Raw genomic sequence first — 72,089 nt, forward strand, 5'->3', positions numbered from 1 at the left:
TGATGCTCACCCTGATGGTAACTCTGACACTGAACCCAGCGGTAACTCTGACGCCGACCCTGGCGGTAACTCTGACACTCACTTTGATGGTAACTCTGACACTGAACCTGGTGGTAACTCTGATGCCGACCCTGATGATAACTCTGACGCTCACCCTGGTGGTAACTCTGACGCTCACCCCGATGGTAACTCTGACGCTCACCCTGACTGTAACTCTGACGCGCACCCTGATGGTAACTCTGACGCTCACCCTGATGGTAACTCTGAGACTAAACCTGGCGGTAACTCTGACGCTCACTTTGATGGTAACTCTGACACTCACCCTGACTGTAACTCTGACTCTCACCCTGATGGTAACTCTAACGCTCACCCGGATGGTAACTCTGACACTGAACCTGGTGGTAACTCTGACACTGAACCTGGTGGTAACTCTGACGCTCACCCTGATGGTAACTCTGACGCTCACCCTGATGGTAACTCTGATGCTGACCCTGATGGTAACTTTTACGCTCACCCTGATGGTAACTCTGACGCTCACCCTGATGGTAACTCTGACGCTCACCCTGATGGTAACTCTGACGCTCACCCTGATGGTAACTCTGACGCTCACCCTGATGGTAACTCTGACGCTCACCCTGACGGTCACTCTGACGCTCACCCTGACGGTCACTCTGACGCTCACCCTGATGGTAACTCTGACGCTCACCCTGACGGTCACTCTGACGCTCACCCTGATGGTCACTCTGAAGCTCACCCTGACGGTAACTCAAATTTGGATATCTTTTTAAAAAAGCAATAAATTCTAGTTATATCGCTCATCGTTCGCCATATCGTTCATTGTGTATGCACAACATCGTTTGTCCAGGACAGTGGGAAGTCATCACTCAAACAGGTGACATCACACAATATAGGTGACATCACACAATATAGGTACATTACACAATATAGGTGACATCACACAATATAGGTGACATCACACAATATGGGTGACATCACACAATTATAGATGACATCACACAATATAGGTGACATCACACAATATAGGTACATTACACAATATAGGTGACATCACACAATATAGGTGACATTACACAATATAGGTGACATCACACAATTAAGTAGGTGACATCACACAATATAGGTGACATCACACAACATAGGTGACATCACACAATTAAGTAGGTGACATCACAAGACTTCTTCGCTTCTACATGCCAGTGGCTAAATTGTACCTGGTGGGATGGTAGACTCTCTGGGTGTTGAAGTGTTAAATGTTGGGAAGGGAGGGTGGGGGCTGTAGGAGAGTGGGGGCTGCCCTGTCAGGTGGGTGGTTACTGGATGGATGGATGGGGCTGTCCGCTCTATATCCACTGATCCCAAATCTGGAATCTCAGAAGACCCTGCTCCACCAGCACCTGCAGCAATGAGAACATTCACAAGGTACGTACCTGTCTGAGCACACCTGGAGCGCTGGCTGCACAGTGTCTGCCTGGGAATCCTCCGTAGGAGACTCTTCTGCTAGAACCTGGGCACATTGTGGGGTCTAACCCTGTGAGTGCCAGCGTTGTTGTGAGATCCTCAAAATATCTGCCAGCGTCGCTCATAGCGACTAGTATATAGTAGCTGAGCTCCCTCTGCCCATGGTATGCCCGGTATACAGCTGTCCCTCTGCCCATGGTATGCCCGGTATACAGCTGTCTCTATGCCCATGGTATGCCCGGTATACAGCTGTCTCTATGCCCATGGTATGCCTGGTATACAGGTGTCGCTATGCCCATGGTATGCCCGGTATACAGCTGTCTCTATGCCCATGGTATGCCCGGTATACAGCTGTCCCTCTGCCCATGGTATGCCCGGTATACAGCTGTCCCTCTGCCCATGGTATGCCCGGTATACAGCTGTCTCTATGCCCATGGTATGCCCGGTATACAGCTGTCTCTATGCCCATGGTATGCCCGGTATACAGCTGTCTCTATGCCCATGGTATGCCTGGTATACAGCTGTCCCTCTGCCCATGGTGTGCCCGGTATACAGCTGTCCCTCTGCCCGTGGTATGCCCGGTATACAGCTGTCTCTATGCCCATGGTATGCCTGGTATACAGCTGTCGCTATGCCCATGGTATGCCCGGTATACAGCTGTCTCTATGCCCATGGTATGCCCGGTATACAGCTGTCTCTATGCCCATGGTATGCCCAGTATACAGCTGTCCCTCTGCCCATGGTATGCCCGGTATACAGCTGTCCCTCTGCCCATGGTATGCCTCGTATACAGCTGTCTCTATGCCCATGGTATGCCTGGTATACAGCTGTCTCTATGCCCATGGTATGCCCGGAATACAGCTGTCCCTCTGCCCATGGTGTGCCCGGTATGCAGCTGTCTCTATGCCCATGGTATGCCCGGTATGCAGCTGTCCCTCTGCCCATGGTGTGTCCGGTATACAGCTATCTCTATGCCCATGGTATGCCCGGTATGCAGCTGTCCCTCTGCCCATGGTATGCCCGGTATGCAGCTGTCCCTCTGCCCATGGTATGCCCGGTATACAACTGTCTCTATGCCCATGGTATGCCTGGTATGCAGCTGTCCCTCTGCCCATGGTATGCCTGGTATACAGCCATCTCCATGCCCATGGTGTGCCCGGTATACAGCTGTCTCTATGCCCATGGTATGCCCGGTATGCAGCTGTCCCTCTGCCCATGGTATGCCCGGTATACAGCTGTCTCTATGCCCATGGTGTGCTTGGTATGCAGCTGTCCCTCTGCCCATGGTATGCCCGGTATACAGCTGTCTCTATGCCCATGGTATGCCTGGTATACAGCCATCTCCATGCCCATGGTGTGCCCGGTATACAGCTGTCCCTCTGCCCATGGTGTGCCCGGTATACAGCTGTCCCTCTGCCCATGGTGTGCCCTAAATACAGCTGTCCCTCTGCCCATGGTGTGCCCGGTATACAGCTGTCTCTCTGCCCATGGTGTGCCCGGTATACAGCTGTCCCTCTGCCCATGGTGTGCCCATATACAGCTGTCCCTCTGCCCATGGTATGCCCGGTATACAGCTGTCCCTCTGCCCATGGTGTGCCCAGTATACACCTGTCCCTCTGCCCATGGTATGCCCAGTATACCAGTATACAGCTGTCTCTATGCCCATGGTATGCCCGGTATACAGCTGTCTCTATGCCCATGGTATGCCCGGTATACAGCTGTCTCTATGCCCATGGTATGCCCGGTATACAGCTGTCTCTATGCCCATGGTATGCCTGGTATACAGCTGTCCCTCTGCCCATGGTGTGCCCGGTATACAGCTGTCCCTCTGCCCGTGGTATGCCCGGTATACAGCTGTCTCTATGCCCATGGTATGCCTGGTATACAGCTGTCGCTATGCCCATGGTATGCCCGGTATACAGCTGTCTCTATGCCCATGGTATGCCCGGTATACAGCTGTCTCTATGCCCATGGTATGCCCAGTATACAGCTGTCCCTCTGCCCATGGTATGCCCGGTATACAGCTGTCCCTCTGCCCATGGTATGCCTCGTATACAGCTGTCTCTATGCCCATGGTATGCCTGGTATACAGCTGTCTCTATGCCCATGGTATGCCCGGAATACAGCTGTCCCTCTGCCCATGGTGTGCCCGGTATGCAGCTGTCTCTATGCCCATGGTGTGCCCGGTATACAGCTGTCTCCATGCCCATGGTGTGCCCGGTATACAGCTGTCTCCATGCTCATGGTGTGCCCGGTATACAGCTGTCCCTCTGCCCATGGTGTGCCCGGTATACAGCTGTCTCCATGCCCATGGTGTGCCCGGTATACAGCTGTCTCCATGCTCATGGTGTGCCCGGTATACAGCTGTCTCCATGCTCATGGTGTGCCCGGTATACAGCTGTCCCTCTGCCCATGGTATGCCCAGTATACAGCTGTCTCTATGCCCATGGTATGCCCAGTATACAGCTGTCTCTATGCCCATGGTGTGCCCGGTATACAGCTGTCTCCATGCTCATGGTGTGCCCGGTATACAGCTGTCCCTCTGCCCATGGTATGCCCAGTATACAGCTGTCTCTATGCCCATGGTATGCCCGGTATACAGCTGTCTCTATGCCCATGGTGTGCCCGGTATACAGCTGTCCCTCTGCCCATGGTATGCCCAGTATACAGCTGTCTCTATGCCCATGGTATGCCCAGTATACAGCTGTCTCTATGCCCATGGTATGCCCAGTATACAGCTGTCTCTATGCCCATGGTATGCCCAGTATACAGCTGTCTCTATGCCCATGGTATGCCCGGTATACAGCTGTCTCTATGCCCATGGTGTGCCCGGTATACAGCTGTCCCTCTGCCCATGGTGTGCCCGGTATACAGCTGTCCCTCTGCCCATGGTATGCCCAGTATACAGCTGTCTCTATGCCCATGGTGTGCCCGGTATACACCTGTCTGTAGGGGGCTCCCTCTGTGTTATGCATCTCTGCCATACCTTGCTTCCCTGGGTGTCGGACGGGGTCACGACAGTCAGGATCCCGACAGGCATTTACCCGACGTCGGGATCCCGACTTTCAAAACACAGACAGACGGGTTCCCGACGGCCGTCAGCTATTTTCCCTGGTGGGGGTCCACGATCCCCATAGAGGGAGAACAGAATAGGTGGCGAGCGCAGCCACCGTGCCCGCAGCGTGGCAAGCGCAGCAATCCCACAAGGGGCTTAGTTGCGCTCACCATGCTGTCTGGGTCCGGCCAGTCGGGATCCCGGCAGTCGGACCCCTGTACCACACCTGCTTCCCTAACCCACTTTATGTAGTGACCGGACCCCTTTTTGGGCCCCTGGGAGCCCCACAGTATTTGTAATTGATATGTGTCCCAAGGAGGTAATTCAGACCTAATCGCTGAGGTCCGGATTCGCTTCCCCGGCCGATGTCTGGGGTTTGCGCATGTGCGATTATGTGCGTACCCCCACAGCGTACACTTATTGGGGCATTCACCAATAGAGGGCGGGGAGAGGGCGGGAAGGGGGCGGGGCAGGGGACTGGCCAGCGATTATGTGCGTACCCCCACAGCGTACACTTACTGGGGCGTTCACCAATAGTTAGCGGGAAGGGGGCAGGTCATTTTGCAAATAAAAGCATGGCAAAAATGGAGTATATTGGTCCTTATTCTGGGTGGCTCGCAAGGCTACAAATTTCCTTTGAACCACCACAGGCAGCGGATGGAGGATTCTCAGTGTTGGGTGCGGGGGAGAAATGGACAATGACCATCGAATGACTTCCTCAGCGCTCACAGATCTGGGACACCTCCATGAGAAGCCGATGGGCAGCTGCCCGCCCCCGCACCATCGGGGAACTACATTGGGAACGCCCATAGGCAAATTCCCCGCCACCCCACGTCCCTCCACGCCCCCCGCCCGGACTCGCACACAGCGGCTGCACATGCGCAGTGGCGAACAATAGGGATAACAGCAGGGATTGGGGATTATTCAGGTTAATTCGCTCCAATGTGAATTTGCATTCTTGTGAGTGAACCAGATCCCACCTTGCGAATGGTGGTACGCCGACCCACCACTCACAAGGTACAGACGTTCGCACTGGCTGGATGAGTGGCTAGTGTCATTTATATAAGGCTAGTGTCATGTATATATGGCTAGTATTATAGATGTGTGGCTAGTGTCATGTATATATGGCTAGTGTTATAGATGTGTGGCTAGTGTCATTTATATATGGCTGGTGTAATTTATATAAGGCTAGTGTCATGTTTATATGGCTAGTGTTATAGATGTGTGGCTAGTGTCATGTATATATCCGGTGGGGGCCAAGGATGGTCGCACGATCACGGAGCTCCCTTTTCCCACCCAAGGAGTTCCACCATCCTCGGCCCCCGGAGAAGAGTGGTGGAGGCGGACTAGGCGTCGGGAGACGGACGGGAGGGCGGATGGAGGAGACGATCGGAGGCAGCCGGAGGATGCGAGGAAGCTGGAGGGGCAGAGCACGCTAGCTCCATCCTCCAGACTGATGGGGCAGCCGGAGGCTGCTGGGGTTGGTCCCAGGCTCCCGCTCCATTCCTCGGAGCTCCCACCCCTGGCGCCCCCCCCCCCCTCCCCTTACCGCACGAGACGGGCGAGCTACGAGCAGGCAGCGGACCGGGATCCCCCCGGGCAGCGGCAGTCCGGGCCTAGCAGAGGCCCCACATGACCTCATCCACCAAGCAGCCCCGGCCAGTGGACCACGGGCACAGCGGCAGAAGAGAACCACCCGTCCACCCCACGACCTACTGTGAGGTGAGGAGGATCTGGCTTGGACACCAGCAGCGCCAACTCATGGCCCCAGGCTCCCTGGCTCACCCCCTCGCAGGCCGGTAGGAGATGAGACCCCTGCCCCTGGATGTCTAACCAGCAGCTAACAGCAGGTTCGAAAAGACTATCGGGGCCGCAGCACAGGGAGGGCCCAACTCCAGCCCCAGGCCTCACTGACTCTCCCCAGGCCTCACTGACTCTCCTCTCCCCCCCCCCCCACCGCAAATGGCGCCGCAAATGGCTGCCTCGGATCTGTGCACTCAGCCACATGTAACCTCTTATCCCCTGTCCCCCGTGTGATAATTGTACTGTCTCTGCTATAACTGCGATGTCTCTGCTCATACTGTTACCTTCCAGGCTGCTGCAGCGACCAGTGGCGCCGCTGATGGCTGCCTAGGTGCTGTGCAGCCTGGCGGGTACATGTTCTCTATGTGCCAGCATACTGTCCCTGCTTATATTGTAACCTACCTGGCTGCTGAAGTGACCAGTGGCGCCACGGATGGCTGCCTAGGCGCTGTGCAGCTCGGCGGGTATGTGTTCCTTGTGTGATACTGTTCTGTACCTGCTTATACTGCTACCTACCTGAGCTGGTGCAGCGACCAGTGGCGCCGCTGATGGCTGCCTAGGCGCTGTGCTGCTTGGCGGGTATGTGTTCCCCGCATGTAACGTCTCAATATAATGTATGTAATCCCCCCCCCCCCCTTCATCCCTGCTGATGCTGCACTGTATATCCACAAAAAATTCCTAGTGTGCGCAAGCACACATGGCCAATAAAGTTGATTCTGATTCTGATATGGCTAGTATTATAGAAGCGTGGCTAGTGTCATGTATATATGGCTAGTGTTATAGATGTGTGGCTAGTGTCATGTATATATGGCTAGTGTTATAGATGTGTGGCTAGTGTCATTTATATAAGGCTAGTGTCATGTATATATGGCTAGTGTCATTTATATAAGGCTAGTGTCATGTATATATGGCTAGTGTCATGTATATATGGCTAATGTCATGTATATATGGCTAGTATCAAAGATGTGTGGCTAGTGTCATGTATATGAGGCTAGTGTCATGTATTTATGGCTAGTGTCATTTATATAAGGCTAGTGTCATGTATATATGCATAGTATTATAGATGTGTGGCTAGTGTCATGTATATATGGCTAGTGTTATAGATGTGTGGCTAGTGTCATGTATATAAGGCTAGTGTCATGGATATATGGCTAGTATTATAGATGTGTGGCTAGTGTCATGTATATATGGCTAGTGTCATGTATATATGGCTAGTGTTATAGATGTGTGGATAGTGTCATGTATTTATGACTAGTGTCATGTATATATAGCTAGTGTAATAGATGTGTGGCTAGTGTCATGTAAATATGGCTAGTGTTATAGATGTGTGGCTAGTGTCATGTATATGGCTAGTGTAATAGATATGTGGCTAGTGTCATGTATATATGGCTAGTGTCATGTATATATGGCTGGTGTAATAGATGTGTGGCTAGTGGCATGTATATATGGCTAGTATTATAGATGTGTGGCTAGTGTCATGTGTATATGGCTAGTGTAATGTATATATGGCTAGTATTATAGATGCGTGGCTAGTGTCATGTATATTTATCTAGTGTAATGTATAAATGGCTAGTGTAATATATATAAGGCTAGTGGCATGTATATATGGCTAGTGTTATAGATGTGTGGCTAGTGTCATTTATATAAGGCTAGTGTCATGTATATATGGCTAGTGTCATTTATATAAGGCTAGTGTCATGTATATATGGCTAGTGTCATGTATATATGGCTAGTGTCATGTATATATGGCTAGTATTAAAGATGTGTGGCTAGGGTCATGTATATGAGGCTAGTGTCATGTATATATGGCTAGTGTCATTTATATAAGGCTAGTGTCATGTATATATGGATAGTATTATAGATGTGTGGCTAGTGTCATGTATATATGGCTAGTGTTATAGATGTGTGGCTAGTGTCATGTATATAAGGCTAGTGTCATGTATATATGGCTAGTATTATAGATGCGTGGTTAGTGTCATGTATATATGGCTAGTGTCATGTATATATGGCTAGTGTCATGTATATATGGCTAGTGTTATAGATGTGTGGCTAGTGTCATGTATTTATGACTAGTGTCATGTATATATAGCTAGTGTAATAGATGTGTGGCTAGTGTCATGTAAATATGGCTAGTGTTATAGATGTGTGGCTAGTGTCATGTATATGGCTAGTGTAATAGATATGTGGCTAGTGTCATTTATATATGGCTAGTGTCATGTATATATGGCTGGTGTAATAGATGTGTGGCTAGTGGCATGTATATATGGCCAGTGTTATAGATGTGTGGCTAGTGTCATTTATATAAGGCTAGTGTCATGTATATATGGCTAGTGTCATTTATATAATGCTAGTGTCATGTATATATAGCTAGTGTCATGTATATATGGCTAGTGTCATGTATATATGGCTAGTATTAAAGATGTGTGGCTAGGGTCATGTATATGAGGCTAGTGTCATGTATATATGGCTAGTGTCATTTATATAAGGCTAGTGTCATGTATATATGGATAGTATTATTGATGTGTGGCTAGTGTCATGTATATATGGCTAGTGTTATAGATGTGTGGCTAGTGTCATTTATATAAGGCTAGTGTCATGTATATATGGCTAGTGTCATGTATATATGGCTAGTGTCATGTATATATGGCTAGTATTAAAGATGTGTGGCTAGGGTCATGTATATGAGGCTAGTGTCATGTATATAAGGCTAGTGTCATTTATATAAGGCTAGTGTCATGTATATATGGATAGTATTATAGATGTGTGGCTAGTGTCATGTATATATGGCTAGTGTTATAGATGTGTGGCTAGTGTCATGTATATATGGCTAGTATTATAGATGCGTGGCTAGTGTCATGTATATATGGCTAGTGTCATGTATATATGGCTAGTGTTATAGATGTGTGGCTAGTGTCATGTATATATGGCTAGTGTTATAGATGTGTGGCTAGTGTCATGTATATATGGCTAGTATTATAGATGGGTGGCTAGTGTCATGTATATATGGCTAGTGTCATGTATATATAGCTAGTGTAATAGATGTGTGGCTAGTGTCATGTAAATATGGCTAGTGTTATAGATGTGTGGCTAGTGTCATGTATATGGCTAGTGTAATAGATATGTGGCTAGTGTCATGTATATATGGCTAGTGTCATGTATATATGGCTGGTGTAATAGATGTGTGGCTAGTGGCATGTATATATGGCTAGTATTATAGATGTGTGGCTAGTGTCATGTGTATATGGCTAGTGTCATGTATATATGGCTAGTATTATAGATGCGTGGCTAGTGTCATGTATATTTATCTAGTGTAATGTATAAATGGCTAGTGTAATATATATAAGGCTAGTGGCATGTATATATGGCTAGTGTTATAGATGCGTGGCTAGTGTCATGTATCTATGGCTAGTGTAATGTATATATGGCTAGTGTTATAGAAGTGTGGCTAGTGGCATGTATATATGGCTAGTGTCATGTATATATGGCTAGTGTAATGTATAAATAGCTAGTGTAATAGATGTGTGGCTAGTGTCATGGAAATATGGTTAGTGTAGTAGATGTGTGGCTAGTGTAACGTCCATATGGCTAGTGTAATAGATGTGTGCCATGAATATGTAGCTAGCTGTAGATGTGTGGCTAGTGTAATGCATATATGGCTAGTGTTATAGATGTGTGGCTAGTGTAATAGATGTGTGGCTAGTGTCATGTATATATGGCTAGTGTAATAGATGTGTGGCTAGTGTAATAGATGTGTGGCTAGTGTCATGTATATATGGCTAGTGTTATAGATGTGTGGCTAGTGTAATGTATATATAGCTAGTGTGATAGATGTGTGGCTAGTGTCATGTATATATGGCTAGTGTGATAGATGTGTGGCTAGTGTGATAGATGTGTGGCTAGTGTAATGTATATATGGCTAGTGTGATAGATGTGTGGCTAGTGTAATAGATGTGTGGCTAGTGTCATGTATATATGGCTAGTGTGATAGATGTGTGGCTAGTGTCATGTATATATGTCTAGTGTGATAGATGTGTGGCTAGTGTCATGTATATATGGCTAGTGTGATAGATGTGTGGCTAGTGTCATGTATATATGGCTAGTGTGATAGATGTGTGGCTAGTGTCATGTAAGTATGGCTAGTGTAATAGATGTGTGGCTAGTGTAATAGATGTGTGGCTAGTGTCATGTATATATGGCTAGTGTAATATATGTGTGGCTAGTGTCATGTATATATGGCTAGTGTGATAGATGTGTGGCTAGTGTCATGTATATATGGCTAGTGTTATAGATGTGTGGCTAGTGTAATGTATATATGGCTAGTGTAATAGATGTGTGGCTAGTGTCATTTATATATGGCTAGTGTGATAGATGTGTGGCTAGTGTCATGTATATATGGCTAGTGTGATAGATGTGTGGCTAGTGTCATGTATATATGGCTAGTGTGATAGATGTGTGGCTAGTGTCATGTAAGTATGGCTAGTGTAATAGATGTGTGGCTAGTGTAATAGATGTGTGGCTAGTGTCATGTATATATGGCTAGTGTAATATATGTGTGGCTAGTGTCATGTATATATGGCTAGTGTGATAGATGTGTGGCTAGTGTCATGTATATATGGCTAGTGTTATAGATGTGTGGCTAGTGTAATGTATATATGGCTAGTGTAATAGATGTGTGGCAAGTGTCATGTATATATGGCTGGTGTAATAGATGTGTGGCTAGTGTCATGTATATATGGCTAGTGTTATAGATGTGTGGCTAGTGTAATGTATATATAGCTAGTGTGATAGATGTGTGGCTAATGTCATGTATATATGGCTAGTGTGATAGATGTGTGGCTAGTGTCATGTATATATGGCTAGTGTGATAGATGTGTGGCTAATGTCATGTATATATGGCTAGTGTGATAGATGTGTGGCTAGTGTCATGTATATATGGCTAGTGTGATAGATGTGTGGCTAGTGTCATGTAAGTATGTATGTATGTATGTGTGGCTAGTATAACGTGTATCCATCCAGATGACAATGTTCATGGCAGCACTGAGTATTTCAGGGAAAGTGTCCTGATGTTGATGGTGTTGGGGGGGGGGGGGGTGGAGTGCCATATGGGTGAGAGCTGTGTATGTCATGTTATCCATCTCTGTTTATAGGATTCTGCTCCTCTTCCTCGCTGTGGCTCTGCTCACCTCTATTGTAGCGGCTCAGGGTAAGTGTTCAACGATTGGGCCTCTCTCCCGGGAATCTTAGTATTCTCAATGGTCTCTCTGATGTGGATCTCACTGTAACAGGGGATCTCTCTGATGGGGATCTCACTGTACCAGGGGATCTCACTGTACCAGGGGATCTGTCTGATGGGGATCTCACTGTTCCAGGGGATCTGTCTGATGGGGATCTCACTGTTCCAGGGGATCTGTCTGATGGGGATCTCACTGTACCAGGAGACCTGTCTGATGTGGATCTCACTGTACCAGGGGATCTGTCTGATGGGGATCTCACTGTTCCAGGGGACCTGTCTGTTGGGGATCTCACTGTACCAGGGCATCTGTCTGATGGGGATCTCACTGTACCAGGGGATCTGTCTGATGGGGATCTCACTCTACCAGGGGATCTGTCTGAGGGGGATCTCACTGTACCAGGGGATCTGTCTGATGGGGATCTCACTGTACCAGGGGATTTGTCTGATCAGAAATCTAACTGAACCAGGGGATCTGTCTGATGGGGATTTCACTGTACCAGGGGATCTGTCTGATGGGGATCTCACTGTACCAGGGGATCTGTCTGATGGGGATCTCACTCTACCAGGGGATCTGTCTGATGGGGATATTCCTGTACAAGGGCATCTGTCTGATGGGGATCTAACTGTACCAGGGCATCGGTCTGATGAGGGATCTCACTGTACTATGGCATCTGTCTAACGAAGGATGTCACTGTACCAGGGGATCTGTCTGATGGGGATCTCACTCTACCAGGGGATCTGTCTGAGGGGGATCTCACTGTACCAGGGGATCTGTCTGATGGGGATCTCACTGTACCAGGGGATTTGTCTGATCAGAAATCTAACTGAACCAGGGGATCTGTCTGATGGGGATTTCACTGTACCAGGGCATCTGTCTGATGGGGATCTCACTCTACCAGGGGATCTGTCTGATGGGGATATTCCTGTACAAGGGCATCCGTCTGATGAGGGATCTCACTGTACTATGGCATCTGTCTAACGAAGGATGTCACTGTACCAGGGGATCTGTCTGATGGGGAATCTCATTCTACCAGGACATCTGTCTGATGGGGATCTCACTGTACCAGTGGATATGTCTGATGGGGATCTCATTGTACGAGGGGATCTGTCTGATGGGGGATCTCACTGTACCAGGGGATCTATCTGATGGGGATCTCACTGTACCAGGGGATCTGTCTGATGGGGATCTCACTGTACCAGGGCTTCTGTCTGATGAGGATTTCACTGTACCAGGGGATCTGTCTGATGGGGGATCTCACTGTACCAGGGGATCTGTTTGATGGGGATCTCACTGTACCAGGGCGTCTGTCTGATGGGGATCTCACTCTACTAGGGGATATGTCTGATGGAAATCTCACTGTACCAGGGCATCTGTCTGATGGGGGATCTCTTTGTACCAGGAGATCTGTCTGATGGGGGATCTCACTCTACCAGGGATCTGTCTAATGGGGATCTCATTGTACCAGGGGATCTGTCTGATGGGGATCTAACTGTACCAGGGCATCGGTCTGATGAGGGATCTCACTGTACTATGGCATCTGTCTAACGAAGGATGTCACTGTACCAGGGGATCTGTCTGATGGGGATCTCACTCTACCAGGGGATCTGTCTGAGGGGGATCTCACTGTACCAGGGCGTCTGTCTGATGGGGATCTCACTCTACTAGGGGATATGTCTGATGGAAATCTCACTGTACCAGGGCATCTGTCTGATGGGGGATCTCTTTGTACCAGGAGATCTGTCTGATGGGGGATCTCACTCTACCAGGGATCTGTCTAATGGGGATCTCATTGTACCAGGGGATATGTCTGAAGGGGGGGGGGGCTCACTGTACCAGGGGATCTGTCTGATGGGGATCTCATTGTACCAGAGGATCTGTCTGATAGGGATCTCACTCTACCAGGGGATCTGTCTGAAGGGGGGGGGGCTCATTGTACCAGGGGATATGTCTTATGGGGATATCATTGTACCAGGGCTTCTGTCTGATGGGGGATCTCATTGTACCAGAGGATCTGTCTGATGGGGGATCTCATTGTACCAGAGGATCTGTCTGATGGGGGATCTCACTGTACCAAGGGATCTGTCTGATGGGGATCTCATTGTACCAGGGCTTCTGTCTGATGGGGGATCTCATTGTACCAGAGGATCTGTCTGATGGGGGATCTCACTGTACCAAGGGATCTGTCTGATGGGGATCTCATTGTACCAGGGCTTCTGTCTGATGGGGGATCTCATTGTACCAGGACATCTGTGTGATGGGGATCTCACTCTACCAGGTCTATTCTCAGGTCACCTGTCAGGTCCACAGGTGTACTCATTAATCACTGACATATCCCCAGGCCATCCCCTATGTGCACAGGTGTACTCATTACTCACAGACATTTCCCAGGATATAGGAGTCAGGGAACCTCAGGCCTTTTCTAGGCTTGGGCAAAATGACTATGAGAGCCTCTGACATGAATTGTGGAAGGAGCGTCCCCTCATGGGGTACATAAGAGCTGGATCCCGGAGCCATGGGGACTAGGAACAGAGCATAGAGCCTCATCCACCTCAGAGTCCAGAAACTCCCTATCCTCCAGAGGCGGGGTAGGTAGAGACTACTCTAGAGGTATACAGATATATCACCAGTCTGTACCTGGGCCAACACCACTGCATCAAAAACCTCCATCACAATAGAAGAGCGATCACCCGGCAAAGTATCTCCTCGATCTATCACCAAGATCGTGTCCTGGTGTTCTACAAATAACAGTTTGTATTGAGTATTAGCCAAGCGGTGGTCATTTCTGAGCAGCTAGCCGCTAAGTCAGCTCGTTCCAATTGCTTATAAGATGACTCCAACTCCGCTTCCTGGTGTTTGTAGACGGATTTCAGTTCTGTATAGAAGGTATATATGTGGTAATTGTTAGATTGCAGCGCTCAGCGCCTGTCTCCGCATACACTGCTTAGTGTAAGACTTACAGTCTTCCTTTTCCCCCTTGCAGCCAACGTAGTTAAGCGTCACCCTGAGTGACAGGTCGCTTAAGCGAATAGCAGGGCAGAGACCCCTGACCCTGCTGGCAGCGTTACTCTTTCCTGTGAGGAAGTCCCCGCGTTAGAGTGTGCCTCAGATCGTGTGTGACTCCGTCCATGCTGTTTGTAGCTCCACGTGCACCGGAGCGCATAGGAGCAAGCCCCCGCTGTAATCCCGTTACCAGCGTGACCTTTTGCACAGGGAGATCAGTCATCATTGGCAGCAGCGAGACTGGGAGAGATACCGCAGCGTAAACCAGCAGACTGTCATTTACCCTGCACGCGCCAAAACGCTACAGCTAAGTAACAACCAGAGACTGTCGTTACCAAATGTACAAGTTGTATTACTGCTTGAAGTTAACACATGAAGTACTGTTGTAACCTACAAGCCTGCCACTTGAATAAACCCTTCAAACTGGTTATATCTTCTAAGTGTGAGGTCTAACAACCACACTGCACGTACTTATATACACTCTGCCAATAGGTTATGGGCCCAGCACGTCACGTGCGCGAAGATTAACCCCCTGAAGACAAAGTGCTAGCGCAGTACATAAAAGAACACAAAGGAATTATTTCTAAATTGCCATTTGTGGAAGAGTTAACGAGAATGCACAGTACAGGGCATAGCATGAACTTTCCAAAGCTCAAAGGCTCAGAGAATTACACTACATGGAAGTTCGCTATGGAAATGCAGCTTAAGAGGGAGAAGCTATGGAAAGTCACAATAGCCCCAGGAGAAAGTCCAAACCCAGAAGAGGTAGACAAGGCCATTGGCACAATAGGCCTGGCTGTGGAGCAGCATGTTTATTCTACTATCTGTGGGAAGGAGTCCGCTAAGGACATGTGGACAACTCTACAAGGTGCTTATGAAAATAAAGGCTTAATGAGAAGGATAAGTCTGAGACGCACACTGTATGGAACAAAATTGAATGCATGCAAGGACATGAACGATTATATTGATAAAATACTATCGATAGCTCAGCAATTGGCGTGTGTAGGAGCAAAAGTGGATGAGGAAGAAGTAGCAATGGTAATGCTGCAGAATTTGACAGAGGAATTTGACTTTCTGGTTGTCGCACTAGAGTCAAATGAGACCAAGCTTACAACTGAAGTTGTGAGAGCCAAACTACTACAGTTCCAAGAGAGAATCCACAAGGATGCCATAGCTGAAGGTTCTGCCTTAGTAGCAAAGGGTGCGAAACCCAAGAAATGCACATTCAAATGTTATGTGTGCCACAAAGTAGGGCACAAGGCTTCAGAATGCAGGCTGAAGAACACTAGTGGCATGCACAAGCGGCATGATAAAAAGAACGAGTCAGCACTGAATGTAACAGACAAGCCAAGGAGGGATCTCTGGTACATGGACTCGGGAGCCTCTAGACACTTCAGCTGCAACAAGGAGTGGTTCAATTCTTTAACACAGTGTAACCCCACAACAGTTACCGGGATTGGTGAAAAGATCCTTACTGCTTCAAGTGTTGGGACAATCACAGTGAAACTAAGAATTGAGGGACAGACAGTAGTCACAGATATCCAAGACGTCCTGTATGTACCAGAATTGGGAAGTAACCTCATCGCTATCAGCGTACTCGAGGCAAAAGGCTACAGAGTCCAGTTTGCAAAGGGCAAGTGCATGGTGCATAATGAAAGAGGGACTGTAATTGCTTCAGCAACCCGATGCAACCAACTATACGTCCTAGACACAGATGAATGTGTAGCTTTGGCAGCCTCTGCTGAAAATGAGTCCATGGAGCTCTGGCACAGACGTTTGGGACACTTAGGATATGATAATGTCCAGAAATTAGCTGATGGGATGGCAACAGGAATCACAGTGAAAGACACCGGAAGACCTGTGTGCGAGAGTTGCATAAAAGGCAAGCAGACCCGCAACCCATTTCCCAAGTCAGCAGGCAGAGCAGAAACACAACTAGCTCTGGTACACACAGATGTGTGCGGACCAATGGAAGAGGAGTCAACCAGTGGTTACAAATACTTCATGACTCTCATCGATGACGCCACAAGAATGACACACGTATACTTCATAAAGAAGAAAAGTGAGGTGGTCAAGAAAATTGTGGAGTACAAGAACCTAGTGGAAACTCAGACGGGCCTAAAACTAAAGGTCCTGAGATCCGACAATGGGGGAGAGTACGAAAATGAAGTACTAACCGACTTCCTAAAAAGGCATGGCATAAAGCATCAGCTGACGATGGCCTACACGCCTGAACAGAATGGCGTAAGTGAAAGGGCGAACAGAACAATCGTTGAAAGAGCACGAGCGATGGTGAACGATGCTGGCCTGGAGAAGAGTTTTTGGGCAGAAGCTGTATCTACTGCAGTATACCTGAAAAACAGAACACCTACAGTGGCCGTGAAGGGAAAAACCCCCTTAGAGGCCTGGTCTGGGAAGAAGCCAGACATCAGTCACCTCCGTGTCTTTGGGAGCAGAGCTTATGCACATATACCAAAAGAGAGAAGGAAGAAACTTGACCCAAAATCAAGACAGTGCATATTGCTAGGCTATTGTGAGGAGAGCAAAGGGTACAGGCTCTGGGATGCAGAGAACAGACGTCTCCTGAAATCAAGAGATGTGATATTTCAAGAAACAGCATCACCCACAAAAGCAAAAGAGCAAGAAAAGCAAGCACTAGTAGAGGTATGTGAAATAGAAAGCATACCTGCAACAGAAAATACTGAAGAAGGAAGCGAACCAACTAAAAGAGCTTCTGTGAGAAGAAACAAGGGCATACCAGCCAGAAGATATGAGGAAGAATATGCGAATATTGCTTTCAGTGAACCTCAGAGTATTCAAGAAGCGAAAGCGTGCAGTGATTGGGCGAAATGGAAATCTGCAATTGACACAGAGTTATCAGCACTGAGAGAGAACGATACTTGGACCATAGTAAATAGGCCAAGCAACCGCAAGACAGTCAAGAACAAGTGGGTCTTCTGCAAGAAGTTAAATTCAGACGGAGAAGTTGCCCGTTACAAAGCCCGTCTTGTTGCTAAGGGATACACACAGAGATCCGGAATTGACTATGGGGAGATATACTCACCTGTTGCGAGGTATAACACTCTCAGATTAGTAATTGCAGTCGCCACTTTACAAGACTTACTGCTATACCAATTAGACTTCGATTCAGCGTTTCTAAATGGAGAACTACTTGAAGAGATCTATATGGAATCACCAGATCATTATGATGAGAATGAACTTCAGACAGAGAAAGTGTGTCTTCTGAAGAAATCCATATATGGCCTAAAGCAGAGTGGTCGTTGCTGGTACATAAAATTGGACACAGTACTGCTTGAAATGAATTTTATTAGATCAGAGACTGACCACTGCCTTTATCACAAAACTCTGGGAGAAAAGTTGTTCATCATAGCAGTCTATGTGGATGATATACTTATAGCAGGTCACGAAGATCACATCACAAGTGTAAGAGATCAACTGAAACAGAGATTCAAGTTGAAAGACTTAGGTCCAGCCAATCATCTGTTGGGCATGAGGATTGTTCAAAACTTGCAAAAGGGAACAGTCACAGTCGACCAACAAACGTACATCGAGGCAACAATCTTGAAGTATGGGATGGCAGACTCCAAGTCAGTGAATACACCAATTGACAAAAGCATCAAGATTACAAAAGGTATGTCACCAACCACACAAGAAGAAATAGAGGAAATGCAAGATGTCCCTTACAAGAACGTGGTTGGAAGTCTTATGTATGCAAGTATTGGGACTCGTCCAGACATCACTCATGCAGTCAGTCGGGTGAGCCAATTTGCAATAAATCCTGGAAGACAACACTGGATCGCAGTGAAGAGGATTCTGAGATACCTAAAAGGTACAAGTTCCTTGAAATTAAAATTCGCCAAGACAAGCAATTCAAATTTGAAAGTCTTCTGCGATGCCGACTGGGGAGCAGATGAAGATGATCGTCGTTCCCACACCGGTTACCTGTTCACACTGGCCGGAGCAGCAGTTAGTTGGGCGAGTAGAAAACAACCGACCGTTGCTCTCTCAACAACCGAGGCCGAATACATGGCTCTTACAGAGACATCAAAAGAAGCACTCTGGATCAAAGAGACTTTGTGTGAGTTAGGTCTACTTTATGAAGAAGAGACTATCAGTATCGCATGTGATAACAGGGGAGCAATAGATCTTTCCTGTACTACCAAGCACCATGGAAGGTCAAAGCACATCGCGATAAGACATCACTTCATCAGAGAACTAGTGGAGAACAAGTCCATCGATGTTGAATACATTGCAAGTGAACAGAATGTCGCTGACATGCTTACTAAAGGACTGTCGGGAAACTTGCTTACTAAGTTCGTGAAGGACTGTGGACTTGTCTAAGTTCAAAAATGTTGATTTGAAGTTTTTGATGTTCTGAATGTCTTTTTCTCTCTAACCATATTTTCGGTTACAGGTATTACAAAAGGACAAAGCATTGTATTGAGTTCTTTTATGTAGCCGAAGACAGCCTTAAGCGAGGGGGAGTGTTAGATTGCAGCGCTCAGCGCCTGTCTCCGCATACACTGCTTAGTGTAAGACTTACAGTCTTCCTTTTCCCCCTTGCAGCCAACCAGGGGCTGGCTGGCAACTTTCAGCCTGGGGGGCAACACAAGAAAGTGGCCCATCACCATCGCCATCGTTTCACCACCCTATCCTCTCCCGTCTAGTATGCAGCAAGGATTAAACAATCCTTCCCCCCACACACACACACATAAAACAGAAATGGGGAAAGTGCGCGCCGAATGCGCGTTACAAAAATTTACACTGTGATGCCCATTACACCTAAAGCCATCACTGTAATGCCCATTACACATAATGCCACACACCGTAATGCCCATTAAACATAAAGCCATCACTGTAATGCTAATTACACATAATGCCACACACCGTAATGCCCATTACACAAAGCCATCACAGACGTAATGCCAATTAAAGATAATGCCACACCTTAATGCCAATTACATATAATGCCACACACCGAAATGCCCATTACACATAATGCCAACACAGTAATGCCCATTACACATAATGCCACACACCGTAATGCCCATGAAACATAATGCCACACCGTAATGCCCATTACACATAATGCCACACCATAATGCCCATTACACATAATGCCAATTACATATAATGCCACACACCGAAATGCCCATTACACATAATGCCAACACCGTAATGTCCATTACACATAATGCCATCACCATAATACCCATTACACATAATACCAGCAACGTAATGCCCATAAAACATAATGCCAAATGCCATAATGCCCATTAAGCATAATGCCAATACCGTAATGCCCATTAAACTAAATAATTATACCATTTAAATGCTGCTTACCTATATCGCTTGTTGCCAGGGGTTACATGCTTCTTGCCAGGTGTTTCATTCTTGCCATGGGGATTTTTTGCAGGAGAGAGCCAGGGTACATGCTCGTCGCCAAGGGGATACATTTAAATCATACTTGCCTACTTTTGAAAACTAGTTTCAGGGAGATTTTAGCTGCTAGTGGAATGCTCCATGCCGCTGAGAGCGTGAGTCATGATCCGCCCAGGGACTGTGTCTAACTCCACCTATAGACGTACCTATTGCCACTAGGGGGTGTGCCCTACAGTAGCAGAAGAAAACTCTGGAAAACTCTGGGCCTGATTCAGATGTCGATGCTGCTGTATACAACACTGCATTATATGTTTTAAAGGAAATATTTCTGCCTATCCTGAGACACAGAGAAAAGTAAAGAGAGACCGAGAATGCATGTGTAATGCTGTGTACACACGGAGCAATATATCGCTGAGCAATATATTGCTCAGTGTCCTGTTTTCAAGCAATATATTGCCCAATGTCTCCTTTTCATCAGCGACCAGAGATGTTCGCTGATGAGAAGGAGAAACTGGGGGAAACAGCTGACTGCCGGGGAAAGCGCTGGTGGCAGGAGCATGCTCCTGCGACAAGCGACCATTGCAGGGCTCGCCACGGGAGCGCGATCCCGGCAATTTATCGACCATATTGCCAGCGATATGTGCGAAATATCGCCCCGTGTACACAGCTTAAGAGACAGAGGGGCGGAGTGTGTGAGACAGAGGTGGGAGAGAGAATGGGAATGTGTGTGAGAGGGAGAGTGTGAGGAATGAAAAGAGAGAGTTTGTGAGAGACAGACAGGGAGAGAGTGTGAGGGAGAAAGGGCGACCATTTGCATGCGCCATCAGTGGTCCTTGACCGGAGGCAAGATAAATGTTGGTCTACCACAGTCCCCTCACCAATGTATACAGCATCTATATACACACACATAGACACCTCTGTCACTCAATAAAAACACACACCTCTGTCCCACTGATGTGTCACAGCTCCCGATGTGTGTCCCATCAAGAGGGGGCTTGTGGGTCGTCTGGCTACTGTGAGAGGTGGCTTGTGGGTCGTCTGGCTACTGTGAGAGGTGGTATGTGGGTCGGCTGTTAAAAAATGTAAAACTAAAATCACCTAAACGACAGAGGGGCACATTCATTGGTGATCCCTCTAAATCCGCCACTGCCACTCAACACAAACACATGCACCTTTTTCACTCAGACACATGCACACCTCTTTCAGTTAACATGTACATGTACATGCACACACACACATCATTCTATCACTTAAAACCCCTCAAAACCCCTCACTTAAATACACCACATACCTGTTTCACTAAAAATACACATGCACATACACCTTTCACTGCACACACAGGGTAGTATTCAATGCGGCCTGCGAGGGGGTTAAACAGTGAGGATCACAGAAATCCAGCGATCATCCCTGTTTAACCCCCTCGCCAGCCGCTTGCCCTATTCAACGTTCTGGGGGAATCCTCACCATCACAGGACGGCGAGGATTCCCCAGACAGCGAGACCCGCGGCTAATGCAGTGAACCCGCTGTATATAGCCGCGAGTCTCGCTGCTTCTGCAGCCGCATACGCCGATTCCCCCTCGCTCAAAAAACTGAGTGAGGGGGAATTGGCGTATGAGGGGGGTGAGTTTAATACTGACAGGGTGAGTGGTGACAGCGAGTAGGAAGCCCTGCTCGCTGTCGCCGCTCTCCCACAGCATTGAATACATCCCACACACCTCTGTCACTTTAAAAAACATACATACACCTCATTCACTTATAAACATCAATCACAGGCCTCTTAAAAAAAAATACAGAACATATACAGTACCATTATATTACATACATCCCCCATATTACAGCCAATACATTATGCACACCAGCCCCCCATATTACAGCCTGTCCACATAACCATAACATTATATTACATTATGTAGCCCCCTGCCCCCCCACACACACACTGATATATTATACACCCCCCCCCACACTGTGATGCATCATACACCCCCCCCCCAAACACTGTGTTACATTATACATCCCCCCCCCCCCCCAAAAAAAAACACTGTGATACATTATACACTCCCCCCCAAACACTGTGATACATTATACACCCCCCCAAACACTGTGATACATTATACACCCCCCCCCCAAACACACACACACTGTGATACATTATACAACCCCCCCCCCACACACACACTGATATATTATACACCCTCCCCCCCCTCCAAACACTGTGATACATTATACAGCCTCCCCCCCAAACACTGTGATACATTATACACCCCCCACACACACACACTGTGATACATTATACACCCCCTCCCCCCCCTCACACACACTGTGATACATTATACACCCTTCCCCTCCCCCTCTGCATTAAATTATATACACACACACACACATTATACACAGCCTCCCTCTCCCCAGTGCACACTCACATGTCTGTGACTGTTGCTCCTTCCTGGGAGGAGCAGGGACTTCCTGGAGAAGGTCTGAGGGAGGCAGCTGACAGCAGCATAGGAGCAGGGACAGAGAGCAGGGCTGGCCTAATGGATAGAGCCTGAGCCTCCTGACCTGCCGTGCTGTGTTTGTGGTGGGCGGGGCCAGCCTCCGGGAAGTAGCAGAGGCAAGCTCTGGCTGTCAGCTCTCTGCTCCTCCCGAGAGGCAAGCCTGATTTAAATAGCGCGCCAGCGCTACCCGAATCCGCACTTCCGGGTAGCGCTGGCCGCACTGTTCTCTTCTAACAGACAGTGACACTAGAGGTATAGCAGTACCTCTAGTGTCTGTCTCCTATAAGGTGGCGGCCATTTTGGGAGAGGCCGTCACCTTACATTCGTGCGGCCAGGAAGCTGCTGAACACACGGAGCGAGGTAGCCGGCGGCTGCGGCGGTGATGGCTGGGCTGCAGCAGCGTGTGCAAGATGCACACAGCGGCCCAGCCAGTAGATAGATATACCGGCCTGGGGGGCATGTGGCACTCTGCCCCCCGGCCCAGCCCGCCTCTGCAGCCAACGTAGTTAAGCGTCACCCTGAGTGACAGGTCGCTTAAGCGAATAGCAGGGCAGAGACCCCTGACCCTGCTGGCAGCGTTACTCTTTCCTGTGAGGAAGTCCCCGCGTTAGAGTGTGCCTCAGATCGTGTGTGACTCCGTCCATGCTGTTTGTAGCTCCACGTGCACCGGAGCGCATAGGAGCAAGCCCCCGCTGTAATCCCGTTACCAGCGTGACCTTTTGCACAGGGAGATCAGTCATCATTGGCAGCAGCGAGACTGGGAGAGATACCGCAGCGTAAACCAGCAGACTGTCATTTACCCTGCACGCGCCAAAACGCTACAGCTAAGTAACAACCAGAGACTGTCGTTACCAAATGTACAAGTTGTATTACTGCTTGAAGTTAACACATGAAGTACTGTTGTAACCTACAAGCCTGCCACTTGAATAAACCCTTCAAACTGGTTATATCTTCTAAGTGTGAGGTCTAACAACCACACTGCACGTACTTATATACACTCTGCCAATAGTAATAAGGTGCGCTGCCAACTGTAGCTGGTTTAAGGAATTATCAGTCCCTGAAAATAGAATAAACAAACAAAAGAATACATCAGCGCAGGCTTTGTTTCTCAAATAATAGAGATGTGACGGTTTCTTATACTTTAAAAATGATTTTTAATATAGTATATATATCGTACACATATCATATGATAATATAAAGACACGACACAGAATTGGGGAATATAAACCCTTATTGACACTTGTTTTACTCCTATATCTAGGATAATTGAGTGCTGGATGGGTACAGTCTCTAATAGAGCAGCGATATATTACCAGGTGGCAGTGTCCAGATAGATGTTGCTGTATAAGCAGTTGCTTTCTGGTAATTGTCCGGTAAACCTGGGTGAGAGTAACTGATTGCTGCAGGTCCAATCCTTTAAGCAATCGGGTATTGAAGAAGCTCTACGCGTTTCTCTGGGAAAGGTCTCCCAGCTTCTTCAGGAGCAGAAACAAAGGAACACGTAGAGCTTCTTCAATACCCGATATACCCTTGACACCAGTATACTCCTGAGGACACTTATTCATCATTTGTTTCGCTGGATTTGGGACTTTGCCCTCCACCTGGTCATCCGAGTTTACATCTTAAAGGATTGGACCTGCAGCAATCAGTTACTCTAGATCTTTCTACACAACAAGATCCCTCATTCTTAGGATCTCACTAGGAGGTTTTCCTGGCCGGATGTTTCTGTGTTATGACTAACACTGTAGTTCCGTCTCCTCCTACATCCGTCCTTACTGCTGCATTACCTGCATTAACCATGTTATCATTATTCTGCTTCACCTTAGAGGAACCGGTAACAGCTGCTGATCTGACACCATCCATAGAGAGTTCAATAGCAGGTAACTTCCTGTGTGTGTGACTTCCTATATATATGTGTTATGTCACTTCCTATATATATCTTGTCGCTTCCTGTGTGTGACTTCCTATATATGTATTATGTCACTTCCTATATATATCTTGTCACTTCCTGTGTGTGTGTGACTTCCTATATATGTGTTATGTCACTTCCTATATATATCTTGTCGCTTCCTGTGTGTGACTTCCTATATATGTATTATGTCACTTCCTATATATATATTTTGTCACTTCCTGTGTGTGGCATGTGACTTCCTATATATGTGTTATGTCACTTCCTATATATATCTTGTCACTTCCTCTGTGTGTGTGACTTCCTATATACAGTATGTGTTATAATTCCTATATATATCTTGTCACTTCCTGTGTGTGGCATGTGACTTCCTATATATGAGTTATGTCACTTCCTATATATATCTTGTCACTTCCTGTGTGTGATTCCTATATATGTATTATGTCACTTCCTATATATATCTTGTCACTTCCTGTGTGACTTCCTATATATATATATATATATATATATCTTGTCACTTCCTGTGTGTGACTTCCTATATATGTGTTATGTCACTTCCTATATATATATATATATATATATATATATATATCTTGTCACTTCCTGTGTGTGACTTCCTATATATATGTTATGTCACTTCCTATACATATCTTGTCACTTCCTGTGTGTGTAAACAAAGCCCGGGGCACAACAGGATACAGCTGTCCAATGGATATGGCAGTCCAGCTCCAGAACTGGTATCGCCGTCCAAACGGGGGTAGGAGTTCCTGTGGTCCAAGCGGGTGAAGTGTATCAAGTGGCAAGGCATGCCAAACTAGTTTCGGATCACCTGGATCATTCTTCAGTAGCGTGTCTTGCCTTACCACTGTTTGATTTAAATACCGCTTGGCGTCTTTTCCTAATAACATCACTTCCGCTGATCCCCGGAAGTAAAATGGCCGTGCGTTCCATGCTACGGTCACCGTGCGTTCCAGCAGTGTTAATGTGGATATACAGGTCTGGTACTTGTGTATTATAACGGCGCCCGATTTCATCCAAACGCATCCGATATCGCATCCGATTTTCTGCCGATTTTTGGCCGATTTGATCTGGGATGCGATTTTGCGTCCGATTTGCGTCCGATTTTCGGCCGATTTTTTGCAGATTATTCGGCCATTTCCTGATGATTTGCATGTTATTCCATCCTTGCACACCCCCAGGTACGATGGTATGCGATGTGATTTTCGGGAAAATGCCCCTGATTGTACAATTAAATATCGCATAGCAACGCATGCCAGCAAGTGGCATGCGATGCGATGTGATTTGCAATGTTAAATGCACCCCCATTGTTAACGCCACCCCCACTATCAATGCCAACCCGAAGCGTGGCGAGCGCAGCGAGCCCGCAAGGGGCGGCGGTACGCGTCCTCTGACCTTTTCATACCCCCACTATCCACGTTGGCGTGGAGTTGATTTTAGATAGTGTGGCGAGCGCAGCGAGCCACCGAGCCCGAAGCGTGGCGAGCGCAGCAAGCCCCGCGAGGGGACGCGTATTACTTTACATGTATTCCGCGTCCGCTCGCCACGCTTCGGGCTCGCCACACTATCTAAAATCAACTCCACGCCGACGTGGATAGTGGGGGTATGAAAAGGTCGGAGGACGTGTACCGCCGCCGCTCGCCACGCTTTGGGTTGGCGTTGATAGTGGGGGTGGCGTTAACAATGGCGGTGCATTTAACATTGTAAGCACCCATCAGGGTGATTGTACAACTACAAATCGAATCGCTTCACATGCATCGCATGGCATGCATCACATGCCACTATATTGCATGCGATGCACTACGATGGAAATCGGGGGTGTGCAAGGTGTGCAATAATGGAACAGCATGCAAATTGGCCAGAAAAAGTGAAAAATCCGCCTGAAAATCGGCCGCAAAATCGCATCCGATTTTTCCATGCGATTTGCGGCCGATTTTCGGCCGATTTCGTGGGCGCCGTGATAATACACAAGTACCACAGGTCTTTAGCCGGAAGCAAGATGGCCGTGCGTTCCAGCAGCGTCTCCACATCCGTTCCATAGTAACATCTCCATATGACAATTTCCATTGATGGTTATACCAGGATTTTTACATCTAGCATTTAAACTAACAAAACCCGGGGAATCAGTAATCTAAAAAATCATTAATAAAATATATCATGAAACAATACATTTTTACATCATAATACATAAAAGACACATTGTAAAATATGGAGAGATGGTCATGGTAAAAGATATGAATGAAAAAATATTTATCTTACGATAAAAAATGTTTTAGTTCGAAATCACCGACTTTAAACCGTTGGGAACAAGGGTATTTAAACGGTGAATCCACCTCATTTCATTCTGTGCTAGGCGCTTATCAATATCTCTCGTACGCCACTTTGGGGAAATTAATTGGATACCCCAGAAATTTATTATAAAACATTCTCTTGAATGATGGCAGTTTATAAAATGGTTGGAAAAGGTATCGGTGACCAAGCCTTTGCGAATATTATAAATATGCTCCGCAAGGTGTATTTTTAAGGGTCGACTGGTTCTACCAACATAAAATAAATTGCAAGAACATTCCAATAAATAAATAACATATTTAGATTGACATGTTATAAATTCATTAATTTAAAAAAATTTCCCCTTTAACCTTAAAATCAGGGATTTTTTTAATGATTCCTTTAACTGTTTTACACACGAGGCGTCCCCGCATCTAGGGAACCCTTTTGTCCGTATACTTTGTCTAGGGGCATCATCTAAGGTACTTTTTACCAAGTGATTCTTCACAGACGTGGATTTCCTATATATATAAAAACAGGCTCATTTGGTAACACGTTCCCCAAAATGGGGTCTTGCTTGATCAAGTGCCAGTTATTCTTAAAAACGCTTTCAATCTTATAATGAAGGTTATTGAATTGGGAGATAAAAGCCCATTGGGTACTTATATTTATCACCTACTTTTGGTGATTTTACTTTCAAAACTTCAGATCTTTCTATTTTCCCAATTCTGGTTTTTGCTGAATCTAAAATGTCTTTATCATAACCTTTTACCGATAGTCTTTCTGCCATTTGGGCTAGGTGTCATGAGGGAGATTGCTAGACTAATGAGGGAGAGAGGGAGATTGCTGCTATGTCAGGGAGTCTCCTGCAGAATGCAGGAAAGGAGGTAACTATGATGTAACGGTGTAATGTGGGCTAGGTGACATGAGGGAGATTGCTAGACTAATGAGGGAGAGAGGGAGATTGCTGCTATGTCAGGGAGTCTCCTGCAGGATGCAGGAGGGGAGGTAACTATGATGTAACAGTGTAATGTGGGCTAGGTGACATGAGGACGATGGCTAGACTAATGAGGGAGAGAGGGAGATTGCTGCTATGTCAGGGAGTCTACTGCAGAATGCAGGAGGGGAGGTAACTATGATGTAACAGTGTAATGTGGGCTAGGTGACATGAGGGAGATTGCTAGACTAATGAGGGAGAGAGGGAGATTGCTGCTATGTCAGGGAGTCTCCTGCAGAATGCAGGAGGGGAGGTAACTATGATGTAACAGTGTAATGTGGGCTAGGTGACATGAGGAAGATTGCTAGACTAATGAGGGAGAGAGGGAGATTACTGCTATGTCAGGCAGTTTCCTGCAGAATGCAGGAGGGGAGGTAACTATGATGTAACAGTGTAATGTGGGCTAGGTGACATGAGGGAGATTGCTAGACTAATGAGGGAGAGAGGGAGATTGCTGCTATGTCAGGGAGTCTCCTGCAGAATGCAGGAGGGGAGGTAACTATGATGTAACGGTGTAATGTGGGCTAGGTGACATGAGGGAGATTGCTAGACTAATGAGGGAGAGAGGGAGATTGCTGCTATGTCAGGGAGTCTCCTGCAAAATGCAGGGGGGGGGGGGGGAGGCAGCTATGCATAGATCCTATATCCCTGAGTCAGTGTCTCTGCTGCTGGTGTAGCCCCCGCATGTGTGGCGGCACCATTAGTACTGGTGCTGCTCGGGGTTGCCCTGGTCTGGACCCCATGTCCTGTATTTTGCCAAAACATAGGTGAAGACCCTATTATGAACGAATAACTTCACCTGTATCACCCCCAGTCACGGTCCCATGGCTTACTGATGCTATGGCGGGAGCGCCGGTCATGGTGTCACAGCCCAGTCTCGCATAGCCGTGGGGTCGTAGCAGACTTCATGGTTATACGTTCTGCGTCGGCTTCCACAGGATATTGTGCATCTACTGATAACATGTTTCTGTGTTTCAGAGAATGAGGAGACGACAGACCCTCCACAACAAAGTAAGATGCACCGCCGCACTACATGTGCAGCTCCTGTGCAGGGATAGGTGGGCTCTGCAGCTCCTGTGCAGGGATAGGTGGGCTCTGCAGCTCCTGTGCAGGGATATGTGGGCTCTGCAGCTCCTGTGCAGGGATATGTGGGCTCTGCAGCTCCAGTGCAGGGATATGTGGGCTCTGCAGCTCCTGTGCAGGGATATGTGGGCTCTGCATCTCCAGTGCAGGGATAGGTGGGCTCTGCAGCTCCTGTGCAGGGATAGGTGGGCTCTGCAGCTCCTGTGCAGGGCTAGGTGGGCTCTGCAGCTCCTGTGCAGGGATATGTGGGCTCTGCAACTCCAGTGCAGGGATAGGTGGGCTCTGCAGCTCCTGTGCAGGGATATGTGGGCTCTGCAGCTCCTGTGCAGGGATATGTGGGCTCTGCAGCTCCTGTGCAGGGATATGTGGGCTCTGCAGCTCCTGTGCAGGGATATGTGGGCTCTGCAGCTCCTGTGCAGGGATATGTGGGCTCTGCAGCTCCTGTGCAGGGATATGTGGGCTCTGCAGCTCCTGTGCAGGGATATCTGGGCTCTGCAGCTCCTGTGCAGGGATATGTGGGCTCTGCAGCTCCTGTGCAGGGATATCTGGGCTCTGCAGCTCCTGTGCAGGGATATGTGGGCTCTGCAGCTCCTGTGCAGGGATAGGTGGGCTCTGCAGCTCCTGTGCAGGGATATCTGGGCTCTGCAGCTCCTGTGCAGGGATAGGTGGGCTCTGCAGCTCCTGTGCAGGGATAGGTGGGCTCTGCAGCTCCTGTGCAGGGATATCTGGGCTCTGCAGCTCCTGTGCAGGGATAGGTGGGCTCTGCAGCTCCTGTGCAGGGATATGTGGGCTCTGCAGCTCCTGTGCAGGGATAGGTGGGCTCTGCAGCTCCTGTGCAGGGATAGGTGGGCTCTGCAGCTCCTGTGCAGGGATAGGTGGGCTCTGCAGCTCCTGTGCAGGGATAGGTGGGCTCTGAAGCTCCTCTGCAGGGATATGTGGGCTCTGCAGCTCCTGTGCAGGGATATGTGGGCTCTGCAGCTCCTGTGCAGGGATATGTGGGCTCTGCAGCTCCTGTGCAGGGATATGTGGGCTCTGCAGCTCCTGTGCAGGGAAATGTGGGCTCTGCAGCTCCTGTGTATGGGCTCTGCAGCTCCTGTGTATGGGCTCTGCAGCTCCTGTGGAAGGATAGGTGTTGGGTTCTGCAACTTGCTCACACCCTCGTGTTTCTCTTTTCAGCTGATGCAAGCTCTGTGGACCAGACAACACCGCCATCAGGTAATTGCCAATCACAGAAGTGACCACAGGAATTTGTCTGCTTCCCATTCTAACTTGCTGTTTCCAGCAGAGGACCCTGTCAGTTTCCACGGGGGCCAGAGGCTGCAGACGGATGGAGCTCTGGGTATTGCATCCTCAAACAGCGAGTCATCCAACAGCGATGCCAGTGACAGCCTAAACGTGGACAGTATGCAGGGAGGTGAGCATGCTGGGTAATGGTGGCACAATACTGGACCGATATCGGAATCCTGACTGTTAAATTCCCGACAGTTGTGATCCTGATTGACAAGGGGTATTCCCCATAGCCCACAAGGGGCTTTGTCGCGCTTGTCCCTGTCTTAGTCCTGGCAGTTGGGATTCCAATGTCAGACTAATGACTGTCAGAATCCTAGCTGTCTGTATGCTATACCCCCACCCTTCCTGTTCAGATCTGCCAGGTCCATGTATCAGCCAATCACAGGTCCTTCTTCTGAGACCCACCCCCTTCTTACCCACAAGTTCCCAAATTCATCTGCTACATCAAAAACAAAACCGGACACACCCACCGGCACTGTCCACCAGGGAATCTCCTCTGGTCAGGACCGGACACACCCACCGGCACTGTCCACCAGGGAATCTCCTCTGGCCAGGACCGGACACACCCACCAGCACTGTCCTCCAGGTAATCTGCTCTGGCCAGGACCGGACACACCCACCGGCACTATCCTCCAGGGAATCTCCTCTGGTCAGGACCAGACACACCCACCGGCACTGTCCTCCAGGGATCTCCTCTGGTCCGGACTGGACATACCCAATGGCACTGTCCGCCAGGGATCTCCTCTGATCAGGACCGGACACACCCACCGGCACTGTCCACCAGGGAATCTCCTCTGGTCAGGACCGGACACACCCACCAGCACTGTCCACCAGGGAATCTCCTCTGGCCAGGACCGGACAAACCCACCAGCACTGTCCTCCAGGTAATCTGCTCTGGCCAGGACCGGACACACCCACCGGCACTATCCTCCAGGGAATCTCCTCTGGTCAGGACCAGACACACCCACCGGCACTGTCCTCCAGGGATCTCCTCTGGTCCGGACTGGACAAACCCAATGGTACTGTCCGCCAGGGATCTCCTCTTATCAGGACCGGACACACCCGCCGGCACTGTCCGCCAGGGATCTCCTCTGGTCCGGACTGGACATACCCAATTTCACTGTCCTCCAGGGAATCTCCTCTGGTCAGGACCAGACACACCCACCGGCACTATCCTCCAGGGAATCTCCTCTGGCCAGGACCGGACACACCCACCAGCACTGTCCGCCAGGGATCTCCTCTGGTCCGGACTGGACAAACCCAATGGTACTGTCCACCAGGGAATCTCTTTTGGTCAGGGCCAGACACATCCACCGGCACTATCCTCTGGCTACAAAAGAATCTCCTCTGGTCAAAACCATGAACCACATCCACCAACTTGCCAATTTGCCCTCAGTTCTTCTCAAGAATTTCCCAAACCGAGCCTCTTCCCTGTCATTATATCCCCTGAATCCTGAGCCCTATGTTAGAGGGCACCTGGGTCACCTTTACAGTAGTAGGCGTAGATCCTTGAACCACACTTTAATATTCACATTAAGACTTAAAACAAGGAGTAAGGTGGTCTTTAGTGCTCTGCACCATCAGAGGTCAGAATGGATCCATGATTCTACAGTATATTGGGTCCCCTAAAACATTGTCACATCCGTAGTGGCCCATGAATTGTTCCTTTCTCTTCCACGGCTATTTGATAGCATTGTGGTTTGTGCAATGAATCGATGTTGCACCTGTCTGCAGAACTGCTGTAATGATCTACTAGACATACCGGGTTGGGTTGACGATAATGGGGCAATCTGGCACCATTGTCCTTGGGCAAAATGTTGGGCGAGAAGCAAAATTAGGAGAGTTCTTTATAATTGGAAGGAGGAACCTATTACCAGTTAGCGCTACCGTGCTCCTCACCTCCTGTGGTTCCTCCTCAGAATGATGGTGCTGTGGGGGTTGGGCTCAGAAGTAGCCATGGTGTGTAGGTCTCCATGTCTGGTGACATCTTGTCTTCCATAGGTCCTGTCCTGGACATCACGGCAGAGTCTCTGGAGTCTAAAGAAAGTAAGAAAAGCAGAGGCCCAACCAGCTCTAATACAATCCCGACTCATCCAAACATTCATTTTCTACTTTCTTCTGATTTCAGATGAAGATCCAGAGTCTGAGGAATCGTTTACACTCCCAGGTAATATACCCCTTAGTACATATTACTAAACTCTCCGGCCTGATAATCACTGACGGGGCGAGGTCCCCAATGAGGGTTTATAGGAGAGGTGCTAGTGCCGGGTATAACCCCCTGTGTCTGGCCTATCACTAGTACAGGAGAGCAGGGAGCGGGTGCCGGGTATAATCCCCCAGTGTCTGGCCTATCACTAGTACAGGAGAGCAGGGAGCGGGTGCCGGGTATAATCCCCCCAGTGTCTGGCCTATCACTAGTACAGGAGAGCAGGGAGCGGGTGCCGGGTATAATCCCCCCAGTGTCTGACCTATCACTAGTACAGGAGAGCAGGGAGCGGGTGCCGGGTATATTCCCCCCAGTGTCTGGTCTATCACTAGTACAGGAGAGCAGGGAGCGGTTGCTGGGTATAATCCCCCCAGTGTCTGGCCTATCACTAGTAAAGGAGAGCAGGGAGCGGGTGCCGGTTATAATCCCCCCCTAGTGTCTGGCCTATCACTAGTACAGGAGAGCAGGGAGCGGGTGCTGGGTATAATCCCCCCCAGTGTCTGGCCTATCACTAGTACAGGAGAGCAGGGAGCGGGTGCCGGGTATAATCCCCCCCAGTGTCTGGTCTATCACTAGTACAGGAGAGCAGGGAGCGGTTGCTGGGTATAATCCCCCCAGTGTCTGGCCTATCACTAGTAAAGGAGAGCAAGGAGCGGGTGCCGGGGATAATCCCCCCAGTGTCTGGCCTATCACTAGTACAGGAGAGCAGGGAGCGGGTGCCGGGTATAATCCCCCCCAGTGTCTGGCCTATCACTAGTACAGGAGAGCAGGGAGCGGGTGCCGGGTATAATCCCTCCCAGTGTCTGGTCTATCACTAGTACAGGAGAGCAGGGAGCGGGTGCTGGGTATAATCCCCCCCCAGTGTCTGACCTATCACTAGTACAGGAGAGCAGGGAGCGGGTGCCGGGTATAATCCCCCCCAGTGTCTGGTCTATCACTAGTACAGGAGAGCAGGGAGCGGGTATAATCCCCCAGTGTCTGGCCTATCACTAGTACAGGAGAGCAGGGAGCGGGTGCCGGGTATAATCCCCCCAGTGTCTGGTCTATCACTAGTACAGGAGAGCAGGGAGCGGGTGCCGGGTATAATCCCCCCAGTGTTTGGTCTATCACTAGTACAGGAGAGCAGGGAGCGGGTGCCTGGTATAATCCCCCCAGTGTCTGGCCTATCACTAGTACAGGAGAGCAGGTAACGGGTGCCGGGTATAATCCCCCCAGTGTCTGGCCTATCACTAGTACAGGAGAGCAGGGAGCGGGTGCTGGGTATAATCCCCCAGTGTCTGACCTATCACTAGTACAGGAGAGCGTGGAGCGGGTGCCGGGTATAATCCCCCCAGTGTCTGGCCTATCACTAGTACAGGAGAGCAGGGAGCGGGTGCCGGGTATATTCCCCCCCAGTGTCTGACCTATCACTAGTACAGGAGAGCAGGGAGCGGGTGCCGGGTATAATCCCCCCAGTGTCTGGCCTATCACTAGTACAGGAGAGCAGGGAGCGGGTGCCGGGTATAATCCCCCCCCCCCCCAGTGTCTGGCCTATCACTAGTACAGGAGAGCGGGGAGCGGGTGCTGGGTATAATCCCCCCCAGTGTCTGGCCTATCACTAGTACAGGAGAGCAGGGATCGGGTGCCGGGTATAATCCCTCCCAGTGTCTGGTCTATCACTAGTACAGGAGAGCAGGGAGCGGGTGCTGGGTATAATCCCCCCAGTGTCTAACCTATCACTAGTACAGGAGAGCAGGGAGCGGGTGCCGGGTATAATCCCCCCCAGTGTCTGGTCTATCACTAGTACAGGAGAGCAGGGAGCGGGTATAATCCCCCCAGTGTCTGGCCTATCACTAGTACAGGAGAGCAGGGAGCGGGTGCCGGGTATAATCCCCCCAGTGTCTGACCTATCACTAGTACAGGAGAGCAGGGAGCGGGTGCTGGGTATAATCCCCCCCACTGTCTGGTCTATCACTAGTACAGGAGAGCAGGGAGCGGATGCCGGGTATAATCCCCCCAGTGTCTGGCATATCACTAGTACAGGAGAGCAGGGAGCGGGTGCCGGGTATAATCCCCCCAGTGTCTGGCCTATCACTAGTACAGGAGAGCAGGGAGCGGGTGCCGGGTATAATCCCCCCAGTGTCTGGCCTATCACTAGTACAGGAGAGCAGGGAGCGGGTGCCGGGTATAATCCCCCCAGTGTCTGGCCTATCACTAGTACAGGAGAGCAGGGAGTGGGTGCACGGTATAATCCCCCCCAGTGTCTGGCCTATCACTAGTACAGGAGAGCAGGGAGCGGGTGCCGAGTATAATCCCCCCAGTGTCTGGCCTATCACTAGTACAGGAGAGCAGGGAGCGGGTGCCGGGTATAATCCCCCCAGTGTCTGGCCTATCACTAGTACAGGAGAGCAGGGAGCGGGTGCCGGGTATAATCCCCCCAGTGTCTGACCTATCACTGGTACAGGAGAGCAGGGAGCAGGTGCCGGGTATAATCCCCCCCAGTGTCTGACCTATCACTGGTACAGGAGAGCAGGGAGCAGGTGCCGGGTATAATCCCCCCACTGTCTGGCCTATCACTAGTACAGGAGAGCAGGGAGCGGGTGCCGGGTATAATCCCCCCAGTGACTGGCCTATCACTAGTACAGGAGAGCAGGGAGCGGGTGCCGGGTATAATCCCCCCAGTGTCTGGCCTATCAGTAGTACAGGAGAGCAGGGAGCGGGTGCCGGGTATAATCCCCCCCAGTGTCTGGTCTATCACTAGTACAGGAGAGCAGGGAGCGGGTGCCAAGTATAATCCCCCAGTGTCTGGCCTATCACTAGTACAGGAGAGCAGCGAGCGAGTGCCGGGTATAATCCCCCCCAGTGTCTGGCCTATCACTAGTACAGGAGAGCAGGGAGCGGGTGCCAAGTATAATCCCCCCAGTGTCTGACCTATCACTGGTACAGGAGAGCAGGGAGCGGGTGCCGGGTATAATCCCCCCCAGTGTCTGACCTATCACTAGTACAGGAGACCAGGGAGCGGGTGCCGGGTATAATCCCCCCCAGTGTCTGGCCTATCACTAGTACAGGAGAGCAGGGAGCGGGTGCCGGGTATAATCCCCCCCAGTGTCTGGCCTATCAGTAGTACAGGAGAGCAGGGAGCGGGTGCCGGGTATAATCCCCCCCAGTGTCTGGCCTATCAGTAGTACAGGAGAGCAGGGAGCGGGTGCCGGGTATAATCCCCCCAGTGTCTGGCCTATCAGTAGTACAGGAGAGCAGGGAGCGGTTGCCGGGTATAATCCCCCCAGTGTCTGACCTATCACTAGTACAGGAGAGCAGGGAGCGGGTGCCGGGTATAATCCCTCCCCCAGTGTCTGGTCTATCACTAGTACAGGAGACCAGGGAGCGGGTGCCGGGTATAATCCCCCCCAGTGTCTGGTCTATCACTAGTACAGGAGAGCAGGGAGCGGGTGCCGGGTATAATCCCCCCCAGTGTCTGGTCTATCACTAGTACAGGAGAGCAGGGAGCGGGTGCCGGGTATAATCCCCCCAGTGTCTGACCTATCACTAGTACAGGAGAGCAGGGAGCGGGTGCCGGGTATAATCCCCCCAGTGTCTGACCTATCACTAGTACAGGAGAGCAGGGAGCGGGTGCCGGGTATAATCCCCCCAGTGTCTGACCTATCACTAGTACAGGAGAGCAGGGAGCGGGTGCCGGGTATAATCCCCCCAGTGTCTGGCCTATCACTAGTACAGGAGAGCAGGGAGCGGGTGCCGGGTATAATCCCCCCCCCCCCAGTGTCTGGCCTATCACTAGTACAGGAGAGCAGGGAGCGGGTGCCGGGTATAATCCCCCCCAGTGTCTGGCCTATCACTAGTACAGGAGAGCAGGGAGCGGGTGCCGGGTATAATCCCCCCACTGTCTGGCCTATCACTAGTACAGGAGAGCAGGGAGCGGGTGCTGGGTATAATCCCCCCCACTGTCTGGTCTATCACTAGTACAGGAGAGCAGGGAGCGGGTGCTGGGTATATTCCCCCCCAGTGTCTGGCCTATCACTAGTACAGGAGAGCAGGGAGCGGGTGCCGGGTATAATCCCCCCCTAGTGTCTGGCCTATCACTAGTACAGGAGAGCAGGGAGCGGGTGCCGGGTATAATCCCCCCCAGTGTCTGACCTATCACTAGTACAGGAGAGCAGGGAGCGGGTGCCGGGTATAATCCCCCCAGTGTCTGGCCTATCACTAGTAAAGGAGAGCGGGGAGCGGGTGCCGGGTATAATCCCCCCCAGTGTCTGACCTATCACTAGTACAGGAGAGCGGGGAGCGGGTGCCGGGTATAATCCCCTCAGTGTCTGACCTATCACTAGTAAAGGAGAGCGGGGAGCGGGTGCCGGGTATAATCCCCCCAGTGTCTGGCCTATCACTAGTACAGGAGAGCGGGGAGCGGGTGCCGGGTATAATCCCCCCCAGTGTCTGACCTATCACTAGTACAGGAGAGCGGGGAGCGGGTGCCGGGTATAATCCCCTCAGTGTCTGACCTATCACTAGTAAAGGAGAGCGGGGAGCGGGTGCCGGGTATAATCCCCCCAGTGTCTGGCCTATCACTAGTACAGGAGAGCGGGGAGCGGGTGCCGGGTATAATCCCCCCAGTGTCTGACCTATCACTAGTACAGGAGAGCGGGGAGCGGGTGCTGGGTATAATCCCCCCAGTGTCTGACCTATCACTAGTACAGGAGAGCGGGGAGCGGGTGCTGGGTATAATCCCCCCCAGTGTCTGGCCTATCACTAGTACAGGAGAGCGGGGAGCGGGTGCCGGGTATAATCCCCCCCAGTGTCTGGCCTATCACTAGTACAGGAGAGCGGGGAGCGGGTGCTGGGTATAATCCCCCCAGTGTCTGACCTATCACTAGTACAGGAGAGCGGGGAGCGGGTGCTGGGTATAATCCCCCCCAGTGTCTGGTCTATCACTAGTACAGGAGAGCAGGGAGCGGGTGCCGGGTATAATCCCCCCCAGTGTCTGGCCTATCACTAGTACAGGAGAGCAGGGAGCGGGTGCCGGGTATAATCCCCCCAGTGTCTGACCTATCACTAGTACAGGAGAGCAGGGAGCGGGTGCCGGGTATAATCCCTCCCAGTGTCTGGTCTATCACTAGTACAGGAGAGCAGGTAACGGGTGCCGGGTATAATCCCCCCCAGTGTCTGGCCTATCACTAGTACAGGAGAGCGGGGAGCGGGTGCTGGGTATAATCCCCCCAGTGTCTGACCTATCACTAGTACAGGAGAGCGGGGAGCGGGTGCTGGGTATAATCCCCCCCAGTGTCTGGTCTATCACTAGTACAGGAGAGCAGGGAGCGGGTGCCGGGTATAATCCCCCCCAGTGTCTGGCCTATCACTAGTACAGGAGAGCGGGGAGCGGGTGCTGGGTATAATCCCCCCAGTGTCTGACCTATCACTAGTACAGGAGAGCGGGGAGCGGGTGCTGGGTATAATCCCCCCCAGTGTCTGGTCTATCACTAGTACAGGAGAGCAGGGAGCGGGTGCCGGGTATAATCCCCCCCAGTGTCTGGCCTATCACTAGTACAGGAGAGCGGGGAGCGGGTGCTGGGTATAATCCCCCCAGTGTCTGACCTATCACTAGTACAGGAGAGCGGGGAGCGGGTGCTGGGTATAATCCCCCCCAGTGTCTGGTCTATCACTAGTACAGGAGAGCAGGGAGCGGGTGCCGGGTATAATCCCCCCCAGTGTCTGGCCTATCACTAGTACAGGAGAGCAGGGAGCGGGTGCCGGGTATAATCCCCCCCAGTGTCTGACCTATCACTAGTACAGGAGAGCGGGGAGCGGGTGCCGGGTATAATCCCCTCAGTGTCTGACCTATCACTAGTAAAGGAGAGCGGGGAGCGGGTGCCGGGTATAATCCCCCCAGTGTCTGGCCTATCACTAGTACAGGAGAGCGGGGAGCGGGTGCCGGGTATAATCCCCCCAGTGTCTGACCTATCACTAGTACAGGAGAGCGGGGAGCGGGTGCTGGGTATAATCCCCCCAGTGTCTGACCTATCACTAGTACAGGAGAGCGGGGAGCGGGTGCTGGGTATAATCCCCCCCAGTGTCTGGCCTATCACTAGTACAGGAGAGCGGGGAGCGGGTGCCGGGTATAATCCCCCCCAGTGTCTGGCCTATCACTAGTACAGGAGAGCGGGGAGCGGGTGCTGGGTATAATCCCCCCAGTGTCTGACCTATCACTAGTACAGGAGAGCGGGGAGCGGGTGCTGGGTATAATCCCCCCCAGTGTCTGGTCTATCACTAGTACAGGAGAGCAGGGAGCGGGTATAATCCCCCAGTGTCTGGCCTATCACTAGTACAGGAGAGCAGGGAGCGGGTGCCGGGTATAATCCCCCCAGTGTCTGACCTATCACTAGTAAAGGAGAGCAGGGAGCGGGTGCCGGGTATAATCCCCCCCCCCCAGTGTCTGGCCTATCACCATAGGCGTGCGCACGGGGGGTGCCAGGGGTGCACAGGCACCTCCTAATGAACGCTTGCCCGGCACCCCCCACATGAGTGCACACAAAATAGATTTTCAGCAGCAGCACCCGCCCGCCATAACGGGTATTGCTGCTGCGCTCTGACCTTTAGACATCACGGCGCACACAGCACACCCGCTCTCTCCCACCTCCCGCCTGCCTAATCTCCCACCTGCTCCGTCCCACCTCCCACCTGCCTGGTCTCCCGTCTGGTCTCCTACCTGCACCGTCCCATCTCCCACCCGCCTGGTCTCCTACCTGCATCGTCCCATCTCCCACCCGCCTGGTCTCCTACCTGCACCATCCCACCTCCCACCCTCCTGGTCTCCTACCTGCACCATCCCACCTCCCACCCGCCTGGTCTCCTACCTGCACCATCCCACCTCCCACCCGCCTGGTCTCCTACCTGCACCATCCCACCTCCCACCCGCCTGGTCTCCCTTCTGCTCGGAGTCAGGTCACTTCACCTCTCCGTGACCTGCAAGTTCTCCCTGCAGCTGCAAGTGTGCCAGCACAGCAGGAGCCAGCTGCAGCCAGTGCTATTCTAGGTGGAGGAAGATTGCTTTTTAAAAATGAACCCCCTGGGCAACGAACATGTATCCCCTCCCCATCTTGGCAGCAAGCATGTAAGTCCCCTCTGCAAAGATATTACAGTGAGTGGAATGATGTGTAATGGACATTACATTGGGTGGTATAATATTTCATGGACATTATGGTAGGTGGCATTATGCTTGATGGGCATTAAGGTGTGTGCCAGTATATGGAATGGGCATTACGGTGTGCGGCATTATGTGGAATGGGCATTACGGTGTGCGGCATTATGTGGAATGGGCATTACGGTGTGTGGCATTATGTGAAATGAGCATTATGGTTTGTGGCATTATGTGCAATGGGCATTACGGTGTGCGGCATTATGTGGAATGGGCATTACAGTGTGCGGCATTATGTGGAATGGGCATTACAGTGTGCGGCATTATGTGCAATGGGCATTACGATGTGTGGTATTATTTGGAATGAGCATCATGGTGTGTGGCATTATGTGAGATGGGCTTTAATGTGTGATGGGCATTACAGTGTATGGAATTATATGGAATGGACATTACAGTGTACATTTTTGCAGCGTGCTTTTGGCGTGCACTGTCCAGATTTCTAGTGTATTTGAGGGGTATAATTCATTCTGAAGTGCATATACATAAATAAGTTGCCTTCTATTTTGTTTGCATTGATGCCCATTAGGTGTTTATAGACATGCCCAGAAGGCAGTGATGGACACACCAATCCAATGGTGCACCCCCTAAGACAATGAGCTGCGCACGCCTATGCCTATCACTAGTACAGGAGAGCCGGGAGCGGGTGCCGGGTATAATCCCCCCAGTGTCTGGCCTATCACTAGTACAGGAGAGCCGGGAGCGGGTGCCGGGTATAATCTCCCCCAGTGTCTGGCCTATCACTAGTACAGGAGAGCAGGGAGCGGGTGCCGGGTATAATCCCCTCCCCAGTGTCTGGCCTATCACTAGTACAGGAGAGCAGGGAGCGGGTGCCGGGTATAATCCCCCCAGTGTCTGGTCTATCACTAGTACAGGAGAGCAGGGAGCGGGTGCCGGGTATAATCCCGAGTGTCTGGCCTATCACTAGTACAGGAGAGCAGGGAGCGGGTGCCGGGTATAATCCCCCCACTGTCTGGTCTATCACTAGTACAGGAGAGCGGGGAGCGGGTGCCGGGTATAATCCCTCCCAGTGTCTGGTCTATCACTAGTACAGGAGAGCAGGGAGCGGGTGCCGGGTATAATCCCCCCAGTGTCTGGTCTATCACTAGTACAGGAGAGCAGGGAGCGGGTGCCGGGTATAATCCCCCCACTGTCTGGCCTATTACTAGTACAGGAGAGCAGGGAGCTGGTGCCGGGTATAATCCCCCCAGTGTCTGGCCTATCACTAGTACAGGAGACCAGGGAGCGGGTGCCGGGTATAATCCCCTCTCCAGTGTCTGACCTATCACTAGTACAGGAGAGCAGGGAGCGGGTGCCGGGTATATTCCCCCCCAGTGTCTGGCCTATCACTAGTACAGGAGAGCAGGGAGCGGGTGCCGGGTATAATCCCCCCCAGTGTCTGGCCTATCACTAGTACAGGAGAGCAGGGAGCGGGTGCCAAGTATAATCCCCCCAGTGTCTGACCTATCACTGGTACAGGAGAGCAGGGAGCGGGTGCCGGGTATAATCCCCCCCAGTGTCTGGCCTATCACTAGTACAGGAGAGCAGGGAGCGGATGCCGGGTATAATCCCCCCAGTGTCTGGCCTATCACTAGTACAGGAGAGCAGCGAGCGGGTGCCGGGTATAATCCCCCACAGTGTCTGGCCTATCCCTAGTACAGGAGAGCAGGGAGCGGTTGCCGGGTATAATCCCCCCAGTGTCTGGCCTATCACTAGTACAGAAGAGCAGGGAGCGGGTGCTGGGTATAATCCCCCCCACTGTCTGGTCTATCACTAGTACAGGAGAGCAGGGAGCGGGTGCTGGGTATAATCCCCCCCACTGTCTGGTCTATCACTAGTACAGGAGAGCAGGGAGCGGGTGCCGGGTATAATCCCCCCAGTGTCTGACCTATCACTAGTAAAGGAGAGCAGGGAGCGGGTGCCGGGTATAATCCCCCCCAGTGTCTGGCCTATCACTAGTACAGGAGAGCAGGGAGCGGGTGCCGGGTATAATCCCCCCCAGTGTCTGGCCTATCACTAGTACAGGAGAGCAGGGAGCGGTTGCCGGGTATAATCCCTCCCAGTGTCTGGTCTATCACTAGTACAGGAGAGCAGGGAGCGGGTGCTGGGTATAATCCCCCCCAGTGTCTGGCCTATCACTAGTACAGGAGAGCAGGGAGCGGTTGCCGGGTATAATCCCTCCCAGTGTCTGGTCTATCACTAGTACAGGAGAGCAGGGAGCGGGTGCCGGGTATAATCCCCCCAGTGTCTGACCTATCACTAGTACAGGAGAGCCGGGAGCGGGTGCCGGGTATAATCTCCCCCAGTGTCTGGCCTATCACTAGTACAGGAGAGCAGGGAGCGGGTGCCGGGTATAATCCCCCCCAGTGTCTGGCCTATCACTAGTACAGGAGAGCCGGGAGCGGGTGCCGGGTATAATCTCCCCCAGTGTCTGGCCTATCACTAGTACAGGAGAGCAGGGAGCGGGTGCCGGGTATAATCCCCCCCAGTGTCTGGCCTATCACTAGTACAGGAGAGCAGGGAGCGGGTGCTGGGTATAATCCCCCCAGTGTCTGGCCTATCACTAGTACAGGAGAGCAGGGAGCGGGTGCCGGGTATAATCCCCCCAGTGTCTGACCTATCACTAGTACAGGAGAGCAGGGAGCGGGTGCCGGGTATAATCCCCCCCAGTGTCTGGCCTATCACTAGTACAGGAGAGCAGGGAGCGGGTGCCGGGTATAATCCCCCCCAGTGTCTGGCCTATCACTAGTACAGGAGAGCAGGGAGCGGGTGCCGGGTATAATCCCCCCCACTGTCTGGTCTATCACTAGTACAGGAGAGCGGGGAGCGGGTGCCGGGTATAATCCCTCCCAGTGTCTGGTCTATCACTAGTACAGGAGAGCAGGGAGCGGGTGCCGGGTATAATCCCCCCACTGTCTGGTCTATCACTAGTACAGGAGAGCGGGGAGCGGGTGCCGGGTATAATCCCCCCCAGTGTCTGGTCTATCACTAGTACAGGAGAGCAGGGAGCGGGTATAATCCCCCAGTGTCTGGCCTATCACTAGTACAGGAGAGCAGGGAGCGGGTGCCGGGTATAATCCCCCCAGTGTCTGACCTATCACTAGTAAAGGAGAGCAGGGAGCGGATGCCGGGTATAATCCCCCCCAGTGTCTGGCCTATCACTAGTACAGGAGAGCCGGGAGCGGGTGCCGGGTATAATCCCCCCAGTGTCTGGCCTATCACTAGTACAGGAGAGCCGGGAGCGGGTGCCGGGTATAATCTCCCCCAGTGTCTGGCCTATCACTAGTACAGGAGAGCAGGGAGCGGGTGCCGGGTATAATCCCCCCCAGTGTCTGGCCTATCACTAGTACAGGAGAGCAGGGAGCGGGTGCCGGGTATAATCCCCTCCCCAGTGTCTGGCCTATCAGTAGTACAGGAGAGCGGGGAGCGGGTGCCGGGTATATTCCCCCCCAGTGTCTGGCCTATCACTAGTACAGGAGAGCGGGGAGCGGGTGCCTGGTATATTCCCCCCAGTGTCTGGCCTATCACTAGTACAGGAGAGCGGGGAGCGGGTGCCGGGTATAATCCCCCCAGTGTCTGGCCTATCACTAGTACAGGAGAGCGAGGAGCGGGTTCCGGGTATAATCCCCCTCCCAGTGTCTGTCACTGAGCACCTCCTCACTGAGTCAGCCCGGTCACTGAGCACCTCCTCACTGAGTCAGCCCGGTCACTGAGCACCTCCACAATGAGTCAGCCTTGTCACTGAGCACCTCCTCACTGAGTCAGCCCGGTCACTGAGCACCTCCTCACTGAGTCAGCCCGGTCACTGAGCACCTCCTCACTGAGTCAGCCCGGTCACTGAGCACCTCCACAATGAGTCAGCCCGGTCACTGGGCACCTCCTCACTGAGTCAGCCCAGTTACTGAGCACCTCCTCCCTGGGTCAGCCCGGTCACTGAGCACCTCCTCACCGGGTCAGCCCGGTCACTGAGCACCTCCACACTGAGTCAGCCTGGTCACTGAGCACCTCCACAATGAGTCAGCCCGGTCACTGAGCACCTCCTCACTGAGTCAGTCCAGTCACTGAGCACCTCCTCACTGAGTCAGCCCAGTCACTGAGCACCTCCTCACTGAGTCAGCCCGGTCACTGAGCACCTCCTCACTGAGTCAGCCCGGTCACTGAGCACCTCCACAATGAGTCAGCCCGGTCACTGAGCACCTCCTCACTGAGTCAGCCCGGTCACTGAGCACCTCCTCACTGAGTCAGCCCGGTCACTGAGCACCTCCACAATGAGTCAGCCTTGTCACTGAGCACCTCCTCACTGAGTCAGCCCGGTCACTGAGCACCTCCTCACTGAGTCAGCCCGGTCACTGAGCACCTCCACAATGAGTCAGCCCGGTCACTGGGCACCTCCACACTGAGTCAGCCCGGTCACTGAGCACCTCCACAATGAGTCATCCCGGTCACTGGGCACCTCCTCACTGAGTCAGCCCAGTCACTGAGCACCTCCTCACTGAGTCAGCCCGGTCACTGAGCACCTCCTCACTGAGTCAGCCCGGTCACTGAACACCTCCTCACTGAGTCAGCCCGGTCACTGAACACCTCCTCACTGAGTCAGCCCAGTCACTGAGCACCTCCTCACTGAGTTCGCCAGTTTACTGAGCAGCTCCTCACTGAGTCAGCCCGGTTGCTGAGCACCTCCTCACTGAGTCAGCCCAGTCACCGAGCACCCTCTCACTGAGTAAGCCTGTACACTGAGCACCTCCTCACTAAGTCAACCATGTACAGCCCCCATGTCATCAGATACTATGGATCCCCCACCCTCTTTGATACAACTGTGGGCTTCCTACCCCTACAGATGCTGCCCACCCCTGAATCTGGCAGCTACATTGGTGATGTCCTGTCCTTGGGACCTGTTGGGTTCTGCAGAGAGAAGCCCTGCAGATGGCAACACCTACATGGACTTTGAAGCAAGACTCTACCAGTTCCGATATTGGGAGGACTTGTGGCTTCCTGAGAGCAGAGGGGATCTCCCTGCCCAGCCTGTCTCCATGTGTCTCACAAGGGGAATCCATGACCTACAAATAGAATTAGGTCTCTGTTCTCTTCTGTACTTTCATTTATTAAGTTCTGTCCATTCTGCTAATAAACGTAATTTCAGCAATTTATGGAGGTTTCCGGTGATTTGTACCAATGGCTGTAGCACCACCGATACAGATATACAGGGGGATAGGAAGCGGACGCACCTGGTGGTATCTAGTGTCAGATCTGTCAGAGATCCTGGGATACAGACCATCACAGGTCCACCAGGGGACACAGACCCAACAATATTCCTTCAGCCCCCATAACCTTCCTCAGAACAGCTCTGGCAAAATGACCCCCAGTCTGGATCTGTGTAGGAGACCCCAAACTATGAGCCTAGGCACCCCGGGGTCCATGAGACTCTTGTACAGGTGCCGTTGGTTGTTGGTCCAGGACCAAATCAAATTATGGTAAAAATGATAAACACAACCCATGCTAGAGGCTGCCAGTGATAACACAGACGGGTAGACATTGTCTAGGACAACAGTGTAGGGCCACACCAAAAGGTCAACGGGGCCAAGGTCGAGACATGGAAAGGTCATGAGTTCTTCACTTTTTCATTGTCAATACCTAAGCACATACTCCAAAATAGTCTCCCACCTCATTCTCCATGGTAACAATACTGATACTCTAAGGCACCGGGTAACAATGCTAATACTGCAGTACACCAGGTAACAATATCGATACTGTAGCACACCGGGTAACAACATTGATACTGTAGCACACCGGGTAACAACACTGATACTGTAGGACGCCATGGTAGCAGTACTGATACTCTTGGGCACTGGGTAACAATACTGATATTCTATGGTGCCAGGTAACAGTACTGATACTGCAGGACACCAGGTAACAATACTGATACTCTAGGGTGCCGGGTAACAATACTGATACTCTAGGGCACCGGGTAACAACATTGATACTTTAGGATGCCATGGTAACAATACTGATACTCTAGGTCCTAGAGTATCAGCATTGTTACCCGGTGCCCTAGAGTATCAGCATTGTTACCCGGTGCCCAAGATAATCAATATTGTTACCCGGCATCCTAGAGTCTAGGATGCCGGGTAACAATACTGATTATCTTGGGCACCGGGTAACAATGCTGATACTCTAGGACGCGGGTAACAATACTGATACTGTAGGACACCGGGTAACAACACTGATACTGTAGGACGACGCGTAAAAATACTGATACTCTAGAATGCCGGGTAACAATACTGATACTGTAGGACGCCGGGTAACAATACTGATACTGTAGGACGCCGGTTAACAATACTGATTATTTTGGGCACTGGGTAAGATAATGCACGAGACGATGAGAGCAAAGTTTTTGGCATGTATCGTGCTGAGTTTATCAGCTGGGGTCCCGGTACAAGTCCTGGCCTACTGCTGAGAGAAGTGCAGGACTGATTTGAAATAGCGCAGCAATATGCCTATGACTGTAGAAAGCTTAATACCCGATGGTGGAGCAGTGCCGCTGGGTAGATGCTGAAATGCAGCTCCCCGAACATATTCTATTACCAGCTCTGGAACCAATGACCCAGCCTACCGTGGTTCCCCTCGTGGAAATCACAAAAAATTCTACAGTTATATAAACGGGAAACGGTTAAGGAAGGAAAATATTGGCCCAGTAAAAAATAAGAAGGGTCCCCTGGTAATAGAAGGAAAAGAGAAAGCGGAATTATTCAATTAATTTTTTGCTTCGGTATTTACAAGGAAAGAATCTTCAGAAGATCTCCCACAGATTAAATGCTCGGCTCTTGGTTGCTCCCAAATTGTATGTTTGAGTGAGGAAATAGTCATGAATAGATTACAGAACCTAAATAGTAACAAATCTCCTGGCCCGGACGGAATACACCCTAGGATAATAAAATAATTGAGTTCTGTCATAGCACTACCATATCTGATATTCGGGGAATCAATAAACTCGGGGATGGTACCAAGGGACTGGCGCATAGCTAACGTAGTACCAATATGGAAGAAAGGTAGCAAAACTAACCCTGAAAATTATAGACCGGTCACCAATACATCCATTGTGGGGAAAATATTAGAAGTATTAAGAAGAGATAGTATCCAAAAAATTTTAGAACAGGAGAAAGTGATAAGTAAGGCTCAGCATGGGTTCGTCAAAAATAGATTGTCAGACTAATTTAATTAGCTTCTATGAGGAAGTCAGTAGGGGGCTGGACTTAGGGAAATCTCTTGATGGAATACTGCTTGATTTCGCTAAAGCTTTTGACACAGTGCCTCATAAAAAGTTATTAATGAAACCAGGTAATTTAGGGTTAGGAGATAAAAATTTGTAAATGGATTAAAAACTAGTTGCACAATCAGGGACAGAGAGTGGTGGTAAATGGCCTACATTTCAGCTGGTGTAAGGTCCAAAGTGGAGTCCGACAAGGTTCAATATTGGGACCCACCTTGTTTAATATATTCATTAATGATATTGGAAGTGACATAGTGAGTAAACTTGCAATAATTGCAGACGACACAAAATTAAGTAAGGAAATTAACTCAGGAGAAGATGTGGAAACACTACAAAGTGACTTAAAGAAACTGGAAAGGTGAGCGGAATGGAGGAAAATGCAGTTTAACATTGAAAAATGTAAAGTAAGGAACAAAAATGAAGAAGCTACTTATAGGCTAAATGGAGTTATTATAGGGAATTTTGCTGTAGAGAAGGACTTGGGGGTCATCATAGATGATAAATTGGGTAATAGTGCACCCTGCTCAAGTGCAGCAGCAAAAGCAAACCAGGCACTGGCATGCATTAAAAGGGGCATGGATTCAAGGGATACCAATGTGATAGTGCCTCTTTACAAGGCATTGGTGAGACCACACTTGGAATACTGTGTTCAGTTCTGGCACCACACCTTAAAAAGGACATATATGAATTGGAACAGGTACAGAGAAGGGCGACTAAGCTAGTAAAAGGAAGAAAGGTGGATAGACTGCGCTCATTGATGACAGAGTGAGGATATTTAAAACAGAGTATATTTTAATACTACAATAACATATGTAAAATACAATGTAAATTCACAGTAAAATGAGGGGGGGGAGGGGGTGGGGAAGTGAATAAGCTGCATCCACTGTAAGTTGATATCACCTTTTAGTAAGTCCACAGTTCAATGGGAACCCAAATGCTGGTTTGATCCTGTAGTGCTCGGACACAGCGGTGCTCTGTAAAACTTTATCCAGATGTGGTGTGGGGGTAGCGAGCCTCCCAATTGGAAAGTTAGGTCGAGACGTCCGCTGGGTGACACTGGGTGGGTATTAGATAGGCAGCTTGCCTTCAGAAGGAGAGTGCCTCACCCCAGGTCAGATTAGCCGGTAATGTTTCGCAGCTTAAGGATCTCCAGTGATGGTGGGTAGTGGATGGTGGTGGTGAGGAGCAGCGTATTCAAGGGGCCAAATTGCAGCCTGGGCCTATGGTACTATGTTACTATGGCCCTTATTCTGGTTGGTGCGGCCAGAGCCGCACACGGGGCTCCGGCCGCACAAACCAATCCCCGCCCACCCTACGGATCGCCACGGCCGTCCGTACACGGACGGCTGGCGATCCGCATAAAAATGGTGGAGGCTACGCCTCCACCATGGTGGGAGCTGCCCCCTGCATTCGATGGTCGTCGACCATCGAAGGCAGGTCCGCACGCCGCGGCAGCTCCCGCAAGCTGAGACCACACGGACAATCGTCCGTGTGGTAGCTTGTATGGGGGCTGAAAGCTGACATCCGGCGACGTCAGCTTTCCGCCCCCATGAGTTGCGTCATGGCCTCATTACCATGCATACGCCCCGCGTTTGCATGGGAACGCCCATGAAACGCGGGGCGTACACATAGGGAAATGAGGGCATGATGCCTCTCACGCCCCTATACGCCCCCTTTGCGGCGGACGAAATACGTCTGCGGCGAAGGGGGCTGCACATGCGCAGATTCACCTCTGCGCATGTGCAGAGTAAAAACATCGGCGGTACGGCCGCACGCGGGCCGTACCGATCCGATTAGAATAAGGGCCTTAGTTACTATGTTACTATGTTACTATGCTACTATGTTACTATGGTACTATGTTACTATGGTACTAGGTCACTATGTTACTATGGTACTATGTTACTATGGTACTATGTTACTATGTTACTATGGTACTATGTTACTATGGTACTATGTTACTATGTTACTATGGTACTATGTTACTATGTTACTATGGCCCTTATTCTGATCTGTGCGGCCGGAGCCGCATACGTTGCTCCGGCCGCACAAACCAATCCCCGCCTACAAGACGGATCGCCACGGCCGTCCGTACGCGGACGGCTGGCGATCCGCATGAAAATGGTGGGGCGTACGCCTCCACCATGGTGGGAGCTGCCCCCTGCATTCGATGGTCGACGACCATCGAAGGCAGGGCCGCACGCTCCCCCCGCTCACGCAAGCTTAGACCACACGGACAATCGTCCGTGTGAAAGCTTGTATGGGGGTGGAGAGCTGACATCCGGCGATGTCAGCTTTCCGCCCCCATCACTGGCGTCATAGCCTCATTACCATGCATACGCCCCGCGTTTGCATGGGAACGCCCATGAAACGCGGGGCGTATGCATAGGGAAATGAGGGTATTAAGCCCCTCACGCCCCTATACGCCCCCTTTGCGGCGTATAAAATTTGTGTGCGGCGATTTCGCCTGCACATGCGCAGAGTGACCTCTGCGCATGTGCAGAGTGAAAACATCGGCGGTACGGCCGCACGCGGGCCGTACCGCCGAGATCTGAATAAGGGCCTATGTTACTATGTTACTATGTTACTATGGTACTATGTTACTATGGTACTATGTTACTATGTTACTATGGTACTATGTTACTATGGTACTATGTTACTATGGTACTATGTTACTATGTTACTATGGTACCCCGGCCTGCTGCATTCATTGTGAAACCTGCTCAGGAGATATCACAAGGCCCAGTTTAAACTGCTGGAAGATGTGAGCAGCATGTTCCCACCAGTGGCCCCAGATTTGTTGCCGGAAGGGGCTGACTGTGAAGCGGACATAGTCATTGAGTCATATGTGTGCAGGGAGGGTGTGGGACCAACTGGCTGCAGTACACATTGCCCTTAATCATCACTTGTTCCGGTGACAGGTCACGCAGGGAATCCGGTGCCCACTGTTCTGTGGGTGGAAGGACCCCAGGAGCCGCCCCAAGGTAACCTGCACATGGATAACCTGCAAGTAGCGGTTGGTCTACTAGACTCTGGTGCTGACGTGCATTTAGCACTAGGGAGAACTTTATTCCTGAGACTGTGGCTGAGAGATGTGGGGGTGGAGTACACCCTGAGGTGCACAGGGCTCAGGGGTATCTGTACTGGGGATGTGGGGGTGGGGTACACCCTGAGGTGCACAGGGCTCAGGGATATCTGGACTGGGGATGTGGGGGTGGGGTACACCCTGAGGTGCGCAGGTCTCAGGGGTATCTGTACTGGGGATGTGGGGGTGGGGTACACCCTGAGGTGCGCAGGGCTCAGGGGTATCTGGACTGAGGAGGTGGGGGTGGGGTACACCCTGAGGTGCGCAGGGCTCAGGGGTATCTGGACTGAGGAGGTGGGGGTGGGGTACACCCTGAGGTGCACAGTGCTCAGGGATATCTGGACTGGGGATGTGGGGGTGGGGTACACCCTGAGGTGCGCAGGGCTCAGGGGTATCTGTACTGGGGATGTGGGGGTGGGGTACACCCTGAGGTGCGCAGGTCTCAGGGGTATCTGTACTGGGGAGGTGGGGGTGGGGTACACCCTGAGGTGCGCAGGGCTCAGGGGTATCTGGACTGGGGATGTGTGTGTGGGGTACACCCTGAGGTGCACAGGGCTCAGCGGTATCTGGACTGGGGATGTGGGGGTGGGGTACACCCTGAGGTGCACAGGGCTCAGGGGTATCTGGACTGGGGAGGTGGGGGTGGGGTACACCCTGAGGTGTGCAGGGCTCAGGGATATCTGGACTGGGGAGGTGGGGGTGGAGTACACCCTGAGGTGCACAGGGCTCAGGGGTATCTGTACTGGGGATGTGGGGGTGGGGTACACCCTGAGGTGCGCAGGTCTCAGGGGTATCTGTACTGGGGATGTGGGGGTGGAGTACACCCCGAGGTGCACAGGGCTCAGGGGTATCTGTACTGGGGATGTGGGGGTGGGGTACACCCTGAGGTGCACAGGGCTCAGGGATATCTGGACTGGGGATGTGGGGGTGGGGTACACCCTGAGGTGCGCAGGTCTCAGGGGTATCTGTACTGGGGATGTGGGGGTGGGGTACACCCTGAGGTGCGCAGGGCTCAGGGGTATCTGGACTGAGGAGGTGGGGGTGGGGTACACCCTGAGGTGCGCAGGGCTCAGGGGTATCTGGACTGAGGAGGTGGGGGTGGGGTACACCCTGAGGTGCACAGTGCTCAGGGATATCTGGACTGGGGATGTGGGGGTGGGGTACACCCTGAGGTGCGCAGGGCTCAGGGGTATCTGTACTGGGGATGTGGGGGTGGGGTACACCCTGAGGTGCGCAGGTCTCAGGGGTATCTGTACTGGGGAGGTGTGTGTGGGGTACACCCTGAGGTGCGCAGGTCTCAGGGATATCTGGACTGGGGAGGTGGGGGTGGGGTACACCCTGAGGTGCGCAGGGCTCAGGGGTATCTGGACTGGGGATGTGTGTGTGGGGTACACCCTGAGGTGCACAGGGCTCAGCGGTATCTGGACTGGGGATGTGGGGGTGGGGTACACCCTGAGGTGCACAGGGCTCAGGGGTATCTGGACTGGGGAGGTGGGGGTGGGGTACACCCTGAGGTGTGCAGGGCTCAGGGATATCTGGACTGGGGAGGTGGGGGTGGGGTACACCCTGAGGTGCACAGGGCTCAGGGATATCTGGACTGGGGATGTGGGGGTGGGGAACACCCTGAGGTGCACAGTGCTCAGGGGTATCTGGACTGGGGATGTGTGTGTGGGGTACACCCTGAGGTGCGCAGGGCTCAGGGGTATCTGGACTGGGGATGTGGGGGTGGGGTACACCCTGAGGTGCGCAGGTCTCAGGGGTACCTGTACTGGGGATGTGTGTGTGGGGTACACCCTGAGGTGCACAGGGCTCAGGGATATCTGGACTGGGGATGTGGGGGTGGGGTACACCCTGAGGTGCACAGGGCTCAGGGATATCTGGACTGGGGATGTGTGTGTGGGGTACACCCTGAGGTGCGCAGGGCTCAGGGGTATCTGGACTGGGGATGTGGGGGTGGGGTACACCCTGAGGTGCGCAGGGCTCAGGGATATCTGGACTGGGGATGTGTGTGTGGGGTACACCCTGAGGTGCACAGTGCTCAGGGATATCTGGACTGGGGATGTGTGTGTGGGGTACACCCTGAGGTGCGCAGGGCTCAGGGGTATCTGGACTGCGGAGGTGGGGTACACCCTGAGGTGCACAGAGCTCAGGGATATCTGGACTGGGGATGTGTGTGTGGGGTACACCCTGAGGTGCGCAGGGCTCAGGGGTATCTGTACTGGGGATGTGGGGGTGGGGTACACCCTGAGGTGCGCAGGGCTCAGGGGTATCTGTACTGGGGATGTGAGGGTGGGGTACACCCTGAGGTGTGCAGGGCTCAGGGATATCTGGACTGGGGATGTGGGGGAGGGGTACACCCTGAGGTGCGCAGGGCTCAGGGGTATCTGTACTGGGGATGTGGGGGTGGGGTACACCCTGAGGTGCGCAGGGCTCAGGGGTATCTGGACTGGGGAGGTGGGGGTGGGGTACACCCTGAGGTGCGCAGGGCTCAGGGGTATCTGTACTGGGGATGTGGGGGTGGGGTACACTCTGAGGTGCGCAGGGCTCAGGGATATCTGGACTGGGGATGTGTGGGTGGGGAACACCCTGAGGTGTGCAGGGCTCAGGGGTATCTGGACTGGGGAGGTGTGGGTGGGGTACACCCTGAGGTGCGCAGGTCTCAGGGATATCTGGACTGGGGATGTGGGGGTGGGGTACACCCTGAGGTGCGCAGGGCTCAGGGATATCTGGACTGGGGATGTGGGGGTGGGGTACACCCTGAGGTGCGCAGGGCTCAGGGATATCTGGACTGGGGATGTGGGGGTGGGGTACACCCTGAGGTGCACAGTGCTCAGGGGTATCTGGACTGGGGAGGTGGGGGTGGGGTACACCCTGAGGTGCGCAGGTCTCAGGGGTATCTGTACTGGGGATGTGGGGGTGGGGTACACCCTAAAGGTGTGCAGGGCTCAGGGATGTCTGGACTGGGGAGGTGGGGGTGGGGTTCACCCTGAGGTGTGCAGGGCTCAGGGGTATTTGGACTGGGGATGTGGGGGTGGGGTACACCCTGAGGTGCGCAGGGCTCAGGGATATCTGGACTGGGGAGGTGGGGGTGGGGTACACCCTGAGGTGCACAGTGCTCAGGGGTATCTGGACTGGGGAGGTGGGGGTGGGGTACACCCTGAGGTGCACAGGGCTCAGGGGTATCTGGACTGGGGATGTGGGGGTGGGGTACACCCTGAGGTGCGCAGGTCTCAGGGGTATCTGGACTGGGGATTTGGGGGTGGGGTACACCCTGAGGTGCACAGTGCTCAGGGATATCTGGACTGGGGAGGTGGGGGTGGGGTACACCCTGAGGTGCACAGGGCTCAGGGGTATCTGGACTGGGGATGTGGGGGTGGGGTACACCCTGAGGTGCGCAGGTCTCAGGGGTATCTGGACTGGGGATGTGGGGGTGGGGTACACCCTGAGGTGCACAGTGCTCAGGGATATCTGGACTGGGGAGGTAGGGGTGGGGTACACCCTGAGGTGCACAGTGCTCAGGGATATCTGGACTGGGGATGTGGGGGTGGGGTACACCCTGAGGTGCACAGGGCTCAGCGGTATCTGGACTCTGGGGATGTGGGGTACACCCTGAGGTGCGCAGGGCTCAGGGATATCTGGACTGGGGATGTGGGGGTGGGGTACACCCTGAGGTGCGCAGGGCTCAGGGATATCTGGACTGGGGAGGTGGGGGTGGGGTACACCCTGAGGTGCGCAGGGCTCAGGGATATCTGGACTGGGGAGGTGGGGGTGGGGTACACCCTGAGGTGCACAGTGCTCAGGGGTATCTGGACTGGGGAGGTGGGGGTGGGGTACACCCTGAGGTGCACAGTGCTCAGGGGTATCTGGACTGGGGATGTGTGTGTGGGGTACACCCTGAGGTGCGCAGGGCTCAGGGGTATCTGCACTGGGGAGGTGGAAGAGGCCCCAGGGATGTCAGCATACTGGACAATGTACCTAATACAGTACTGTGGGACACTGATCTGGGGAGGAGGCCTGCTGCATATCACATTGATAATGATGTCATTAATACTGCAATGCTATACCCTAATCCTGTTTCTCCCCAGGTGATCCCTGCTGAACAACTCAGCAGCAGTACAAATGTGTGTGGTTTGAAAATTGAGAGTAATGTTGGTAATGATACAGTGGTATTGGCTACGGGTGCTCCGGTTCCTCAGGTGACCCCTGCTGAGCCAAACAACAGTAATGCAAATGTTTGTGATGTTAAGAGTGTTACAGGCTTGTGTTCACCAGAACCTAACACTTTGCAATTGTACAGGCGGAAGTGGGTCATACTGCCGGTACCAAGGTCGAGTTGTGTGATGTATCATTGCCAGATAGCGTTGTAAATGTACCAGTATCAGGGGTTGTACCGAATACTGAGGCAATCCCTGTGTTAGCAGTTCAGACAAGGGGGGAGATTCTCTAAGAATCTCCGCCCCCCCTTCGCCGCCCATCGCATTTATAATTATCGCATATGTTGTAACATATGCGATAATTATGGCACAGGACAGCTCTTGCGTTATGAGCTGTCCTCTGCGGTGAGAGTCGCCGGGTCCCAGCAGGTCCCAGCGGCTTCCCCCTCCCTCACACACCCGGCGCTGCTGCTGCTGCGCCGGGCTCTCCATCCTCCCTGCACCCGGAAGAGGATCAGTGCAGGGAGGAGGTCACAAGTCCGGGCAGCACAGCTCTGTGCTGCCCGGACACAGGTGAGGGGGGAGGGGGCGATGCGGGGCGGCGGTGGTACGTGCGGGGCGGCGGGGGTACGTGCGGGGCGGCGGAGGGTTGCGGTAGAAGCCCATTGGCTTCTATGGGGCATCACCAGATTTTTCTGGCGATGCCCCCCGCTGCGGTAACTTGGCGGGGGATACTTACAGCATCCCAAAATGCGGTAAAAACCCTGATAACGGTGTTTTTACCGCATTTTTAGTTTAGAGAATCTCCCCCAAGGAAAGCTGCAGCCCAGAACAGCTGGGATTTAACCCCTGCCTGTGTGGAAGGGGATTCCCTGTAAATAGTTCCCCCTCCACCCCCTCCCTCCTGTATAAGTCACCAGCTCAGACACTGTCCTGGGGGAGGGGGGCCATTACCTGCCTGGTATCCCCACACTGATCAGCTGCTCAGAAGTGAGGCCTCCAAGGCAGAGCAGCAGACGGATCCCAGCTTGGTCTCTCTCAGAGAGCGAGGCGAGGAGGTCACCCTGGGGAATAGCTCAGACAGGATTTTTGTAGAAAATGGGCTGATATATGTGAGCCCAATGCCCCAGAGGTCCCTGGGAATTTGAGGATCCTGGCGGACAGCTGAGCCGGCTGGTGGTCCCTCAGGTAGAATCTCAATGTGAGAAGGTTCATAGTACTGTGCCTGATGTGATAAGGAATGACCCAGTGGGTCCCGTAGGCATTGCGGACATGCCAGTTAGGGGTGCTGCCAGGGTAGACATGGAGAAAAGGTCTGGATGGGCAGCTACCGTGTGTAAGACGGAGGGTTGGGAAGACCCCCGGGATGACAAGCTTTATGATCCGGGAAGATGACATGGTTACATGTCCCACTGTATGTAGTGCTGAGGAAACGCCCCACACCTGTCATACAGTGAACCATGCAGCGTTACAAGTACCAGGGGGCGAGGGAAACAACCTTAGGGCCCTAACTGATATCATTTCTATCATATTTATTGTTTTCAACCTCATGTTGTTTACAGGAACCTTCCAACCCCTGATCGTGAAAGCTGTTCAAGCCAAACAGAGGTTCTGGAATGTCTATACCACAGGGGAATGCCTGTTTGGGGTGTGACAGAAGGTGCTGGTACTGATTTCAGTAAGGCCGTAGGGGAGAATCCATGCCCAGGAGTCCAACGCAAAGCTCATTGCCAGCAAGTGTGCTGACAGACTACTGGGGCAGGGACACCTGGGAGAGAGAGGAGCAGGAACCAGACCCCTTGCCCGCCCTAGCAGCGGCTGATGTGTCAGGTGGTACCTTCCCAGATGCCAAGTATAGGTAAAAGTTGATAAAGGGACAGCGCAGTCAGTGGTCTGACACCCTGCACCCATACCAAACCTGTGTCGCAGGGAGGTCACGGAAACTGCACCTAGTCACCCACCAGGAAGTCTGGTCCCCAAACCCGAGACAGCCAGCATGCAGCGGCACACTATGGGTGTTACAGGTGGGTGAGATGCAGAGCCTAGGGGTGGTGCCAGAGTCCACACTCATAGCGCTTGTTCTAACATGGGAACAGTGGTCCTTCTCAGCAGGGAGACCACTGCCACCCATCCTGGCAAGGTACTGACAATTGTCAGGGCCCAGCATTACACACTGTGGCCAGATCGGCCACTGCTTTCATGCTGATTCTTGAAGGGGGTTGGTGTCATGAACCCTCACAGGATTGGATCCCAAAATGATGTCTCCCATTGTGTGTGTGAAAAATGTAAACCTTATAATCCCTCTTTCAGCTGAAATGTGACCTAGAACTGGCACAAAGTGGCTGACAGGCTGTGTCCTGTGCTGTAGACGGCAAATTCTGTCTTTCAGATAAGCTGCCGGACCAGGGTTGTAAATCTTAGTGGGTCACTTTCAGGAAACACAAAAACAGATCTGTATAACTTGCCTGAAAGAGCCAGGATGTCAGATAAAGATCTGAGACCCTTCATAAACCAGATTAGGGGTTTGTGACCGGACACCTGCCCTTACGCTCTGGCGTAAGGGCAGGCGTCCACAGACAGCGGTTCAGGTCCACAGATAGCGGTTCCTGGTTTCACGGGGCCTGGTCAATAGGGGATTCCCTGTTACCATCAGTAACCGCCTGTTACTGACTCTGCCCATTACGCAGTGGGCGGGGATATCGCTGCCACCACCAGACTCCTCTTACGTGGCGCCTGGAACCACGGTTACCTCCTCAGGCACAAACGCTGGCACCTGAGTACTACCTGCTGTAGGATGTGCGCCGACACGCTGCTGACACACCCCCGACTGGCGTCGGTAGCTTACCCACTGGTCATGGACAATGTTCCCTCTAATTTTACGAAGGCTGTGTGCGGCAACAGATTTTGGCTGTGCAACTTTGGAAGGAAATTTTTATTTTTGTGCGTCACTTCTATATATAACTGGAAAACAACGTTCAGCATTTGTGTTAACTTTTCTTTAAAATGATATTAAACATTCAAAACATTTAAACATTCAAAACACAGCAAATGATGTAGTTAATGGGTGAAACATACATTAATTTAGTCCACAACTGCAAAAAGGGACCACTGCTGCTTTGTGCGCTCTGTTGTAATGTCTGTGCGCATGCTCGGCGAGTTGTGTGCGCGCGCACGCGCGCACAGCTTAGAGGGAACACTGGTCATAGACCAGACCTCTGCTTCTGTAGCTGGCAGAGCGGAGCTCGGAGACACTGGATACTTGTACCCAGAACAGCCGGAAGACGGAACTAGTGCAATAATTCTGTTGGTCGCAAGTTGAAGCCGTCGTCTTGGGCAATAGATGGTTTATTTGCTCAAAGTAGAAGCTCTTAAATGAGGCCTCTCCTAGGTCCCTAGGAGGCACAGCATACAGATAATGTTACAGCATACAGATAATGTTACAGCATACAGATAATGTTACAGCATTCAGATCAGGTAGAGATATACAACTTTACAGGCAAAACTGGTGCCTTTTTATGCAATATCCAATACACATCACCACAGGGGGTACGCCCACCCTGTGGTCTTTAACCAATCAACTTAAGTGCAAGAGACGTGGATGCACTAGGCACATGCACAGTCAGCATTGTCCCCTATGGACAGAGGGGAGTGGTTACTCCTCTGAGCCACAGCCCACCTGGGGGACCAGGTACCACCCATGTGCCGGTCTGTCTGGCTAGGGGGAAGGTTTCCCTCTGGCCCAGACGTGAGCTCCAGAGATGGGCAGCCCTGATCCCCTGCCCGGGTCTCCTGCCCGCTGACTTAGAGCCCCATGGAGCTCCAAGGAACCACTCAGCTTATTGAAAGCTGAGGTTCCCTGCTACCTTCCCTGCAGCTCCCAGCCTGGAGGCTGTCTGGGAAAGTATTCCATTTTTGGGATAAAGTTTTGGGGGGAACCCAGCAGTACAATAAGTGCATTTTATGTTTCACAATACATTTCATATCAGTGTCAGTACAGGGTTGTTTTATATACATGGTTTCAGTTCTGGGCTTCTTTAGCCCTGCAGCCCAGGAAAGCCATCCTGGCTGCAGGGGCTCCCTCTGCACGGTGCTGGGAGGCTAGGTGGTGCAGCCGCTGCCCCCTAGCCCCCAGCGTACCTGGGTACCATCATGTGCCTCGCCGCAGCTTCCTGTCTAGGGGCTGCGGCGCATCCCAATCCCGCTAGTGGCATGTGCCCTCTCCTTCCCCCCTGGCAGCACAGCGCAGTCAACACGTTCTGCCCCCCGGCATGCCAGGGGTTAACTCCAGCGATTCGCTGCAGCGCACCCATGCCCCTGCTGGTGGCCGCTCCCCTTCTCCCCCCGGCACCTGGGCAGCGCTGCCTGCTTCCGGCGCACCAGGGGTTAACGGCGGCACTGTGCTAAAAATTTGAATTTGCCACCAAGTGCCCTGTGTCTGTCCGGGGCTGAAGGGGTTAACCCTTTCAGTCCCACGGCCGCCATTGTCCTTTGTCCCCACGTGTGCCGGGGTCTCCGGCCACAGGGTGGAAGCAATATTGTCCAGAGAGAGGTCAGAGATGTTCTCCCCTCCAACAGTACAGATCTCGTGATCAGACTTTGCATCCTGTCCAGTTGCATTCCAATATGTAAGGAACTTAGAAGTAGATCTTAGTAGGCCTACTATCTGAGGAAGCCGCTGACACCGCAGGGAGGCGGAGAAACGAGTTATAAACTAAATCTTTTTGGGCTAAAATATCCACCTGCTAAGCACCGGAGTAACTCCAGCGATATACTAAAAACTAAGATACTCCAAACTTGCAAGTTAAAGCCACCATCAACAAATTGGGGTGGACTACAAGAAGCAGGTATCTGGAGAATTCTCCCACTTTTTTATATATTTTATATTTATTTTTTCTATTTCTTATTTTCATTTTTTGTCTGGCCAGACAAGGAAACAGGGAGTGAATGCCCCTGTCTCCCCCAAACGGACATTATCCAATAAAACTTCTCTTTTAAAGAAAAACACCTATAAACATTTACCTCACTAGAGGATGACATAGTCTTTCACTTATTCATTTATTTTTTCTTTCATAAATTGATTATAATGTTGACTATTTAAACACTGGTATATGTGTATGTATTTACTTTTAAGCATTATTAAATAATTGAATATATACATTGCTTTCAGTGTGTCCCATGTACTTCTTTTCGCCTAAGATACGAGTAGGGTAAAAGCAGGATAAAAACATAACAAAGTACAACCAAATCACAAATGGATTTAACAGTAAATGAAACATCTTCAGTAAATTACCCATTATATTTAAATGAGGCAAGTAGAGATATACCAACATTAGGACCACATATTGTGGTGTCACTAACCATACAAATCATATTGACATAAACCTTCAACCATTTTGGGGTGGGTTATTGTCTGGGGTGGTTTGAGATATTTTAAAATGGTTTCTGACCTGAATACATATGTATTGCCATCAGCACTTACTCTGAGTTTTGCTGGATATAAGAGGGCAAATGTTATGTTGTTATCAAAGTGGTGCTTACAAATAGGAGTAAATTCTCTGCGTTTGAGTGACAGAGGTGGAGATGTCTTGAAAGTCACGCACTTGGAGAGGGCGTCGTTTGCGATACGCCATCAGCACAATTTCTTTGTCTCTATAGTTTAGAAATTTTGCAATGACTGGACGAGGTCTATTGTCTCGAGTTTTTCTATCAGGTCCTATATTATGCTCCCTTTCAATCATGACTGTACCAGATGCAGTGAGAACATTTAATATGTATATTATATCAGTTCTAAGTAAATCTATCAGATCTGTACTTTATTATTTTGGGGATACCAATGAAACGTAAGTTGCTCCTCGTAGATCTATTTTCCAAATCTTCTGAATTTAGCAACATGTATTAACGCTCTAACTACAGACAGAAACTTCACTGACATTTGCCAATCTCTTGCAGAGGCAAACTGGTCAGAGAGGCACATAGCGCACAATCCAAGTATAAATGTATTAACGTGATTACGGATTTTCTGTGCAATTCATCATTGTCTTGCTGCAATACATGATACTATGTAATCTACTAGATATCTAACTATACTCTACCGGACGCTGCACTTAGCAAATTGTACTAACACCTGACTATAGGCACAGACATTTCCCTGACACTTACCAATTGCCCACAGAGGCAAATTGGCCAGTGAGTACGGAGCGCACAGCTAGGCACAACCTAGCAAGAAGTGCAGCAATACTGAACTGCAAATACAAAGATTCTCTGTGATTTATCAAACTTTTTGCAGTAATATATGATGCTCTGTAACTACTCAATATATGTATATATGCAACAGTTATTTCTGCAAGTAATCTATTTGGTGGATACTATATGTAACAAAGTGTAATAACGCCCAAACCGCAGGCGCAGACACTTCCCTGACATTTGCCAATCTCCCGCAGAGGCAAATTGGTCAGTGAGTACACAGCGCACAATTCAGCAATAATTGTATTAACGCGAATTGCAAATACAGAGAGTTTTTTCTGTGACTTGTCCTGTTGTATCCTGAACACTATTAGCAACACCGGGACCTATAGTTAGTTCCACTCATCTGTTTGAAAATAACTTGCAAATTATATCTATTACGTGACACTGTGATTTCACTGACAACATCCCGCTCTATTTACATGGTTTCTCTCATTCTGTCACCTACTGCATTTAATTTTTCTGCGAGTGTACCCCAAAATCAGAATCAACACTTGCGACAGGTGACAGGAAAGCAGAAAACTGTAACCTATGTATATTCCTTCTGGGTGACACCTGATACTCATCTCTCATCTGTCATTCTATGCCAACAAGGCAGATGAGACAGAAGAATGATACCAGTCTGAACAACCCCAGTTACTCTTTAACCTTTTGAGGTACGCAGCACCTTGGAACTCCTCTGCCTACGCAGGTTCAGTGTGAACACTCTCAGTCAAAACAGCCGGGTGAAATATCTGCTCTGCATATATACTGCAACAGTGACACTCTGAGCAGTACATATTTGACTAAACAGAGGGTTCACACCACTTTTTATATATTACCTATCCCTACAGTGCTATAGGTACAAATTGAACCAACTCTCATTCAGTATTTGACGTTAACACATGATACTGAAAAGCAGAAAGGTTCCAAAGTGAGAGAATTGCACTATGTTTTTTCACTTATTCTCCCTGTACTATCCCTTGCAGGTCAAACTATAAACCTTCTCAGAGGAACAGAATCATTTCTGAGCCTGTGCTGCAATAGTATCTACTTACGGTCAACACACAAATCACTGGTTATACTGTTACCGCAGCATAAGAATTCAATGTCATTATAGACCTTTCTGAAAAAATCCCCCCCATAACAGAGTTTTCCTGAACTTGTTCTGGGAGCACCACCAACCCTGTAACATACATGAACTCAAATCTCTAATGTTTTCTTATGTTGGTTTTCTTGATATATAAAAATAATTATCTCTAAGATTATGTGCGGACTCCCAAAAGTCTAGTACACATCATCCAGACGCGGCATGCGGTGCGGGAAGCACAGGCACCCGGAGAACCGTCACCCGCTGCTGTAACATGCGTCATCCAGATGTGGCATACGGTGCGGAAAGCACAGGCACCCGGAGAACCGTCACCCGCTGCTGTAACATGCGTCATCCAGATGTGGCATACGGTGCGGAAAGCACAGGCACCCGGAGAACCGTCACCCGCTGCTGTAACATGCGTCATCCAGATGTGGCATGCGGCGCGGGAAGCACAGGCACCCAGAGAACCATCACCCGCTGCTGTAACATGCGTCATCCAGATGCGGCATACGGCGCTGAAAGCACAGGCACCCATAGAACCGTCACCCGCTGCTGTAACATGCGTCATCCAGATGCGGCATACGGCGCGGGAAGCACAGGCACCCGGAGAACCGTCACCCGCTGCTGTAACATGCATCATCCAGATGTGGCATGCGGCGCGGGAAGCACAGGCACCCATAGAACCGTCACCCGCTGCTGTAACATGCGTCATCCAGATGTGGCATACTGCGCGGGAAGCACAGGCACCCATAGAACCGTCACCCGCTGCTGTAACATGCGTCATCCAGATGTGGCATGCGGCGCGGGAAGCACAGGCACCCATAGAACCGTCACCCGCTGCTGTAACATGCATCATCCAGATGTGGCATGCGGCGCTGGAAGCACAGGCACCCGGAGAACCGTCACCCGCTGCTGTAACATGCGTCATCCAGATGTGGCATGCGGTGTGGGAAGCACAGGCACCCATAGAACCGTCACCCGCTGCTGTAACATGCGTCATCCAGATGTGGCATACTGCGCGGGAAGCACAGGCACCCATAGAACCGTCACCCGCTGCTGTAACATGCATCATCCAGATGTGGCATGCGGCGCTGGAAGCACAGGCACCCGGAGAACCGTCACCCGCTGCTGTAACATGCGTCATCCAGATGTGGCATGCGGTGTGGGAAGCACAGGCACCCATAGAACCGTCACCCGCTGCTGTAACATGCGTCATCCAGATGTGGCATACTGCGCGGGAAGCACAGGCACCCATAGAACCGTCACCCGCTGCTGTAACATGCATCATCCAGATGTGGCATGCGGCGCGGGAAGCACAGGCACCCATAGAACCGTCACCCGCTGCTGTAACATGCGTCATCCAGATGTGGCATACGGCGCGGGAAGCACAGGCACCCGGAGAACAGTCACCCGCTGCTGTAACATGCGTCATCCAGATGTGGCATACGGCGCGTAAAGCACAGGCACCCATAGAACCGTCACCCGCTGCTGTAACATGCGTCATCCAGATGTGGCATACGGCGCGGGAAGCACAGGCACCCGGAGAACCGTCACCCGCTGCTGTAACATGCGTCATCCAGATGTGGCATACGGTGCGGAAAGCACAGGCACCCATAGAACCGTCACCCGCTGCTGTAACATGCGTCATCCAGATGTCGCATACGGCGTGGGAAGCACAGGCACCCGGAGAACCGTCACCCGCTGCTGTAACATGCGTCATCCAGATGTGGCATGCGGCGCGGGAAGCACAGGCACCCATAGAACCGTCACCCGCTGCTGTAACATGCGTCATCCAGATGTGGCATACGGCGTGGGAAGCACAGGCACCCGGAGAACCGTCACCCGCTGCTGTAACATGCGTCATCCAGATGTGGCATACGGCGCGGGAAGCACAGGCACCCATAGAACCGTCACCCGCTGCTGTAACATGCGTCATCCAGATGCGGCATACGGCGCGGGAAGCACAGGCACCCGGAGAACCGTCACCCACTGCTGTAACATGCGTCATCCAGATGCGGCATACGGCGCGGGAAGCACAGGCACCCATAGAACCGTCTCCCGCTGCTGTAACATGCGTCATCCAGATGTGGTCACCACCACCCTGTCACAGCCCCTTGGATCACAGGTCGTACTTACTGGGTGCGAGGGCGCTGGAGGTGAGAGTGGCAGCGGCATGGTCCTGGGTCGGTGGAGACCTTGAGCAGCAGGGACAGCTGAGTAAGCAGCTTCCTGCGGAGTTGGTGTCTCAGTGAATTGGCCGGAACAAACGTGCGGCTTCCAACAAGTGTAATCTTCCTAGGAGGCACGCTCCGTCCTGAAGGTCTTCTTAAAGGGTCAGTATTATTAATTGATGTCATCCAGGTGACCTGTAGCAGACTCCACCTATAAAAGGAAATTCCTGGCAGACTTTCTGCCAGAGTATAGATCCCCACAACTGCTCCAGCATTCTCAGTGTTCTCTAATATGCCGATTACTAGTTATAGGCTTCGGCTATTCTCTTAACTGTTCTTCAGCTTAATCCTTCTGTACTGCATATCATGACCACTGGTGTATGACCCAGGCTGAACTTTGACCTGCCTACGTTTGGTCCTTTGGTTCCTGTCTTGAATTCTAGTTTCTGCCCAGGCTAGACAACCAGCAGAATGCCAACACCTCACCCTATTACTCTATCTACCGACTCCAAGAGGACCACGACCGGCGTGTCGGTTACATCAAAGTACAAATCCCGCTTGGAGAGGTCACACGTGAACAGTCAACACGGTAAGATTCCGCAACTCTGTATCAGGTCTCGCCATCCCAACTTGGTAATTGCTTGCACACATTTTGCAACACACCCTCAATAGTGGCTGATTGTAACCTCCATAAATAATAGATCTTGTTGACTACTCTCTGCTCCCATCAATAGTATCTTCCAGTGGCTACTATCAATAGTGAAACCCTGGTGTCTGCTTTCTGTCAGTCCTACTGACTCATGGTGGCTGCTCTAGTGCAGCTATCAATACGGTCTCCCCTCCACCATCCATAACGGCTCCCGGGAGCTGCGGTACGCCACCATCAATAACGTCTCCCGGGAGCTGCGGTACACCACCATCAATAACGTCTCCCGGGAGCTGCGGTACGCCACCATCAATAACGTCTCCCGGGAGCAGCGGTACGCCACCATCAATAACGTCTCCCGGGAGCTGCGGTACGCCACCACCAACAAAAGGTGGATAACAGTTATCCTTCACCATCAATAGCGGCTTCTCATCACCATCGCTCGGCTCAATCTTCCAGCTCTCTACTAGATTTCCCCTTACCCATAAACATCTCAGCACCTACACTTACTACTTTAGGCCCTGGATACTCAGCGTACACACCTGTCTGTCTCCATTTTCTTCTTTGCCCCCACCTTAAACCAACCTGCACCACAGGTGGAGAAGTCAGGACACTACAGGTGGAGAATCCTTGGTACATCAATGGGAATGGCGGTTGTCACGGACCCACCGGTCGCCTGCTCCGATACGTCAATCTGAGCAGCGCCGGCCGTGACTGGGGTTCACTCAGGACACTCGGGTCCTTTCCTTGAGGTACACTGCCACCAGCCAAAACCTGATTTTAGCGCCTGAAACTGCGCAAGAGGCGGCTTGGCTCGCCCCCGACCACACAATATAAGATAACAATGGTAACGTTTTCCAGCCTTTCTCTTATGAGGCTAATGAGTCTTAAGAACACAGAACCAGGACTGAGAATATGTATTATTTATTCCTAGAAATACTACAGAGCTTTAGACAAAAATAGTTACAAGATTTTACAGTGATTTTAAAAGTACACACGAGTTTTAAATGCAATTTCAAAAATAAAAAGGGAAAAAAGACAGAACCTATCTTACACTTAAATACAGATCCTGACGTGGGGGGGTCCTCCACAAGAAATCTCTCGTCGCCTACAGCCTGTTTTGCTAGACCCCCAGGTAGTGACTCTGGCTATAGGGAAAAAGATCTTAGTTATACCTTGCAGACTCCCTCATCCCTCCCACCCTTGGGATTCCACTCTTTCCATGCTGAAGGAGTGTGGAAGGTCCCTGGCAATGTACAGTCTGCTGTTTTCAAAGTGATTGATCCTCTTTCCTTGCATAGCAGACCCACTGATAAGAGATGTTAAGGAAGGGGACAAACTCTAACCTCTTCTTCTGGACCATGGTTTTTATGAGGGGCTCAGATCTTATCTTACATCCTGACTCCGGAGGAGTCCACAGATGTCACACTGAGGAAATACAGGCCTCAAACTTAGACCAGGGTCACCTACAGTTTACATACAAGACATGTCCTGATTCCAATACTTACAGGAGACATAACTATTACACCAATATCAGACATACATTCACTGGACAGATAATCATAACAGGAGGCATACGTTAATTTGAGCGATCACCTGATCTGATCGTTACACCTCCCCCTTTTAAAATGGCGCACAGAGGCGGTGACCCACGTCACCGTCTCATCAGTGCGCTATTAACTACATCACCTGGACAGGTAGCAGTGGTCTCTGTGCTGAGACAGACTGCCACTGATTCTGCTGAATTTGTACAAACACTTTCTTATACTTGACGTCTGTCATGGGACCACCGGACGCCATAGCCGTGGCTAGGGTGGGCAATGGGCATAGTCCCTGTCCCTCTCGCAGGAGATTGCAAACTAAAAGCACACAGGTGTCCTCGAACCCATAGTCTGTGAGCACACTGATATAGTGGGAGCTGTGTCCATCCCGGCTGATATTGACACAGCCCACCACAGCTGTGCGTCGTACTCCTGGGCACGGATTCTCCCCTGCAGCTGGCAGTTTGGCCTTACTCACTGAGATCAGTACCAGACCATTCCTCCACACCCCAAACGGCCATCCCCCTGGGACTCGTAACTCGGCACGTTTAACTGTACCACAGGTGTGGGGCATTCTCCCAGCACTATATACAGACTTAAACATGTCTTCCCAGCACCTCTCCTGAGCTGACTGACCCCCCCTCCCCTTCACTGGGGGGAAGGTCCACTCACTCAACACCTCACACCTCATCCTTTTGTGAGGAGATTCTCCCTCTTTGTCTGTGTGTGTGAATTGTGAAGGGGGGCACGTTTCTGCAAGGGGGAATACCAGCAGGTCCTTGTCCCCTGTCTTGGGAACATCCCAGCTCAGCTTTCCTGAGGTTAATATAGCTGAGTTTACCTGTGCTTCACGGGCCCTACCACCCTTCTGGTTACACACAGCAGCTTCCCTACTAGCCACTGGCTCTATTCCTAAAACAACCCTTTCACTGTACCCAGGGGTATCTTTCCCTATTCCCAGGTATGGGGCAGCCTGTGCAGGGTTGATTCTCAGTTCTGCGTGGAAAGCCGAGCTTTCCATGGCAGTCCAGGACACCTTCCTGAGCCTGACCTTCCCTCCCAGACCCGCAGGTTCTGTGCCTGGGGTGGTGCCACTGAGGTTCTCAGGAGAGGCATCCGTTATCCAGTGATGCTGGAAAAATGCACTCTCTGGAGGGTTCTCAGTGTCTGGAGGTAACCCCTGCTGTGTTCCTGTATCTGTTCTTGTGTGGCTACAGTAAGGAGGGGGGTTTGGGGGGAAAGCTGCAGTAAGGGACACTCTCTCCCTATCTGACAGGTCTACAGTGCACACAGGGCCCACCGGGTCACTTATTATACCTGGTACCACAGTTCCCACAGTAGCGCAAGACATCACATTATCAACAGTAACATCAATATCATAACCTGGGGAGACATCCTGCAATACCTGCAAATTAGCCTGTGCATCTTCCACAACACATGGGACCCATCCTGCTGGCTTACAATTGCACCATGGCAAAAACGCTATATCTGGGTCCCATTGTCTCTGAGCAGGAATGGGGTTATCTGAGCATGTTGTCACCAGTAACTTATTGGCAGGTACATGCTCTGCCTGCAACCAACTCAGATCTGTCCCATTTGTGCAGTTAGCGTCCCCGGGCACCATGTCGCAACCAGACATCACTGGAGGAACAGGGTTAACGTCTAGCACAGCAACCTTAATGACATCACCAGCAGCACTCCTACCACTGGTGAGTGAGGGTGTCTCATTCCCAACTAGATTAGGGCATTCATTTAACCCCACAAACTGGCAAGGATTACCCACTATACCTGTCTCTAACTCACCCTCCACCTCTACCGAAGGTACGGCGCTATCACAGATCATCCCAGGGGCTTCACACAAAATAACAACATTGCAATGTTCAGCATGGTTACATACTACCTGAGATGCATCATATGGTTCAGAAGGGTTAGTGACAGATATGTGTGGAGTTAATAAAAGTCCCACATCAGTAGTCCCACACATACTTGTGTGCATACAGTCAGAAAGTCCCATTCCTATTTCCGACATAGTCTCTCCCCTGCATACTTTCACTATGCAGCCAGCCGCTTCCGGCAACAAATCTGGAGCAACGGGAGGGAACATGCTGCTCACATCTTCCAGCAGTTTAAACTGGGCCTTGTGATGTGAGGTCTCTGGAACAGGTTCCATGACTGCTGTAGTAGGCAGAGGCACCTTGCCCTGGTGGGGCACCCCTGGTGAGAGCAAGCTGCTGACATCCTCAGATTCTGCTTCTCCCAACCGTTTAAACTGGAACTCTGCTTCCAGAGCTGGTAGCAACAGCTGTTCTAGGCGACGCCACTCCACACCTATCCGGCGGCACTGATCCCCCCAAAATGGGGTATCCAGCTTTCTCCAAGCATCGACCTCCTGCTGCGCAAATTTGTAACATTGTCCCAGTTCTCTCAGCAGCACCCAAGGAGACGCGGATGGACCCCAGAAACGAAATGCTGCACGATACTGGCTGAAGGCATTGCACTCATCATAACTGGCCTGGAGGAGCTGCATGATCATCTCCCCACGAGTATGGTTGTGGCAGGAGATACCTTGCAGCTGGCATTCTTCCGTTAGTTCCTCTGTGCTCAGTAGGGTAAACACATCATCATCCTCCACTGGGTCAATATACCCACTGGGCTCTTCTGGTGCTGTAGGGGATTGGTACTCTGCAGTCTCCCTGACTGCCACACATCCTACAGTCTCCCTGGTGCTAGCAGAGATGTCAGCTCTCTGAGCATCGGCTGTAGTGTCCAGGGCCAGCTCATTACTCACAACCAAGCTGACACTCACTTGGCTTCCTCTGTCTGCTTCCAAGACAGGGAACTGTGCATGACGCGGTCCGGTGAAATTCGCGTCAGCGGTCATTTGGGACCTCTGTCCCTTGTTAGGCTCCCCATGATTGATAACAGAGTCCACACCATGATCCAACACATTATTTACTTCCGCAGACAGTAAAAGTTCAGTACGAAGCCCATCTCCTGCTAACTCAGTAGCCACGGCAGATAAAGTCTCACGTAAAGGTTCGCCATCATGATGCCCTGTATCATCCTCCACTGGTTCACCAACAGCGATCAGCCCCCTGAGCCTCACCAGTTCCAACTGGTACTCACGCTCGGCATGACGCTCTGCAGCCTCTCGTACGGCTTTGCACTCCGCAGCCTCTCTGTCGACAATGCCTTGGCAGAACTGCACCAGCTGCAAAGCGAATACGGGGTTCACATCCTTCAATTGCCTGCTAGCAGCTAGAAGGTCGCTCTGCAGTGTAGACTTGCTGGGTCCAGCAGAAGTGTTTGACCCTGGCGCGGAATCGTTTGTACTGTCCAGTGCTGACTGAGCCCCTGGGGTAGGATTGTCCATGGACTGGTTTCCTCCAGCAGCTAGAGTCCGATCGGCATCCACTAGTGCCTGAATCATACGTTTTCTACTCTGGCCAGACCAAGGGATTTTCCTCTGCACACACACGACCGCCAGGTCATCTCTCCTCATCTGCTGGTAATCAGCCATCCGGAGTCTCACACTTGTCAAATAAAATGATAGGAAAGAAAAACAAGAGAAGGGAGGGAACAGAAATTGCACTCACTGTGTGACTTTTAAAACTATAGTAAAGCTCTGAGTTCTGATTCTGGTGATGTGGGTATTTCTCACAAAATTCTACCCACACTCACTTAAGTTCTTAAAGAGAAAAATGAATTCTCCACCCCACCGCTTGCCACCAAATGTCACGGACCCACCGGTCGCCTGCTCCGATACGTCAATCTGAGCAGCGCCGGCCGTGACTGGGGTTCACTCAGGACACTCGGGTCCTTTCCTTGAGGTACACTGCCACCAGCCAAAACCTGATTTTAGCGCCTGAAACTGCGCAAGGGGCGGCTTGGCTCGCCCCCGACCACACAATATAAGATAACAATGGTAACGTTTTCCAGCCTTTCTCTTATGAGGCTAATGAGTCTTAAGAACACAGAACCAGGACTGAGAATATGTATTATTTATTCCTAGAAATACTACAGAGCTTTAGACAAAAATAGTTACAAGATTTTACAGTGATTTTAAAAGTACACACGAGTTTTAAATGCAATTTCAAAAATAAAAAGGGAAAAAAGACAGAACCTATCTTACACTTAAATACAGATCCTGACGTGGGGGGGTCCTCCACAAGAAATCTCTCGTCGCCTACAGCCTGTTTTGCTAGACCCCCAGGTAGTGACTCTGGCTATAGGGAGAAAGATCTTAGTTATACCTTGCAGACTCCCTCATCCCTCCCACCCTTGGGATTCCACTCTTTCCATGCTGAAGGAGTGTGGAAGGTCCCTGGCAATGTACAGTCTGCTGTTTTCAAAGTGATTGATCCTCTTTCCTTGCATAGCAGACCCACTGATAAGAGATGTTAAGGAAGGGGACAAACTCTAACCTCTTCTTCTGGACCATGGTTTTTATGAGGGGCTCAGATCTTATCTTACATCCTGACTCCGGAGGAGTCCACAGATGTCACACTGAGGAAATACAGGCCTCAAACTTAGACCAGGGTCACCTACAGTTTACATACAAGACATGTCCTGATTCCAATACTTACAGGAGACATAACTATTACACCAATATCAGACATACATTCACTGGACAGATAATCATAACAGGAGGCATACGTTAATTTGAGCGATCACCTGATCTGATCGTTACAGCGGTCAATAGTCAGGACATCCCCGGTACATGGATAAGAATGGCTGACAATAGTCAGGACATCCCCGGTACATGGATAAGAATGGCGGACAATAGTCAGGACATCCCCGGTACATGGATGGGAATGGCGGACAATAGTCAGGACATCCCCGGTACATGGATAAGAATGGCGGACAATAGTCAGGACATCCCCGGTACATGGATGGGAATGGCGGACAATAGTCAGGACATCCCCGGTACATGGATAAGAATGGCGGACAATAGTCAGGACATCGCCGGTACATGGATGGGAATGGAGGACAATAGTCAGGACATCGCCGGTACATGGATGGGAATGGAGGACAATAGTCAGGACATCCCCGGTACATGGAAGGGAATGGTGGACAATAGTCAGGACATCCCCGGTACATGGATAAGAATGGTGGACAATAGTCAGGACATCCCCGGTACATGGATAAGAATGGCGGACAATAGTCAGGACATCCCCGGTACATGGATAAGAATGGCGGACAATAGTCAGGACATCCCCGGTACATGGATAAGAATGGCTGACAATAGTCAGGACATCCCCGGTACATGGATAAGAATGGCGGACAATAGTCAGGACATCCCCGGTACATGGATGGGAATGGCGGACAATAGTCAGGACCATCCCCGGTACATGGATAAGAATGGCGGACAATAGTCAGGACATCCCCGGTACATGGATAAGAATGGCGGACAATAGTCAGGACATCCCCGGTACATGGATGGGAATGGAGGACAATAGTCAGGACCATCCCCGGTACATGGATAAGAATGGCGGACAATAGTCAGGACATCCCCGGTACATGGATGGGAATGGAGGACAATAGTCAGGACATCCCCGGTACATGGATAAGAATGGCGGACAATAGTCAGGACATCCCCGGTACATGGATGGGAATGGTGGACAATAGTCAGGACATCCCCGGTACATGGATGGGAATGGAGGACAATAGTCAGGACATCCCCGGTACATCAATGGGAATGGTGGACAATAGTCAGGACATCCCCGGTACATGGATAAGAATGGCTGACAATAGTCAGGACATCCCCGGTACATGGATAAGAATGGCGGACAATAGTCAGGACATCCCCGGTACATGGATGGGAATGGCGGACAATAGTCAGGACATCCCCGGTACATGGATGGGAATGGTGGACAATAGTCAGGACATCCCCGGTACATGGATGGGAATGGTGGACAATAGTCAGGACATCCCCGGTACATGGATAAGAATGGCGGACAATAGTCAGGACATCCCCGGTACATGGATGGGAATGGCGGACAATAGTCAGGACATCCCCGGTACATGGATAAGAATGGCGGACAATAGTCTGGACATCCCCGGTACATGGATAAGAATGGCGGACAATAGTCTGGACATCCCCGGTACATGGATAAGAATGGCTGACAGTGAGGACACCACAGGCGGAGAATCCTTGGTACATCGATAGGAATGGCGGTTAATAAGAGAGTCAGGACACCACAGGCTGCTTTGTACACAACTGTATAGATTTATTTATACAGGGAAGATTGTACAGAAAGTTTTAGCGTAAAAATCCAAAATACAACTCACTATAAACAAGTCAAAGTTTAATATACAAATGAATTAGTGCCAAGCACTTCCCTTCCCACCTGCGCTGTGCAAAGCCGCCTCTAGGGGATGAAGGACGGTCTCCTCACATAACCACCAACCACTGCAAACGGTGCAAGTACTTCTGGGATCCCCAAACAGACAATATACAGTACAACATACAGGAAGTCTTCCTGCATAGTGCGGAAT

At 51.1% G+C, this 72,089-nt stretch overlaps 2 protein-coding genes across 3 annotated transcripts in view; one reads left to right on the forward strand and one right to left on the reverse strand.

Annotated features, from left to right (window-relative positions):
- The first annotated feature begins 1,388 nt into the window (after positions 1-1,388).
- On the forward strand, positions 1,389-44,562 carry LOC146056333 (uncharacterized). 2 transcript variants are annotated; one of them, XM_083168389.1, is made up of 9 exons: positions 1,389-1,440; positions 11,485-11,540; positions 24,291-24,344; positions 28,635-28,667; positions 29,916-29,954; positions 30,022-30,153; positions 32,031-32,075; positions 32,158-32,196; positions 44,253-44,562. In XM_083168389.1, the coding sequence occupies exons 1-9, from the start codon at positions 1,424-1,426 to the stop codon at positions 44,267-44,269; spliced, it is 432 nt and encodes a 143-aa protein (XP_083024515.1). In that variant the 5' UTR covers positions 1,389-1,423; the 3' UTR covers positions 44,270-44,562. The 2 variants fall into 2 exon arrangements, with proteins under 2 accessions (XP_083024515.1, XP_083024516.1); XM_083168390.1 differs by having other exon boundaries at positions 30,025-30,153.
- Positions 44,563-71,797: 27,235 nt separating this feature from the next.
- Positions 71,798-72,089, reverse strand: part of LOC146056327 (heat shock factor protein 1-like) — a gene marked incomplete at its 5' end in the record, with an annotated part of 16,647 nt that continues 16,355 nt past the window's right edge. Inside the window, one exon of the mRNA XM_083168384.1 lies at positions 71,798-72,089. This exon is cut by the window's right edge and continues 1,666 nt beyond it.

Source organism: Crinia signifera, unplaced genomic scaffold (genome assembly GCF_055691185.1).
Source record: "Crinia signifera unplaced genomic scaffold, ASM5569118v1 HAP2_SCAFFOLD_80, whole genome shotgun sequence".
NCBI lineage: Eukaryota > Metazoa > Chordata > Amphibia > Anura > Myobatrachidae > Crinia > Crinia signifera.

What these genes read in the sequence shown, in the direction of transcription:
- LOC146056333 (XM_083168389.1), top strand. An exon ending in CATAGAGAGTTCAATAGCAG is followed by an intron (nt 24,345 to 28,634) that starts GTAACTTCCTGT and finishes TCTGTGTTTCAG; the next exon opens with AGAATGAGGAGACGACAGAC. An exon ending in CGTGGACAGTATGCAGGGAG is followed by an intron (nt 30,154 to 32,030) that starts GTGAGCATGCTG and finishes TGTCTTCCATAG; the next exon opens with GTCCTGTCCTGGACATCACG.